Genomic DNA, 72,089 nt, shown 5'->3' with positions numbered 1-72,089 from the left:
GCCTTACAGGCGTGTATAGCGTGGATAGCACGTGCGCCTTATAAGCATGTATGGTGTAGATAGCACGTGGACAGCACGTGAACTGCAATGCCTTGCAGGCGTGACTACCACGTGAGCCTTGAAACTGGGGGCAGTAAACAGCAAAACAAGCTATGTGGGATAAACAATATACTTATCAGAGTGTGCTTCAGCTGTTATAGGCTTTTGAAAACCAAGTCTTTCATCAGGGTATATGGTTCTAGATGGCTGCAAAGTTGATCTAGCAGCTTTCTGCTAAAAGTCAGCTCCCAACACAGGAATAGAAAGCCTGGCTAAGACAGCAATTAAGGCTTTATTGTCTCCAAATGGTAAAATGACTTGGGACTTTGAGGAGAACTGTGATTTTATAATCTGGAAATGATATTAAAGCAAATGCTATTTTGCGATAAAGTTTGTTGTAGAAAAAAGGTTTACATGTAATATACTTTATAAGGTTATGAAAACAATGATAAAATGTTATGTAATTGCCTTCAAAATATAATTTATCTTCCTTAAATCCCTATGTAATGATCTCTCTCCAATATATAAATATCACATTTAACACTTAAATGTACAGAGAGTGTTTATATTAAAGCATAGTTTAACACAGAGTTCAAACAATGCAGACTCAGAGTGACATTGGAAACGGAAAAGGAAAATGTATTAAAATGCGTAACTTTTTTTAACTAGAGAATAAGCCTAGGCATAAACTATTTGCTTATAATCTGGGTATTGCACTGTCCAGAATCCATTGGCAATTGATTCACTTCCCTCATGTTTCAATTGCAATCTATACATAGATAAACAACAGAAAGCTTGCCAATAATGTGACATGTAACAGTCAATTACTTCTTATGACTGAAAGTGGATTTCTACTACTCAAATACTATCAAATACCGAGACAAAATAATAGAAAAAAAGTAAGTATCTATTTGAGACCAATTGTTTATATTCAGCAAATACCACTTACTTAAACATGAAATACAGTCTGATTGTATGCAGGGGTTGTAATTTCATGGTCAAAATGCAATGAAATCCAAGAACTACAAACTGTTGACATCCTCTGTTGACATCCTTCATCATTGTGTCCACATGAAACAACTGGCAAACATTGCCAGATTTGAGTTCAATCCAAGTATGTAATGAAAAGAGAAAACACCATGAAAATTATTTCCCTGTTTCTGAACAAATTAAGGAAAAATCAAGGTGACTTAATATGTGAGAAAGAAGATATATTTTCTCTCCTGGATTTTTCTGAGTTTTATGTTTTGTTTTCCTGAGAATATAGATATAAATTGAGTTTTGAATGCATATTTCATGTTCTAAGGAATGACAGTCATTTGTACATTAATAAGTAGAAATAGGACTGAATAGAAGAAAACCTTAAGAACTAAGTGGATCCATTAGATTAAATATATTATTAGAGCCCTGTTCTCACTAATTCCAGAATTGTTAAATGAATGGAAAGTTATATTACACATGCAGACAGGGGTTAAGACAGTAGACTAAGTCACTATTGTGGAATTTAGTAGAATAGACTTCCTCTTTCTGTGAGCAGTAAGAAGCCTCAAGTCAGTTACAGTTACTTCACTAAAGCCAAACGATGCCATCTTGTGGCTAAAAACCATCTTCCATTTTCTACAATTCTGAATTTGAAAAAAATTTTGTAGCTATCCTATATTGACACATAAGATTATATTTAAAAAACAATAAATGCCTAAACATAATAATGGTTGTATTTCCTTAATAACATAATATCTAAGTTGATTTTAATTAAGATAGCACTGAATTTTTCCTTTAACATCCATTCTAAGTCAAAACTTCTTTCCTAAATAAACAATAAATTATAACTAGAAAAGAATATTTTGTTTCTAATAATATTTAGTACAAATGCATGCAGTATGCAATACAAATGTTCTCCTTGGCTTTTCTTGTCAATTTGATAGAACCTACACATGGCTGGACTGTAGGCAAGCCTGCCTGGGAGGAATTTTCTAAGTTAATCATTACTTTTAAAGTGCCCAGATCAATGTGGATATTGCATGCTCTGGGCAGGGGTTTCTGAGATATATAAAAATGCAAGCTGAGCTAGCCAGATTCTTGTAGGTCGTAAGCTTTATAACACCAGTTGAGAACTAACTAGGAAAGCCAGTATTTTCTTCAGCTCCACAACTTGGATCATAGACATATTTACCGTGGTTCATGCATTTAAAGCAGAAAGTGGTTGTGGCATTCTGTCTTAAATGAGCATTGAGTTCATAAGATTCATCTAAAACACTTAAACATATAAGCAGACTTTTAGTTTGTGACTATATATTTCTCACCTCACCTTGAATTTAGAAGATGTGTGTAAGAATTACTTAGATACTTGATTCAAGCCTTTTTTTTCCAGAATGTGTTAAAAAAAAAACAGGAAAAATTCAAAAAAAATATTTGAGGATGGTGAATGCAACCAAGGAGTTACATAGTGTCTTTGAAAAAATTGCTATCTAGAACAAACTATTTTACATTTAATTTTTTTTTTCAAAAAAAGTGGGCATTGTAAATATTATCTCCATTTCAGGTGATGAAACAACTATATTGTTTTGATTAAAGTAGAATACAACTAATAAGCAGTGCTTGAATTAATTTAGGAATGTTTCCAAAGGCCGTCTTTCTGGATAAGGAGCAGTGGGAAAAGACTCTGGTTTCTAGACCCTATGCAATTCAGCCAAGCCTCAAGCAGTCAGCATCTAAAAACTATTCAGACTCCCTTGTTAACCCATTGAATCTAAATTTCCTAAAGTTCTTGCCTGGGCCTCTTGACCTGCCAGGCTCTCATCAATCAGAAACTGGGTAGAGAGAACACTAAGCATGGAGCAGGAGATTGTTCAAAAATTTTTTTGGCCTCTGCCCTCTGCAGTTAACCAATGTCCATTGTCTTTGACAGGATAACAATGGATCAGGTAACATGCCTGACCAGCGTGGCACAGTATGGAGTCTGGGCTCTGTGGTACTTGGAGACTTCAGCTTCTGTACATCAAGAAACCCGAGAGAGAGATAGAGAGGAGTGGAAGAATAACCATAGAGAAGTCAGACTAGATCCAGGAGGACTGAGCACAGTGTTACTGGATTCCAAAGTCACTTGATATGTAAAAGTTCTATGCAAGGCTACAATCCATGAAACTGTAAACTCTCCCAAAGAAACACCTATATTACTCTATTAGTTAGGGTACTCTAAAGTCACAGAACTTATTGTAAAATATATTCAATGTATGGAATGTATATTCAATATATAGTAAAAATATATATAATACATACATACATATATATTGTTATTCAATGTATGTAATGTATATTGAATATATATGTATACATGTATATTTCATATATATGCATATACATACATATATACATACACACACATATATATAACATATATATATATATATATATATATATATATATATATATATATATAATTTATTGTAATGATTTACAAGCTGCAGTCCAACTAATCCATGAATAACTGTGTAAGGAAAGACCAAAAACCTAAAAGTTGCTCAGTCCCACATGTTGGGTGTTTCAGCTAGTCTTCTGTTAATGCTGGAATTTTAAGAATTAGCCTCCAATGCCAATGAAAGAATGGATGAACTAACAAGGTAAGAACAAGCAGGAAAAGAGCAAATGTTTCCTTCTTCCATGCCCTTATGTAGACTTCCAGCAGATGTTATGATCCAAATTATAAATGTGTCTTCCCATTTCAAGATCTAGATTAAAGGCATGTGTTTCCCACTTGAAGATCAGAATCAAAGGCATGTTTTCCCACCTCAGGATGAAGAGCACAGGTGTGTCTATCTCAAAGATCTAGAGTACTAGTGGATTCTCCCATTTCAAATCAAGTGGAAAATGTACTACAAGTGTGCTCTTTGTTCTGGGTCGTAATTCACTCCAGATCTAATCAATTTGGCAATCAAGAATAGCCCCCAAAACTTGGAGGGACTAAACCAGCAACCAAAAATTACACAGGGGGTACCCATGGCTCCAGCTGGATATGTAGCAGAGGATAACCTTAACTGGCATCACCTGGAGGAGAGCACTTTGGTCCTGTGAAGGCTTTATGACTCAGGATAGGGGAATGCTAAGCTGCTGAGGCAGGCAAGAGAGAGTGGACAAGTGGGGGAGCACCCTCATAGAGGCAGGGGGAGGAAGCAGGTGCTAGGGGGCTTGTGGAGGAGAAACTGGGAAGTGGGACAACATTTGAAATGTTAATAAATAGAATAACCAATAAAAATTAACAAAAATAACAATCACAATTACAGAATTCCATATACCAATGATAAACATGAAAGCATTACAGTGTACTTGAAAGAACAACTAACAGGAGTTGGATGATGATATTTAAATCTTTCATCATCATCAGAGGTAACTCTCATGTGGACTTAATCGCAACTTTTGGTAGGAAACCAAAAAAAAAAAAAAAAACAACCAACAAACAAACAAACAAACAAGAACAAAAAGGCAGCTTCCTGTACTATTGGAAGAGTCTCTCATCCTCCTAACAACTCACAGGAAGGAGTCCTTGAGCAGTACTGTCATGTTTTTGTTAGACAGTCTATGGTTCTTGAGGGGAGTATTTTCTTCCAGTGCAGTTTAACTCTCCTCTTAAACTCTCTCTCTCTCTCTCTCTCTCTCTCTCTCTTTCTCTCTCTCTCTCTCTCTCTCTCTCTCTCTCTCTCTCTGTGTGTGTGTCTGTGTGTGTTCATGTACATGTGTGTGTTGTATGTGTACATAAATATATGTGATTTTCAGTAGGCTCATAAAATAATGTTTTTGTATGGCTTTCTTTAACGTCGTTAGCATTATTTATCTTTCCTGCTTTTATTGGTATCCTCCTTCCTCCAGCTATATGTACAATTTTTATCTTGACGATTTAATTCGATGCAGAATGTTTTGCATTTCGTGTTGAACAGAAAACTAAATATTTTAAGGCAAAACCAGAGGTCTAACTTTTTTAAGAATTTTGTCTCTCTGTGATTTAGGGAAGCACTATAAACATATTAATCCTTATAGTTAATTCTGTTACAACATTGTACAATATTTTGATGCTTAGAAAAAGCAATGCCTAGGTGATGAGAGAGAGAAAGAGGGGGGAGACAGGGAAGCAGATGTTCACATGTCTCCACCAGTCAAAGATAGTTGATATATCTAGGTTGGGTAGTGGGTTACACCTCTGATTGAGCATTACCAAACATATAAAGCCTTTGATTAACATTTTTTAAAAAAATGTATAAATGTAAAAAGGAAAAGGGGGCATGGGATAGGGATTTTCTAAGGGGGGAGGAAATGGGGAAAGAGGATGGCATCTGAAGTTTAAATAAAATATTCAATAAAAAATGAAAAAAAAAAAGAAAAAGCAATGCCTTTAATCTAATCTAAGCAGTAACACAGCAGGAAAGATCATGGTTGTGCATTTGGCACGTGTTACTCTCTACTTGGCCTCAGGGCCTGCCCCAGTGAATGTGAGGAACTGCTTCTGGACTTTCCTTATGCTTAGAAATACTTAGGAAATATTAATAACCAGAGGGACAAAAGAGGGGACAAAAAGTCTTGTGCCATCCTATGATCATGCACATTTTCAAGAATGGAAATAATATCTTTAAAGTTGATGTCCAGTCAGAAGTTCAGCTGATGAAGAATTTATTGTAATGCTGATCAAATCACTGCATGAATATTTCCTAACACTTAGGTTAAGAGTAGCCCTGAGAAGGACAACTCATTATGGAAAAACTGTACAAAAGTTTAAGCATTCTTTTCACATTGTCTTTGCAGAGTCTGTTTTTTTTTTAATATAATATTAAGCTATATATTAGCAAAATGAGGAGATTTTAAAAAATGAAATATGGCTCCTATAAAGACTATTATGGTATGCTGATCTAAAGTACATTTTTCTTTTCCCCCTATTGGTTATTAGTATCAACATATTTTTGCTATGAAAAGTATACCCCAGTGATTATATTTACTGATGTAGTAAAATGTAAAGTTTACAATATCTGAATATTCAGAAAAAATGAATTAAAAATATTAGTTTTTAATTTTAAAACATTTAAAGCTTAAAGAATTTATAAATTCTATGAGCTAGTGTGTTTATTTTATAGAATTTAAAGAACTGGGGTCAATTGAAATTTATTATTAGTAGCTGCTTCATAAAGATAATATATTACAGAAGTTTATCATTAAATTGTCATAAAAAGTTGGCTTATTAAATGAAAGAATCAACTTTAAAATGTCTTCACTACCTAAACTCACTTATATAAAGAGACCCTATCAGATAATTTTGTAGTCTTGTCTTTACAGATCTGCCAATTAAAAATTCTGAAAATAGAAGGGAATTTTCTCTCAATGGCAACACCTTCAATTCCAAAAGTTACCCTTCAGAAAGTTTCTTATTTCTAAATAAACAGATCTTTCTATACGTATGTGGGCGAAAAAAACCTAATGATATTTAAGTTGCTTTTAGCCAGTGATCACAGTAACATATGGTTACTAAGTGCTAAGATTGAACTTTCTCTTTTTTTTATTGGTTATTATGTTTATTTACATTTCAAATGTTATCCCTTTTCCCAGTTTCCCCTTCACAAACCCCTATTCCCCTCCTCGCTCCCCCCTGCCTCTATGAAGGTGCTCCCCAGCCATCCACCCGCTCTTGCCCCAATGGCCTAGCATTCCCTTTTCCTGGGTCATCAAGCCTCCACAGGACCAAGGGACCCCCCCTCCCAGTAATACTAGATAAGGCAATCCTATGCTACATATCCAGCTGGAGTCTAGAGTACTCAATGTGTACTTGATGGTTGGTGGTTTAGTCCCAGGTAGGTTGGGGCTTCTGGTTGGTTGACATTGTTGTTCTTCCTATGAGGTTGCAAACCACTTCAGCTTGCAGTACTTGCCCTAAGTTCCACATTAGGGTTCCTGCACTGAATTCAATTTTTGGCTTTGTACATGTGCATCTGTATTGGTCTGGCTCTGCCAGAGCCTCTCAGGGGACAGCTCTGTCAGGGCTCTTATCAATAAGTACTTCTTGGCATCAGCAATAGTGTCTTGGTTTGATATCAGAAGAGGGATCCCTAGGTGGAAAAGTCTATGGATGGCCTTTTCTTCCACTCTTCTCCCTTGCATCTCCTTTTGACAGGAGGAATTCTGGATTAATTTTTGAGGTGGATAGGTGTCCCAGTCCCTCAACTGGGGGCCATGCCTATCCACTGGATATGCTGTCTAGAGGTTCTATCTCTCCTTTGTTGTGTATTTTGACTAAAGTCCTTCCTGTTGGGTCCTGGGAACCTCTTGGGTCTCTGACATCTTGGACTTTCAACTCCCCCTCCCCCACTCCTACATACCTACTTTCAACTTTCCGAACCTCTCTACTTCTCCCCCATCTCTTCCCATATCTGAACTGGCCCCTCTTCCCCCCTTCCTCTTTCCCTCCCAGATCCCTCTCTCCCTGTACTTCCCAGAGATTATTCTCTTCCCCCTACTGAGTAGTATTTTACCATCCACACTTTGGTGTAATCTTTCTTCTTGAGTTTCATACGGTCTGTGAGTTGTATCATGGCTAGTCCAAGCTTCTTTTTAGCTCATTTCCCACTTCTCAGTGAGTACATACCATGTGTGTTCTTTTGTGACTGGGTTACCTCATTCAAGATGATATTTTAAAATTCCATCCATTTATCAGCAAATCTAAGTAACTTTGTGTACTCTTAATCTAGAGTGTTTGTTTTAACATGAGTTTTAGCATGCATATTTATTTTATCAATTATTTTGTATAGAAGATACAGCTATATCACTTTAGAGTGTATAACCAAAAGATGTTCCAACATCAAACAAAGACACTTGCTCTATTCATAGTAGCTTTATTCATAATTTCCAGAAACTGGAAACAATGTAGATGTCCCTGAACTAAAGAATGGATAAAGAAAACATTGTACATTTACAAAACGGAATACTCTTTAGCTATTAAAAAAAAATCACTAATTTTGCAGGCAAATGGCTGGAACTTAAGAATATCATCCTGAGTGAAGTAATTCAGACCCCAAATGACATATATGGTATGTATTCACTTATAAGTGGATAATAGCCATAAAATACAGCTGCCATGCTATACTCTATAGGCTCAGAGAAGCTGAACAATAAGGAAGGTGCAGACAAGGAAGCTTGAATCTCACTTAGAAGGGGGAATAAAATAGTCATAAAAGGCAGAGGGAGGAAAGGAACTGGGAGAGAAAGGAGATGGGGAGGGGAATGGAGAGTTTCAGGCATGAGAAAAGACAGGAGAGATAGCTAAATGGCCATGAAAATAAATGTAAATCTAAAAATGATGGGCGTGAAAAGGTAGGGAGACTCTCCAGGACAAAACAGAGACATGTGATGCAGGCGGCACACAAAAATCAGTGGGGATTACTATAGCATTGTCTCACTACATTGGAAATATAGAACCTGAAGATGTCACCTCCTGTAGTCAATCATGGACCGCAGTGGAGCAATATAGACACCAACCCACCGACAACATTTTCAACCCAAAAATTTATCCTGTATACAAAAAATACAGGCATGGGGAATGGAGCAGGGACTGAGGGAATAGCCAACAAATAAGCCAGGCTAGAGTCCAATACCACTGGCAAGCACCAATCCCTAACACTATTAATTATACTTTTTTATGTTTGCAAACAGGAGTATGTTGTCCTCTGAGAGGCTCCACCCAGCAGCTGACTCAGACAGATACAGACACCCACAGCCAAACAGAGGTTGGCTCTTGTTGAAGAATAGGTGGAAGAATTCTGGGCCCGAAAAATGATAGGAACTCCACAGGAAGGCCAACAAAGTCAACTAACTTGGACCCTTGGGGCTCTCAGTGTCTGAAACCCCAACAAAATAACATATGTCATCTAGACCTAGGCTTTCCCCAACATATGTAGCAGATGTGCAGCTTGATCTTTATGTGTGTCCTGAACAACTGGAATACCTGCTATCCCCAAAGCTGTTGCCTGCATGTGGGAGATGTTCTGTTGATCTGCCTTGTCTGTTCTCAGTGGAAGAGGAAATGCCTAGCTTTAAGTGCCCAGCTTTGGGGAGTATACTATGGACCTCCACCTTCTCAGAGGAGAAAGAGAGGGCGATGGATTGTGGTGGAGGTAACCAGGAGTGGGGCAATGAGTGGGATGTAAATTAGATAAGTAAAAAAAAGAAAGGAAAAAGAAAAAGATAATTATTAAGTTGTTTAAAAAGAAATAAATTAAAAAGAAATGGTATTTCTCTACATTTTGTCTTGTTTGTAACCTTTTTTCTTTTTGTTGCAATTTTGGCTCTAGTCCTTAACTGATGGCATGTAGAGATGCCAAGACATAATGCTAAACAAATTATGCTTAAAGAATAACTGGAATTGTCTGGCTTAAATATAGTGGTCTTTCCCTCAACATTTGTGTTTGGTTTGTTTCTACAGGGTATCTGTATGTAACCTAAGCTGGTCTAGTACTTCGTATATATTCCAAACTAGCTGTGACCTTAGAGTCCATTTGCATTGGCCTTCTAAGTATCTAAGTTACAAGCCATCACAGTGAGCTGGCAAGTTTTGTATATAGCACTGTTCTATACAGTTTGCATTTTCTGTGTCACTCAAGTAACATTTGCTTTCATTGTACCCCATAAAAATGAACCTAACTATTTAACTCTACTAATAGAGTAAAGGGATGATTATTTGAAATCATGCACATTTTCGATTACTGCCTAATTCAACTTAATAATTTCATTATTTTAATCTGTAACACCTTCCCACCTCCTTAAGATTACTCCATCCTATTCAGTGAATATGACAAATTACATGTCAAAAACTACTTACATTAATTCAGTACATTATAGTGGTTATCCTGGTTGATCCAGGTAGATTAAATGGATTTGAAGGGTCTTTTGAAGGAGAAAAAAACTATAGAAGATACTAAAATATTGTGAAGCTAAAGGTCAGAAAGACACTTTCTATGTCCTGCTTAGGAGCTGTTACAGGGCTACAAACCAAGGAATATGTGTGGTCTCCAGGTACAGAAAATGGAGTAAAGCAGATTGTTTCTTTCCCCAAAAGAAACTGAAACTTGGTACCATCTTGATTTCAATCCAACAAAACTATTTGTATCTTTAACAAAGAGAAAACAATTTTACTGCTAAAGTGATGACTTGTTGTAACAACAGAAAAATCAACACATGTTTATTTTATATGTGTATGAGTGTGTGTAGACATGTAGAGTCAACATTGGGTGTCTTCCTCAACTGCTTTTCCTTTACTTTTTGAGACTGTGTTTGTCACTGTGTGAGTAGACTCTGTGTGTGTGTGTGTGTGTGTGTGTGTGTGTGTTCATATGATATTTATTAGAGTGACTTAAAGGTTATGATCTGATTATTTCAACAATGGTGATCTCCTGATGGAAAGTCCAGGAATGAAGTCTGCAAGACTGGACATCTCACCTTGTCTTCAGTATATTCCAGAATCTGGAAAAAAATATGTCCTTATGCAAATGAAGGAACACATTTGCCAGCAAGTATGAAGATCAACTGTAAAAAAGCAGAAGCTTCTTTCTTCCATGTCTTTAAATAGGCTGGAAAAAGAATAGGTGACTTAGATAAGGTGCATTTTCCAACCTCAAAAGATTCAGGGAAGAAAAGTCCTTCACAGACATTTGCAGTCACTTGGGTTTTAGCAGATACAGTCAAGATGAAAACCAAAGATAGCCATCAAAATGACTGACACCAGAACTCACTGATTAGATTAAACTGGCTGGCCAGCAAGCCCCAGAGATGGTAGTCTCCCCTTCCTAAAACTAGAACTAGAGGCACAGACAACTGTGCCTGAGTTTTTTACATGGGTTCTGCAATCAGAATTCAGATACCCATGATTCATATAAGTCTTGACCAGGAGCTTTTAATAACTTGACATGAGCTCTAGAATTGGAAGATTCAATTGAGATTACCCAAGTCCTCAGTCAGCATTCAATTCTAATTAAAGTTTTTGTGTAAAACAAAGGAGTAACTGATAAATATAAATTTTAGATGACAATTTTTGTAGAAATATGTATAATGTATAATAGTTGGCACTTATGCTAAAATATTCATATCTGTAATTAAAATAAACTGAGTGTCCTAATTTTATTTATTAACTCTGATAACTTCAAATTAATATACATGGGAAATTCTAGAAGTTAATTCTGCACAGTAGAACCACTTGGTACCAATATGCCCCCATGACCTTTGGGTCTAATTATTCATGCACTGTTTGACTATATCTATTATGTTAGGGTTGACTAATTTTGTCTTTGGTCATACTAATAGTTTTGTGTGTTCCAATTAAGAGTCAGTAGGCTTTTGGCAAATGTAAGAATGTAATAACCATATGAAGCCTCATGTGTACTGACTGTCTTGGATTTCATAGTATTTCCAGATATTTCCTTCCAAAACATCATACTAGCTGCCCGAGCAATTCTTAAACCAAAAACTAAGGCTGTGCCCTTGGTCTTACACATACTGCTTGTTTTGAGTCATCTTGTACTCTTAGCGGCTGTTGATTTTGTTTTGCTAAGCCATTCAGTCAATTGTAAGGCAAAGAAACTAAACTGAACAAATTTTTATGGTTTTCCCAAAGCATCTTCATCTGGATCATAACTTATACATGTGAAAATCATGACTCAGAGATAACATGATAATGTGGTATTTTTTAAAATACTACAGAATTTCTTTCAATTGATTCTTATTACCAAGGGATGCATTAAGAATATGAAATCTGGTTCTGTGAATATGAATGTACAGTGTAGAACAGAAATGATTTCTTGAATTCTCAAAATATAGTACACATTGAGTTGGACTTAATAATCTTTTTCTCCTTCAATATAATAAAAATTTAAAAGTAAGAAAAAATGTAAGAGTATATTTGTAAGTTATTGTTAAAGTTATATTTCTCTGTCAATATTCTTTGCTTATTCTAGTTTTTCCCTTCATGATATAAGAAAATTTAATAGGGATTCTGTGGGTAATCTGATCATTGTTATGAAGGTATTTTATAAATATGCATCATTTTCACCCACATGCAATTCCCATTTCTGTTTACTAAACTTAAGAATTATATTGCTGTCACCTTCATTTTCGAGTTACAAAAGGGATTCTAAATAATTTTAAAAAGGATTGCCACTGAACTTTTCTTAAAATGCAGGTACCATTCCATTGCCTACAATGATAATACTTATTAATATTAATAATAATAATTATTGTCTTATTTTTGAAACAACAGTAACAATGATACTTTGAAATTATTATAAATAATAAGGTTTTTTTTAACTCAGAACCTTCTAAGTACCATTTTTAAGTGATCATAAGAGTATGTTCATTTTGATTAGAGACCTGTCCGCTCCTGACAGCTTCCTATATTGAATTCTAAGAAGAAATTGAGCATCTTTGGAGTTACTCCAGTTGTGGTGAGACAGTCACTAGACAAGAATTGCCACTTTCCTTCTACAGACAAATTACTGTCCAGAAAAGGACACACTTGCAGAATAGTCGACTGATTATATCTGCCTAGACAGAGTAATCAGGCCTTAATAATTCTGTAGCACTAAGGTCTGTCAGATGATCCTGGGCCAGAAGGCAGAAGAACTGATGCTCCAACGTTTTGAAGTAGAGCGAGTGTCCAGGTGTTCAGAGGTCTCTATAAATTGGCTAAGTTTTAGAAACTATGATTTGTGCTTCCCACAATTATAGTTAACTCAGTCCTTCTGGATTTCTGATGGGGTTGAAAACATATAGCTATTGACCTTAAGAGAAAAGATTTGAGTGGATGGTCATCAGCTGACATTCATCCTAAAGCCAGGTTCAGAACTAAATGTTTTAGTTAGAATAGATGACAGAGGAGCTGGTTAGTCAACAAAAGGATGGACTGGGTATTAGGACTATCCTGTAACTCACTGGTACAAATTGGCATAATTATGCTCTAATTGTATTTTGAGAGAAAAGTTTCATTTTAACAGGAAGGGTGATGTGTAGGAGGAGCTAAGGTAGGAGGAGTACTGAGAGGAAGAAAAGGAGTAAGAAGAGGAGAAGAAGAAGGAGAGGAGAAGCTAGGTGATGAAAGAGAGAAAGAGGGGGGGAGACAGGGAGGCAGATATTCATGTATCTCCACCAGTCAAAGATAGTTGTTATATCTAGGTTGGTCAGTGGGTTACACCTCTGATTGAACAATTCCAAACTTATAAAGCCTATGATTAACATTCCTTTTAAAAAATGTATAAATGCAAAAAGGAAAAGGGGGCATGGGATAGAGGTTTCCTAAGGGGGGTGCAGGGGGGAATGGGAATAGGGGATGGCATCTGAAGTGTAAATAAAATATCTAATAAAAAAAGAGTATGAATATGTTACCATAAAACTTTATATTTTGTCAAGTCAATACTTGAAAGAAGAAAAAGAGAAAGTAGAAGAAAGAGAGGGAGAGAGGAAAGAAGGTAGGAAGGGGTAGGAAAGGAAAACCTTAGGGAATAATGAATGAAGATGGAAGGAGAGAGGGGAGAAAGGAAAAGAGGAATGGAAGAAGACAGCCAAACAGTCCTGACAATATTCAGTAGAGTGTGCAGAATCATTGGTGTCTGTTATCAGCAAGTCTATAGATAGCTAATTAGAGCATCTAACATTAATTCCCATTAATCAGGAGTATGTAAGCTTCTCCCGTGAAGGCAAATATATTCTATTGTAATACTAGATAATTTGACTATCTGTGATGTTTATAATATAACCTAATGCCCCAAGAGATCGAGTTCAAAGCATATAGTATAAAAACTCCATGATCTTTGATAAATAAATGAAAACAATGGTCCTATTTTGAACATGGATGGAAAGAGAGAATTTCACAATTCTCTATGTTGTTCCATATATGAAGTCACTGTGACTTGGCAAATAAAGAGGCAGGTTTTTGTAATTGGTATGTTCTAAAGAAAAAATGAAGTAGAACCAAAAAATAGCATAAACAAAGTCCTGTGCTCTGCTTCCTTTAGTGGCCAGAAAGATCCTCCATAAGTTTATCCAAGTTATAGTTGTAATCATGCCATATGTTTAGCCATGATTTAAGAATGTTGCAACAATTATCAAATCTAAAATTTCAACAAAAGAATAGTAGCTACCATAAACTACTCAAAGAATTTTAAGTGCAAAAGGAAATACCTCACAGGATTAACTTTCTCCAGAGACAGTTTGCTTCTTGAAATAGAAAAATCAGTATTTTTCACAAAACAGCGGTTTTCTTTGTTTCATAAAATTGTTGTTTCTCTTTCATATAATTGGACATCCATTCATATATATATTCCCTTACACAGTGAATATATAGTGCTCATAATCTTAACATGATATAAAATTTCTAATCAAGACAAACAGAATAAAGGTTTACATTCAAGAGAATATAATTACATTCAAGAAAATATAATCAGTTTAAGATAACAAATACCCTAGCACACATAAAGTGTCATATCATTAGAAACTTTTATAATTTACTTTTATTTGTGTGTTGTCCAGAATTTCAGAAAATATTTTGTATAACATATTAGCATGAGCTTTGTATTTGACTTGTTTTATTGAATCATCTCTTTATAATTTTAAATAATAATGTGTTTAAGAGACAGGTAAAGATTCTTGTTATATATCAAACAGTTTAATAGACAAAAATTCCTATGCAAAGAAATAGAAAATAATAACAAAATATCCCTTTTGTTATAAGTGAAATATTATTGACTAGAAAACTAACAGGTTACCAAGAATAATGGAAATTTTCAGGAAAAAAACATTCAATTTTAAATACAGCAAAAAGAAAGGCATGATTAGAAAACTATCATTAAAGGAAAGATTTAAAGGAAGGAAAAGTATCCACTAAAACATATTCCCCTAAAGTCCAGAACTGAGGCTCAACGTTTGTGGGAAGAGAAAAGGAATGCATCCTGTGTCTTGAGACTTAATCCCTCCTACTCAAAATGAGGAGGCTATGTGCTCCCTTGATATGATATGTTTCTAGCTTCTCTGAATCAGGCTTTTGCTTGATGTACTCTAGTGAGATTGTTCTGGCAAAGATAATTCTTTTGATTTGTGAGTTTGACACCAAAGATCACAGACACATGTTACTTCTCACCTAGTAGCTTGAGGGTTGAGAGGCAATTTTCCGGATGTGAACCTGCTTAATGGGAAAGCCCAAGACAGCTTACTTCACTCTTGGACTTGAAAGAAAATCGTTGGATCTGGCACTAAGTAATGAAAGACACCTAAGAGGGGAGACCCTCACTCAAGTCTCGGGATGCCATGGCCACCCAATAACTCACAAGACACCTATCTAGATGCAAGCAGCAAGAGGCTTTATTTCAAGAATCAGCTAGCTGAGGTGGAGGCTCCAATTGAGGAGAGTTGACCCAGAGGCCAGAGAGGGTGTAGGGTATTTAAAGGAAAAAAAAACACAAACCAGGGTGGAAGGGGGTAACAAAGGGAACATATCATAAAAATAGTAGAAAGTCCCAGCCCATAATTCAGTCAGTCATGTGGGAAACATCCTATACACACATTTTTCTCAAGAATGTAATCTTGCTCAACCATTCATCTTGTGGTCAGCTAGATCATGGAACTACACAGATGACTTCTATAACTTTTAAAGAATTTTCTATACTTTTCAGTAACACATGGGCATGATGACCTAATTTCTTGAGACTCTTCACATTACTCTAACCATTCAAAACACATCCACCATTTATAGAAGAAACTGATATATGCTAAGACCCTAGGGAGCTACTCTTATATGTAGAACATGTATGTCTATTACAAAATACAAATTCCTTGAGCTAACATAGATGGTTGCAACTTTCAAGTATGAATGCATTAAAATGGGAAAGAAGGGAAAGAAAAACCCAGGAGTGTGTGTGTGTGTGTGTGTGTGTGTGTGTGTGTGCGTGAAAAACTTTCATTTGGAACTCTAGCTGGGTTTACGTCTGAAAGTCAGAGCAATTCAGCATGCAAGTTCTAAGGAACTTGAGAACATTTGATGTTCTCAAATTCTTTCTGTATTATTTTCATAATGTAATCAAAAAGTAGTAAATTAAAATGAGCAGCATTACAATAAGTTGAGGCATCACACAGGAAACACTCAGGATGCTATATTAGAGAAATGAAATAAATATATTCAAATGCTACCAAATATGCTGAAAATAAATGATCTTACCAATTGCTCTGAGACAAATAAAGATCACCTCAAAATTCAAGTGAGAATAAACCAGCTTTCAAAAGGCAAGGGAGAGAGAGAGAGAGAGAGAGAGAGAGAGAGAGAGAGAGAGAGAGAGAGAGAGAGAGAGAGAGAGAAGGAAAATGCAGGTCTCCCAAGATAGCACACAGACTGTAAGACACAAACCATCTATGTTAGTTCCCATCTAGAGACTCCCATTAGTGATTTTCGATCAATCCTGAGGCCCCATGTTTAGGAATCAAAACTGTAGATGCTATGAACTTAGTTAAGCAAGTGTCTTTGTGGTAGAACTGTGTATTTGTGGTATATGACTAGGAATTGTATAGATGGATCTTGAGGTAGGTCTATGAGTCTTCCTCACAGTTTGTATTCCTGAAAAAAACCATGGTGACTAAGAAGCAAATTGGAGAGGAAAGCATTTATTCAGCTTAAACTTCCACATTGCTGTTTATCACCTAAGGGAATCAGGACAAGAAATCATGTAGGGCAGGAACTTGGAGGCAGGATCAGATGCAGAGGCCATGGAGGGATGCTTCTTACTGGCTTGCTTCCACTGGCTTGCTCAGCTTAATTTCTTATAGAATCCAGGACTACCAGCTGTGGGATGGCACCACCCACAACAGTCTGGGCACTCCTCCATTGATCACTAAATGGGAAATTGATTTATAGCTGGATCTCATGGAGGTTTTTCCTCAAGGGAAGCTTCTTTCTCTGTGATAACTCCTGCTAGTATCAAGTTGACACACAAAGCCAGCCAGTACACTATGAAACTAGAAAATATATTCTGAGTGAGGTAAATCAAACTCAAAAAGACAACATGATAGGTCTCTAACCCAACTGCCATCAGCAAGGCTTCATTCAGCAACAAATAGAATCAGATACAGAGACCAAATATTAGACAGAACTCAGGGAATCCTCTAGAAGAGGGGCATGAATAATTATAGGAGTCCAAGGGGTGAAGGACCCTACAAGAAAATCTGTAAAATCAACAAACCTGAACTCACAGGGACTAACTGTGTCTGAACCAACAATCACAGAGCCTGCATGTGTCTAAACTAGGCCCTCTTCATATATGTTATGGTTATAGCTTGGTGTTTTATGGGACTCCAAACAGGAGAAACAGGGCTATTTTTGAAGCTTCTGCCCACTTTTCAGACTCTTATTTTCCTAATTGGTTGCTCTAACCAGCATTAATATGAGGGGAGGTATATAATCTTTATGAAACTTGATATGCCATGTTCGGTTCTTATCCCTGGGAGGTCTGGGAGGTCTCTGTGGGAAGGAGGGGAAACTGTTAGGAATGTAATTTTGAGAGAATAAAAAAATTCTGACTTTGAGTTTTGCACAAATGTTTTAGTGTTCTGCAAGTAGGGGAACATAGTATACCTAAGATGAAAAAGAAAGTCAGAGATGAGGTGAATCAGATTTAAATCAGCTCGGCACTTCTACTGCAGGAACTTTCTACAGATGCTGAAGCCTGTCTTAAATTTTACCAAGCCATTTTCTAACCTGTTAGGAACCGCGGTGAGCGGTGACAGCATTCGTTATTACAAGATGGCGCGGGCATCCTGTGCTCCCACAAGTAAACAACTAACTGCACATGTACAAAAGACAAAAGCGCGCCAAAGTCACTGCCCATCCAGGGGCATATTATGGGTAATGAGTGAACAGCCAATCAGAAGTGAACATGCCACTCTAGGGTACATATAGCAGTGCCTTTTCCGGGCTTGGTGTCTTTCCGCTTCTGCTGATACAAGAATAAAGCCTCGCTGTGGTAACCACCTGAACACTGCCTCACGTGTCTCTTTTACGGACAAAGGGGACTCGGAAGGGGCGCAGAACACTAACCTTCCTTCACTGCTTTTGTAGGGGCTCTTTATTATTATAAGAGTTAGAATATATCTTTATTCTTTCCTTTTTTCCACTGTTCTGAATTTCTAAGAACTCATTCTTGACACAACTCAAAGAAGCCATGCTATTATTACTTTGCAATTCTTTTGCCACAGAAGTCTTCTTTGAGCAGTGTCCTATAAAAATTAATGTAAATCCCAGGAGGAAGGGAGTTTAGCTTAGAGGCCTATGTGAAAAGAAAAGTGATGTTATTTTATTTTATTTTATTTTATTTTATTATTAGCTGTTTGTCACAGCACATACTGCCTGGCTTTGTGGGCCAAAGTGTTGCAGCCTGCTCCGCTCCAGTCTGCAGGTCAGGGTCTAGAGAGAGAGAGAGAGAGAAAGAGAGAGAGAGGATAAAGGGAAAGAGACTCGAAGAATGGAGACAAGACAGAAGGTCTGATCAAGTCTCGTTTATTGAAGGGAATTCTCAGGTATTTATATGCTTTTGCCATGTGCCTTGTAGGCGCGTGAATACCACGTGCCTTACAGGTGTTGATATGACATAAGCCTTACAGGCGTGTATAGCATGGATAGCACGTGCGCCTTATAAGCATGTATGGCATGGATAGCACATGGACAGCACGTGAACTGCAATGCCTTGCAGGCGTGACTACCACTTGTGCCTTGCAGCTGGGGGCAGTAAACAGCAAAACAAACTATGTGGGATAAACAATATACTTATCAGAGTGTGCTTCAGCTGTTATAGGCTTTTGAAAACCAAGTCTTTCGTCAGGGTATATGGTTCTAGATGGCTGCAAAGTTGATCTAGCCTCTTTCTGCTAAAAGTCGGCTCCCAACAGGTCCCCCTTTTTAAATTTTTTCAAAATGACATTTAATGGTTTGATGTGCCCTTTCTACCATACCTTGGCCCTGTGGATTGTATGGAATACCCGTTTTATGCAGTATTCCCAATTTATCACAAAATTGGTGGAAACTGGAGCTTGTATAACCTGGGCCATTGTCAGTTTTTATCTGTTTAGGCACACCCAATACGGCGATTGTAGCAAGCGTATGAGCAATCACATGCTTGCTTGCTTCTCCAGTTTGTAATGTTGCATAAATGAAACCACTGTATGTGTCTACACATACATGTATATATTTTTGCTTGCCAAATTCAGTATAATGAGTAACATCTATTTGCCAGATACTGTTTGGTATCAGTCCCTTTGGATTTATACCCAAATGAGGAACTGGTAAAAGTTTAACACATGATTGACATTGTTTGACAATTTGTCTAGCTTGTTCTCTGGTAATTTTAAACATAACTCTTAAGGTTTTAGAATTAAGGTGATGTAACTCATGAGCCTTTATGGCCTGATCCAAATTAGATTTTTAATCTGATAAAGTCACTGCAGCTATATGAGTAGCTAGGTCTGCCTTAGTATTTCCTTCAGAGAGAGGACCTGGTAGCCCAGTGTGGGCTCTCAGGTGTCCTATAAAGAATCTACACTTTCTCCTCAAAATTAATTGTTGGCACTGTAAAAACAAATCAGCTGCTTCTGAGGAATGCTTTATTTGTGCAGCAGTATCTAGCAGAGGGATAGACTGAGCTATATATGAGCTATCTGTATAAATATTAATAGTTTGATTTGGAAATGCTTGAAACACCACAATAACAGCATGTAATTCAACCAACTGAGCTGACACAGATGATGTAGCAAAAGAGATTACTTGATCCTTAAAGGCATAAACAGCTGTTCCTGATGAGGAACCATCAGTGAAAACTAGCAATGCTTCCTTGATAGGTTCATGTGCAGTACGAGATGGAAAAACAAATTCATGATGATTACAAAACTGAACCAATTTATCTGGTGGATAATGATTATCTATCTGACCAGCAAATGAGGCACATGCAATAGGCCAGACTTCAGAATTCTTCATAAGCCAATCAACCTGATGCCTTGTATAAGGTTGTACTATGACATCAGGATCTTTTCCAAAATATTTTTGACTGTTATCTCTGCCTAACATAATCATATCTGCTACAGCTGCATAGTATGGATTAAGAACCTTCTTGGGGGATGAGGGAAGATGAACCCATAATATGGGTGCAGTTTGCCAAAAAACTGCAGTAGGAGTCAGTTTAGTGTTAAAAATAAGAAAATATAAAGGCTTAGAATAATTAATATGAGTTACAAATTGGGATGAAATAGCACTCTCTACCTTCTGTAAGGCTTTTCTACCCTCCTCTGTTAGAGCCCTGTCAGACTTAGGGTCAGGATCTCCCTTGAGAATATCAAACAGAGGCTTCAATTCTCCTGTCGTGAGTTTCAAATATGGTCTTAGCCAATTAATGTCTCCCAGTAGTTTTTGAAAATCATTAAGTGTCTTAAGGGAATCAGTCCTCAGTGTGGCTTTACTATTAATAATACTTGGACCATTAATCTGAAATCCTAAATAAGTATATGGATCTTGTAGTTGTTCCTTTTCTGGTGCTATTTGTAACCCTGCAGTCTGTAAAGCTATTCTAAGATCATCAAAGCACTGGAGTACCTGTTTTCCATCTTTTCCAGCTATCAAAATATCATCCATGAAATGAATCATGTAAATTTGCTTCCACATAGTTCTAACACCCTCTATGGCAGAAGCCACAAACTTTTGGCACAAGGTAGGACTGTTAGCCATACCCTGAGGCAAGACCTTCCATTGATATCTTTTCATAGGTTCTCTAAAGTTTATAGAGGGAATATTGAAAGCAAAACGTTTTCTATCATTAGGATGCAAGGGGATAGTAAAAAAACAGTCTTTTAAATCTATAATTATTTTATAATAACCTAAAGGTATGGCCACTGGTGTGGGCAGCCCAGGTTGTAAGGCTCCCATTTTAATCATGGTTGTGTTAACAGCCCTCAAGTCTTGCAACAATCTCCACTTTCCTGACTTTTTCCTGATGACAAATATTGGGGTGTTCCAGGGAGAGTTACTCTCTTCTAAATGCCCTGATTGTAATTGCTCCTGCACTAGCAACTGGGCAGCTTGTAATTTTTGGTGGTTAGGGACCACTGATCCACCCAGACGGGCAAGTTCCCTTTCCAGGTGATGGGATCTGCACAACACCCTAGGGGTGCAGCTGAATCAGTAGCCCCCATCAAACAAAACAAAACAAAACAAAACAAAACAAAACAAACAAACAACCCAAGTCTTTTCTTCCAGTGTTACCATAAACCTCAATAGGATGAGTGATCCCATCTTCACTTTTTCCTAATCCTTTCCCTGGGGAAAATCCAGAGTTTATCATTTGAGCTGTGATTACTTCATTAGAGCTACACATAATCAATCCCAACTGGGATAACAGATCTCTGCCCCAGAGATTAATGGGAAGGCCTGAGATGACATAGGGTTGTATATTTCCTGTATTTCCTTCTTTATCTTTCCACATCAGCACCTTAGAGCTTTGTAGTGGGTTTTCACTTTGGCCAATACCCCTTAAATTGGTTAAGGTTGGGTAAGAGGCCAGGTAGCAGGCCAATCACTTTGTTTTAGAATAGTCACATCAGCTCCTGTGTCAACCAAGCCTTGGAATGCCTTTCCATCTAGCCAGATTGTCATCATAGGTTTTTGTTTAACTATAGGCTGTACCCAGTATGCATCAGAGGAACCAAAGCCTTGATCCCCTCTTTTAGGATTCTTATATTTGTGATTAGTAGGGTACAATGGAAGTAGTAATAGTTGAGCTACCCTCTTTCCTGTAGGAATGGTGACTATATTCTGAATTGCCTGTGCCATTACCTTAATCTCACCCTGATAATCATTATCTATAACTCCAGGAAAAATTTGTAATCCCTGCATAGTAGTACTGCTTCTTCCCACTATCAGGCCAAACACATTTGGATAGAGTGGTCCAAACACTCCAGTGGGTAAGGCCTGAGGTCCCATTTCTGGTGTTAATACTGTGTGGGTGGCAGAACTGAGGTCCAGTCCTGCGCTTCCTGGTGTTGGTCGACTAAGTTCAGAAAGGGATTGGTGTTTAATGGTATGACACTGACTGCTCCATAAGCCTGTTTTGGCTTGTGTTGGTTTGGGGCCTGGAGCTGGCCTCTGTTCCCGTTTCCCTGATCATCAGAAAGGGTGTTACCTTGTGCATCTCTGTTAAACATACAATGACTAGCCCAATGCCTTTCATGTTTGCAACGTGGGCAGATCCCAGGCTGTTTTCTGGGCTGTCTCTGGATTAACTCATTTTCTACCCTGCAATCTCTTGCAAAGTGTCCAGGCTTACCATATTTAAAACATGGCTTTCTGTCTTTACTTGCCAAAAAATCTCTTACAGATTGTCCTTGCATAGCAGCTGCCATAGCTAAGCCCTGTTGGTAGGAGGGACCTATGTCAGAACAGAGTCTGATATACCCTGTAAGATCCGTCTTTTTCCTGTAGGGTCTAATGGCCGCTTGGCAGGCAGAATTGGCATTTTCATATGCAAGTTGTTTCACATAGTCTACACCTGCCTCTGCATTACCAAAAATCCTCCCTGCTGTTGTCATTAATCGATGAACAAAGTCAGAAAATCATTCATCAGGCCCTTGCCTGACTGCTGTTAAAGATGCACCAGGGTCTCCCTTTACCGGGAGTTTATGCCAAGACTTCATGGCTGCATTTTGAATTTGAGCATATAAACCTGGGTCATATTGCATCTGGTTATCACTAGAAGCAAATTGCCCTTCTCCTACTAAGGCATCAAAGGACCAACCATTGCCTGCCTGAATGTTTCTCCTAGCTGTCTCTTTACAATTCTCATGATACTCTGATTTCCAAATAAGATAGTCTCCACCACTAAGAACTGCTCTCACTAATGTATTCCAATCACTAGGAGTCAGCCACTCCTCTGCAACAAATTCTAAAATTGCAAGAGTAAAGGGAGCAGTGGCACCATATTGAGATACTGCATTTTTTAATTCTTTAATAATTTGAAAATTAAACCCTGTGTAATGTCTCCAAGCAACTCCTTGAGCGTCTCTGGTCTCTGATACAGGGAAAGCCTTAGCATCTCTCTCCTCTGGCTGATCTGTAGCTGAACTGAAGCTAGAGGATAGGGACTGTCTTTGGACACCAGGTTGAGGAACGTGAAAATCCGGGGGATTTTCGCAGTTAGTCTCTTGAGACCTCTTCCCTGTCCTTAATTTCTGTAACTGGTTATTTAAGCCCTGATACTCTTTTTCTAACTCTATCAGTTGTTTAAGGGTAGAAATTTTGTCCTGTAACTCCTTTTTGGGATTTATAACCACTGTCTCCTCTGGGGGAGCACTTGGAGGTAGAGGCACATAGGGAAAGGGCATTTCAGCATCATAAAATTTGACTTCCTCTTCCTCTAGGTCAGCACAATCTGGCTCTGACAAATTGTCATCAACCTTTGGCTGTATTTTGGATTCTAACTTACGCTTGTTTTTATTTTGAACAAAAAAAGACAGCATTCAAGAACAAAAGCAGAAAATTAACACATGTGAGCAGCAAAAACAACCAAAACAGAGAGTTGAATTCAAGCTGACTAATTTTGGATTCAGGTTGACTAATTTCTTGTCCCATTTTCCTTACCTTTCTCAACACAGCAGATTCGTGATCACCTTCTTCTGGTAACATCCCTCACTGGGTCTCTGATTCCAGCTGCCTCTTGTTGAGTGCCAAACTGTCGCGGCCTGTACTGCCTGGCTTTGTGGGCCAAAATGTTGCAGCCTGCTCCGCTCTGGTCTGCAGGTCAGGGTCGAGAGAGAGAGGCGGGGGGGGGGGGGGGGGGGGGGATAAAGGGAAGAGACACGAAGAATGGAGACAAGACAGGAGGTCTGATCAAGTCTCGTTTATTGAAGGGAATTCTCAGGTATTTATACACTTTTGCCATGTGCCTTGTAGGCACCACATGCCTTACAGGTGTTGATATGACATAAGCCTTAGTGTGGATAGCGTGGATAGCACGTGCGCCTTATAAGCATATATAGCGTAGATAGCACATGGACAGCACGTGAACTGCAATGCCTTGCAGGCGTGACTACCATGTGCGCCTTGCAGCTGGGGGCAGTAAACAGCAAAACAAGCTATGTGGGATAAACAATATACTTATCAGAGTGTGCTTCAGCTGTTATAGGCTTTTGAGAAAGATGTCTTCCATCAGGGTATATGGTTCCAGATGGCTGCAAAGTTGATCTAGCCTCTTTCTGCTAAAAGTCGGCTCCCAACAGCTGTTTGATTCCTAATGAGAGGCAGAAAGGGGTGGATCCAGATGTGATGTCAGATGGGGAAGTGCTGAGAGAAGTGAGGAAGAAACAATATAATCGGGATATATTTTATGACAATAAATCTATTTTCAATATGAGTAATAGAAATGAAAAAGCAAAAAAAAAAAAAAAAACAACCAACCAACCAACCAAACAAACAAAAATCATGCACACTCCTATGTTCTCAATGCAGGTATGTTCATACTGTAGACCTTCTCGTGTCATAACAGGAATTAGGTGACATTTTTTTTTTTTTTTTGTAAAATAAATTGTCAGGAGACAACTACTAATTGTTTACAATTCATTTGGAGAGGAAAAATATGTAATTAAATTGATTCTTACCCTATATTTCATGTAAAAGTCTCTAGCTCCTAATATACCACCTGTGATAGAAAATTAAGAAAAAGCAATGTATTCATTCTAAGATATTTGACAAATCAATAGATCTGTGGTTATGCCAAAGCACTATACTGTCTGCTCAAATATTTTCAAATGACATTTGTTTAAAGTAATTGTTTATTTAAAAAATAAACACAATCCACTTTACCTTTAAACAATTGACAAATACTACAATTTATTCATAATTGAGGCTTAGGAGATTTATGAAAAAGAACTAACTGTATATATCTTAAGTGAAAATTGTAAAGCTAAAAATCAAATGAAATGTTTTCAGAAATTCTTGAGCATAGAGTATAGGGTTAAATATTGTAGTTCATAAGATTAAAATTTGAATTTGGAAATGAATAAACTAGAGTCATTCACAGCAGCTTTGCAATTCCATTTACTTTTAGGCAGAACTCAAATGAATTCTTCTTCCCCTTGAGTAACAAATGCAAATAACCTCTCTCTCTCTCTCTCTCTCTCTCTCTCTCTCTCTCTCTATTTTAAGAGTTTTTGAGACAGGCTTTCTCTGTGTAGCTCTGGCTGTCCTGGAACTCACTCAAGTCCAGGCTGGCCTTGAACTCAGAAATCTGCCTCTGCCTCCTAAGTGCTGGGATTAAAGGCATGTGCCACCACTGCCAGGCTGTTTTATAAGATTTATTTATTTTATTTATGTGAGTACATTTTAGCTGTCTTCAGACAAACCAGAAGAGGGCAGCAAGATCTTATTACAGATAACCATTACAGATGGTTGTCAGCTACCATGTGGTTGCTGGGAATTGAACTCAGGACTTCTGGAAGAGCAGTCAGTGCCCTTAACAACTGAGTCATCTCTCCAGCCAACAACCTTTCTCTATAGCGATTACAATTAAGTATTCAGTGACTGGCTAGAAAAACATCTACAATAAAAGTTACTGTTGCTTGAAAACTTAAGATTTAGTACCTAGAGATTTAGTTTTATATTCTCCATATTAATAGTGGAAAAATGTCTGTTTTCCAGGGTTTTTGCCATTCTAGATGATAAATTTCGCAGTGTCTTTTAGGAAACTATAGATAAATAGTAGATTGAAAAAAAGAAATTAATATTTATGCAAATTTCTAAAAGTAATATGGTGAAACTACTCCTGTTTGTCATGTAACAATCTTTATTTGCCTAAAAAGAACAAGGTACCAATAAGAATTAATATGTTAATAGTAATAGTACTATCTAAATAGAAAAAATCATAACAATATGTTCCTGTGAAATTATACTTGATTCTTACACTATACTTTAATTTTAGAGTCCTCAAAATTTAATATTTCATAATACTATGACCTATATTAATTCACATAGAATTTATTGCAGAATGTTGCTTATCATCAATGGCTGTAATTTACTATAAGTATTACATTGTTGATATTCAGCCTTGAAATTTGATAACATAAACAAATGTTAAAATTTTTTTTTGCAGATAAATGAAATTAGTTTATTTCTTCAAATAAAAAAACAAACTTTAAAAAACACTATCTTAAAATCTGAAATATCAAAGCCTATCCTATTTTTTAAATATTTCTCTCCTGGTAAAAATATTTTTTTCTAAGGTTGTCTCCTGTTGACATTAACATGTAGTATCCAAAGATATCTGGGAATACACAATATCAACTACAAGGCACATACTAATCTACAAAACAAATTGTGTTTTAAGTTAGGAAATATTTTTCTGAGACCTATTATAACCCTCAACTGATGGATCATAATAATGAAGGAGCTTTCTTTCTTTCTTTCTTTCTTTCTTTCTTTCTTTCTTTCTTTCTTTCCTTCTCTCTCTCTCTCTCTCTCTCTCTCTTTCTTCTTTCTTTCTCTTTTTCTTTTTTATCTTCTTTCATTCTTTCTTATTAAATGTACTTATTTATTTACTTTTCCATCTAATATTCTCTTTTTCTCTTCTGCAAATACCCCTCATGTTAGTAATTCCCCCATTTTTTTAAGAAGGGGAAAACCCCTTAGTGTCAACACTTCTAGCCTCCCACAACCCCAACCTCCACATCCTCCTCAAACTCACAGTCCTTCCAACACTACCCCAGTCCCCAATCCCCCAACACCATATTTCACCCTACATACCAGCAACCACCCCAGAAATCTCACCCCCCCCCAAACACACAAACACTCCACACAGCAATTTCTTGAGATATTAGATACATCCTTTCTCACTGAGACCAGGCAGGGCTACTCATTTAAGGGTGTGGGATTCACAGGCAGGCTGCTAGGCAACAGGATCAGAGGCAACCATTACTCCAGGTTTGGGGGGAGACCCACATGAGGACCAAGCTGCTCATCTGCTGTGGGGAGCCGACAGAAGATGGCTATCATCCTTGCAGCTATCTTAAGCCATATAACCTGACAAGAGACCTGTTTACAATAGCCTACAACAGCTGAGAACACTCTGATAACATCTTGTTTTAGATACTCAGGATTTTCCCTTGGATGTGTGACACTTAAAGGTATAACTTAAAGATGTAATTTAGAATTAGGACTTAAAGGCATGACTTAAAGGTGTGCCTTAGAAGTGAAGCTTATAAAAGGTGAGAGGCAGACAGAAGAAATTATTAGACACTTGTACTTGGAAGAGTACTTGAGACTTGAGGCAGGTAACTTAGAACTGGGAAGAAAGCTACCAATTTAAAACTAGGATTAGGACTTGAGACTTGGTACTAGGAACTAGGGACTTGGAGAGAAGAAGAGAGACTAAAGAATAAACGGGATTGAATCACACTCTGTCTGGTCTCCATTCTTCCCATCCGTCCTCACTCTCTCTCTTGCTGAACCCTGACCTGTGAACTAGAGCAGCTTAGGGCAGTGAGGACTCTAACAGTTTAGCCCCCAAGGCTTTTGGCAGTGCGGGGTTCTAACATTGATAGAGCAGTCCTGACATTTTGGCCCCCAAGCATGGGGTAGAGTGGTTCTCAACAATCTGCTACATATGTGCAGGGGGCCTAGATCCTGCTAAAACCATCCAGTGGAAAAAAGACAACATTTTCAACAAATTGTACTGGTTCAACTGGAGGTAAGCATGTAGAAGAATGTAAACTGATCTGTACTTAGCTCCTTGTACAAAGCTCAAGTACACATAAAACCTGATACTCTGAAACTAATAGAATAGAAAGTGGGGAAGAGCCTAAAACACATGGGCACAGAGGAAAATTTCCTGAACAGAACACCAATGGCTTATGCTCTAAGATAAACAATAGCCAAATGGTATCTCATAAAATTGCAAATCTTCTGTAAGGCAAAGGACACTGTCAATAGGACAAAATGGCAACCAACAGATTGAGAAAAGATCATTCCTATATCTGGTAGAAGGCTAATATCTAACATGTATGAAGACCTCAATAAATTAGTTTCCAGAAAATCAAATAACCCAATTTAAAAAGTGGAGTACAGAGCTAAATAGGGAACTCTCAAAAGAGGAAACTCAAATGGCCAAGAAGCACTTCTAGCAATCCCACTACATCACAATCTAACAATCAACTTTTTTATTCATAAAGGAAATTCAAATGAAAACAACTCTAAGATTCCACCTCACACTAGGCAGAACTACTAAGATCAAAATATCATGTGATACAAAATGCTGGTGAGGATGTGGAGAAAGAGGAACACTCCTCCACTGTTGGAGGGATTTCAAGCTGGCTCTGGAAATCAGTCTGGACGCTTCTCAGAAAATTGGACACAGTATTCCCTGAGGATCCAGCTACACCACTCCTGGGCATATACCCAAAAAATGCTCCAACATATAACAAGAACATATGCTCCACTATGGTGATAGCAGCTTTAGTAATAATAGCCAGTGCTGGAAAGAACCCAAATGTCCTTCAACCGAGGAGTGGATACAAAAAAGTGTGGTACATTTACACAATGGACTACTACTCAGTGATTAAAAACATAACTTCATAAAATTCTTAGGCAAACAGATGGAACTAGAAAATATTCTGAGTGAGGTAACCCAATCACAAAAGAACACACATGGTATGCATACACTGATAAGTGGATATTAGCCCAACAGCTCGGAATACCCAAGTTAAAATCCACAGACCACATGAAGCTTTAGAAGAAGAAAGACCAAAGTCTAGGTGCTTTGGTCCTTCTTAGAAGACAGAACAAAATATTCATGGGAGGAAATACAGAGACAAAGTGTAGAATAAAAACTGAAGAAAAGGCCATTAAGAGACTGCACCACCTTGGGATCTATCCCATACAGCCACCAAAACCAGACACTATTGTGAATGCCAATAAGTGCATGTTGACAGGAACCCAATATAGCTGTCTTCTGAGAGGTGATGCCAGAGCCTAACCAATACAGAGGTGGATGTCACAGCCAACCATTGGACTGAACACAGGGTCCCCAATGGAGAAGTGAGAGAATGGATTGAAGCAACTAGAGAGGTTTGCAATCCGACATGAAGAACTACAATATCAACCAACCAGAACCCCCCCACCCCACCCAAGTGCTTCCAGGGGCTAAAGGACCAACCAAAGGGTATACCTGGAGGGACTCATTGCTCCATCAGCATATGTACCAGAGGAAGGCATTTTTGGGAATTAATGGGAGGAGAGGCCCTGGTCCTGTGAAGGCTCAGTGCCCCAGTGTAGGGGAATTACTGGGCAGGGAGGGGAATCTAGAACCCAAATTTAAATTGGACTATTTAGGTTGTTGGTGTCTAACTTCTTGAGATATATATATATATATATATATATATATATATATATATATATATCTCGGATATTAAACCTCTGTTAAATGTAGGCATGGTGAAGATCTTTTCTCAGGTGAATAAATTGAACAAAATGTTCCAAGACCTAAAAATGGAAATAGAAGCAATAATGAAATCAAAAAATGGAGGCAATCTTGGAGAAGGAAAACCTAGGAATCAGATCAGGAGCTACAGAAGTAAGCATAACCAATTGAATAGAAGAGAGAATTTCAGGCATTGAAGATATTGAAACATTGGTCAAAGAAAATATGAAAGGGTAAAAAGTTTCATAAACCAAAACACCCAGGAAATTAAGGACACAGTGAAAAGACCAAATGTAAGAATAATAGACATAGAAGACAGTGAAAATTCATAGTTCAAAGGACCAGAAAACATCTTCAATAAAATCATAGAAGGAAATTTCCTGAACTTAAAGAAAGAGTTTACTGCCATAAATGTACTAGAAGCCTATAGAATACCAAATAAATTGGGCAAGAAAAGAAAATCTCCCGCCACACAATAATCAAAATACTAATACACAGAACAAAGAAAGTATTAAAAGCTGTAAGGGGAAAAGGCCAAGAATACAGGGAGACCTATCAAAAGTACTCCAGACTTCTCAACAGAGACATGAAAAGCCAGAGATCCTAAAGAGATTTCGTATCTTTCTACTATCTTAGCCCTACAGAGAAATCTATCAGGAAAACTCCAACACAAGGAGGGTAACTACATCCAAGAAAACACAAGAAATTAATGGTCTCACAACAAACCCTATAGAAAAGAGTCACACACAAATTCTCATGCGCTCGCGCATGCATACACACACACACACACACACACACACACACAGTACCACCTCCACCAAAGAAAATTACAGAAACATTAGTCTTTAATATCTCTCAACATTAATGGACTCAATTTCTCAGTAAACAGATACAGACAAAGATACTGGATATCTAATCATGATTCATCATGTGCTGCATAACAGAAATATCTCAGCAACAAAGGCAGACTCTACCTTGGAAGAAAGGTCTGAAAAAGTTTTCCCAAGCAAACAGTTCCAAGAAAAAAACTAAAGTAGCCATTTTAATATCCGATAAAATATGCTTTCAACCAAAAGTAGTCAAAACAGTTGGGGAAGGACACTTCATACTCAAAGAAAAGCCCATGAAGATGAAATCTCAGTTCTTTACATCTATTCCCAAATGCAAGGGCACTCACATTCTTAAAGGAAATGTTACTAAAGCTCAAAACACACACTGAACCTCATACAATAATAGTGGAAGAATTCAATACACCACTCTCAGCAATGGACAGGTCTTTAAAAGTGAAACTAAACAGAGTCACAGTGAAACTTACAGAAGTTATCAAGCAAATATACTTAATAGATACTTAAAGAATATTTCACTACAAAATAAAAGAATATAACTTCTCAGCCCCTCATGGAACTTTCTCCAAAATTGATCATAGATCAGACACAAAATAAGCATCAACAGACATAAGACAATTGAAATGATTCCATTTATTATATCATATCACCACAAACTACAACTGGACTTCAGTAACAACAAAATCAACAGAAAGCCTATAGTTGCAAGGAAATTGAGCAACTCTCTACTGAATGATAAATTGGTCAGGGGAGAAAAAAATGAAAAAAGTATTAAAGACATTTTAGAATTCAATGAAAATAAAGAGACAGTATACCCAAACCCATGGGACACAATGAAAGCACTGTTAAGAGAAAAATTCATAATGCTAGCTGCCTTCATAAAGAAATTGGAGAGGTCCTATACTAGCAACCTAACAGCACACCTGAAAGCTCTACAACAAACAGAAGCAAACACATTCAAGACAATAGGCTCCTTTCTTTGCAGGAAAGAAACACTGTCAGGGCTGCAATCAACCAGTTAAAAACAAAGACAACAATACAAATAATTTAAAAAATACCAAGAGATGGATCTTTGAGAAAATAAATAAGATAGATCAGAAATGAAAACAGAGACATAACAATTAAAAAAAAGAAATTCAGAAAACTTATCAGCTCTTACTACAAAAGCCTATAGTCATCAAAACTGGAAAATTTAGAGAAAATGGATGATTTTTATACATGTACCCTGTACCAAATTTAAATTAAGATCAAGAAAATTATCTAAATAGCTCCATAACCCCTAAGGAAATAGAAGCAGTCATTAAAAGTCTCCCAAACAAAAAGAGTGCCATGGACACAAGATTTTGGAGAAGAATTCTACCAGACCTTCAAAGAAGAGCTAATACCAATTCATTCTATGAAGCCATAGGTACTCTTATGCCTAAACCACAAAAAGATCCATCCATCAAAGAAAGAGAACTTCAGTCAAATTTTGCTTATGAATATCAATGCAAAAATACTCAATAAAATTTTTCCAAACTGAATCCAAGACCACATCAAAAAAATCATTGACCACAACAAACAGATTTCATCCCAGAGATGCAGGAATGGTTCAATATATGAAAATTCATAAACATAACCCTCTATATAAACAAACTGAAAGAAAAAAGTCACATAACCATTTCATTAGACGCTGAAGAAGCTTTTGGAAAACTACAATGCCCCTTCATAATAAAAGTATTGGAGAAATCTGGAAACCAAGCCATGATCATAAACATAATAAAAGTAACATACAGCAAACCAACAGCCAATATCAAATTAAATGGAGAGACATATGAAAGAATCTCACTAAAATCTGTGACAAGACTAGGCTACTCTCTCTCTCTCTCCCTGTTTATTTAGTATAGTACTTGAAGTTCTACCTAATTGCTTTATACAAATGATAATGGGCTAAGAAAGAAATTAGGCAAGCAATCCCTTCACAATAGCCACAAACAATATAAAATACATAGGTGAAACTCTAACCAAATAATTGCAAGATTTGTATGGCAAGAACTTCAAGATCTCAAAGGAAAAAAAAATGAAGGAGATATCAGAAGATGCAAAAATCTCTCATGCTAATGGATCAGTTGGATTAACTTAGTGAAAATAGTCATTTTAACAAAGCTATTTATAGTTTCAGTGCAATCCCAATCAATATTCCACCATAATTCTTCAGAGATATAGAAAAAACAATTCTGAACTTCATATGAATAAACAAAAAAACACAGGATAGCTAAAAAAAAAAAAGATTTGGTAATAAAAAACTTTCTGAGGAAAACAGTGCAACCTGAAGTTGTACTACAAAGCAATAGTTATAAAGAACTGCAGTACTGATACATAGACAGACAGGACAATTGTCTTACTCGGGGTTTCTATTCCTGCACAAACATCATGACCAAGAAGCAAGTTGAAGAGGAAAGGATTTATTCAGCTTATACTCTCCACATTGCTGTTGATCACCAAAGAAAATCAGGACTGGAACTCAAGCAGAAGCAAGAGCTGATGCAGAACCAACAACTACCATCCCAGAGATGGCAGCACCCACAATGGGGGGCATTCCCTTTATGATTACTAATTGAGAACATGCCTTACAGCTGAATCTCATGGAGGCATTTCCTCAACAGAAGCTGTTTTCCCTGTGGTAACTCCAGCCTGTACATGTTGACACAAAAACTATCCACTACAATTGAGCCCTTTTCAGCCTGACACAAAAACACATCACTATTAAGACTCTAACCTTACATTCTTATATATTCTTATTCTTATATCATCTAGGCAACTTTAAAAGTCCCAAAGTCTTTGCAAATTCTTGCATATTAAAATTTCAATCTTTTTAAAATAGCCAAATACCTTTTAAAATTTAGTCTTTTTACAATTAAATGTCTCTTATCTGTGGGCTTCACTAAAATACTCTCTTCTTTCAAGAGGGAAAAATATAAGACCACAGTCACAATCAACAGCAAAATCAAACTCCAAAGTCCAATGTCTGGGGTCCAACTGAAGATTTTCTTGGCTCCTCCAAGGGCTTGGGTCACTTCTCCAGCCATGCCCTTTGTAGCACACAGCTTCTCTTCTAGTCTCCAGATGCCTGTACTCCAGTGCTACTGCTGTTCCTCCTGGTCATCTCATGGTATGGCATCTCAAAACACTACTTTCTTCCACTGTAACTAGATTCACCAATAGCCTCTCATGGGCTCTCTTCATGGTGCTAAGACTCAACTCATTTGCATGACCCCTTCAGTCCTGGGCTATCAATTGCAATTGAGGCTGAACCTTCACTAATGGCCTTCCATGGCCTCTCACAGTGCTGAGACTCAGCTATTCTTCATGACCGCTTCATGCCTTCAAACCAGTAACACCTGGGTGAATCTTACACATTACTAAGTCCAGCCACAGCACAAGGTACAAACTTGACTATCTCTGGAACACAGCCTGTATGCTCTCAGAAAACACTTCCCAGTGTTTCACCTTAGGGATGCTGGTCTCTTCTTAACCATTGCTAATTTCTCAGCTCCACCCAAACCAGCATCAAAAGTCCCAGTAATGCAAAGGTTTCTCTTTAGTAGTTCTGGTATCTTGTTAATCACAGTTGATTCTTCAGCTCCAGCTAACCCAAACGACAGAATTCTTCACAATCTAAACAGCAATGGCCCTGATAAGACTCATTCATTTTCACTATGAAATGTCACAACCAGGCCTCCATCTTCTGCCCTACTCTCAACATTACCTTCAAGCACCTCAAGAACATCTCACATAGGTCTTAACATCCCAATGGTTCCAAAGTCCTTACATAGTCCTCCTCAAAACATGGTCAAATTGTCACAGGAACATACTACTATACTGGTACCAATTATTCTTAGTCAAGGTTTTTATTTCTGCACAAAACACCATGACCCAGAAGCAAGTTGTAGAGGAAACGGTTTATTCAGCTTAAGTTTTCCACATTGCTGTTGATCACCAAAGGAAGTCAGGACTGGACCTCAAGCAGAAGCAGGAGCCGATGCAGATGTCATGAAGGGATGTTATTTACTGGATTGCTTCCCCTTGCTTGTTCAGTTTGTTTTTTATAGACCCCAAGGCTACTAGCCCAGGGATGGCACCACCACAATGGGCCCTCAGCCCTTGATCACTAATTGAGAAAATGCCTTACAGCTGGATCTCATCTAGGCATTTCCTCAACTGAAGCTCCTTTCTCTGTGATAACTCCAGCTCATGTCAAGTTGACACACAAAACCAGCCAATACACGAATAAATGAAATATAATCCAATACTCACAAATAAAGCCATACACCTATGGACAGAATCTTTGAAAAAGAAGCCAAAATCATAAATAAAAAAAAGATAGCATCTTCAACAAATAGCACTCATCTAACTGGTGGTCTGCCTATAGAAGAATACAAATTGATCCATATTTATTAACCGCGCATAAAGCTCAGGTACAAGTGGACCAAGGAGCTCAACGTCAAACTAGATACATGAAATCTAATAGATGAGAAAAAGAGAAATAGCCTGGAATGCATTGACACAGGGGAAAATTTCTTGAACAGCACACCAGTAGCTCAGGATCTAACACTAAAAGTTGATAATTGGGACTTCATGAAACTGAAAAGCTTCTGTGGGGAAAAGAACACTGTCAATAGGACAACAGGGCAATCTAAAGACTGGGAAAAGATCTTCATTAATGTTATATCCAATTGAGGGCTAATATTCAAAATGTATTATAAAATCAAAAGATAGAGTTCAAAAAAATCCCAAAAAAAAAAACCTGTTAAAAATGAGGTATATTGGTAAACAGAATTCTCAAAAGAGGAATAGCAAAAGGCACTGAGTGGGCAGGTACATCCCTCAAGCAGGTGCTGTGCCTATCCAGTCGAAGTGTTCTCTATAGGTTCTATCTCCGTTTTGTTGGGCATTTGAACTAATGTTATACCCTTTAGGTCCTGGGAATCTTTCAATTCCCTGGAATCTGGGAATTTCTAGTGGCTACTACTATGTCCCTATTCCCCACTGGAACATATTTATATTCAATTTCCTGACCCTCTTTGCTTCTCTCCAGTCCCTTCCAATACCTGATCCTTCCTATCCCCCTTTTCATTCATGCTCCTCTCTCCCTCCCAGGTTGCTTTATCCCTCAACCTCAAGTGATTATTTTGCTCCCCCTTATATGTAGGACTGAAGCATCCACATTTTTCTGTTCCTTATTCTTAAGTTTCATATGGCTTGTGGGTTGTATCAAGGGTTTTTTTGAGCTTTTGGGCTAATATCCAGATATCCGTGAGAAAATAACTTTTGTGTTTTTGTGTTTGAGTTACCACATTCCCAACAATAAGGGAACTTCCATCGAAATTACCATCCCTGACCTTAAGATGTACTATAGAGCAATAGTGGTAAAAACAAAACAAAAAAAAAAAAAAAACAAAATTCTTTTCTTCTTGTCCCATGTCTCCTCATAAAGGCAGGATGGGAGACTCTGGGATCAATGTGCATGCTCTACTTAGCTCCTGTGTCCACCTCTAGTCAGGTGAGTGGTCTCCTGAGCAGAGAACACCTACAGACAGAGGCACACAGCCTAATGGTCCTTGCCCCTGTTGGCATCCCCCTTTGATACACTCAATTGGGCAGGTTCGCCATGCATGTTCTCCAAGCCACACCCACTGGCCAACTCTCAAGTCTTCCTGTCTACTTCCAAGCCCTAACCTGACAGAACAAACTGCCTCTACCCACCACCCCCGACTTACACCCTCCTCAAATGGGAGCCTCTGCATGTCCTAGAGAGGGGCTCTAGGGAGGCTCTATGGAGCTTTTAGGGCGACCAACAAGCCTAAAAGGCATGCCATGGATTTCTCAAACATGGTGAAGGAAAGAAAAAAAAGTAAATCTAAGGCCATTACGAATGGAGGACCTCCCCCAAGCCTCAGGAATTCTCAGAGTCAATACGGATAAAAATAAGTCAATAAATTAATACCAAAGTCAATTGTGTGTTTGTCTGTGTGTTTGTATGAGTGTATGTTTGTGTTGGTGTGTGTATGTGTATGTGTGTGTGTGTGTGTGTGTGTGTGTGTGTGTTGTTGCTGTGTGTGGCACAGCTATGTGTATGTGTGTGGTAAAGAACAGGAGACAAACACACACATACACACACACACACACAGAGATACATAGAGAGAGCTGAAACAGAATTTTGCTCATAGAAATGAGAAAAATAACTGGGCCAAAGTTCCAAGATATTATCTCTCCTTAGGGTAAGAGCATAGACGTGTTGGCACCCACCCTAAGACCATCACTTTGAGAGTCCTTGGGAACCAAGGTCACATGACCAGATCAGCAAAAGGCATTGAGGACACCCGTAGTATATCCACAAATTTATAAAGTAAGCACTGAGTAATCACTTCTACTTTGTAATCGAGAGATGGAAATGGAGAGAAACAGTGATGATAATGAGCAAAACAGTGAAAGCCAAAGATGAAAAGAGACAGGCAGATTGAATGGAAATGAAAGGTCATTTTCAGGATAACCCTGGAACTGGAGCAGAGAAGCCCAATACCAGCCTGGAATTGCAAAGGTGTGGCTGGGCTCTTGTTATGTGCACCTGTGTGGACAGCCATGGGCAAAGAGGTGGTTGGAAGAAGGAAGGAATTCGAAGCCCAGAGAGGCTTGCAGCTAGTTGGTGTTTCCAACAATTTGGCCTTCACAGGAAAATTTCTTGTCTTAAGGTCACATGGCTGTGTCTCCAGTTTACACTCCGGAAAAAAGTGTGACATGAGCAGACTCCATCCTGGTTTGTTTGTTCGTTTAGGACTTGGACATTGTTTGTTTGTTAGGTTAGGACTTGGAGGTAGACAGGAAGACCTGATAGTTGGCCAGTGGGCGTGGCTTAGAGAGCAGGCTTGGCGATCCCGCCCCATTGCAAGTATAAAAGGAGGATGCCAGCAGAGGCAAGGACCATTAGGCTGTGTGCCTCTGTCTGTAGGTCTTCTCTGCTCAGGAGACCATACACCTGACTAGAGGTGGACACAGGAGCTGAGTCGAGCGTGCACAGTGATCCCAGAGTCTCCCATCCTGCCCTCGTGAGGGGACATGGAGTCAGGCTCCCAGCCAGCTGTCCTGCAGAAGTTGTTCCATGACCTTTGCGGAGAGACCAACCAAGGAAAGATCTACCAAACGCTGATGGAACTGTCTACTGTGCCGAGCCTGTGTGACTACCTGGCAGAGATTGGCTTCAGAGAGACCATCAAGCATCTGAAGAAGCAACAGCTTCTAGTCCAATTTGTAAAGGACTTAGTAGCCAAGTGGTCCCCTGGGCTCCCGCAGGGCCCGCAGGACCTTGGCTTGGAGATGAGCCTCACAAGGGAGCACCAGAGCAACTCTCCCAAAGAGATGCTGCAGGAACCAGCATCCCCGGAAGGCCAAGGAGCTGGGAGAGAGGTCTTTCTTCAGCTCAGCCACTGTGAGCCAGGCAAGATCTCTTGCCTGAACCCGAGCCAAACATCACACATAAGGGCCGATCCTTGGGCACCTAGCAGTCAGAACCTGGATCCAAGAGAAAGCCTGAACTCTGAGCGGCACCTAGGTAGCCAGAACCAGGTGCAGGAAAGACCGCCCAGGGCAAGCCTGGAGAAGACTTGGCAGCATGAAGGAGCCGAGCCCCTCCTCTCCAGAAAGCCAGGTTCTGAGACAGGCAATCCCAAGTGGCTTTTGTGTGGGGGGCACAGGAAGAGCCAGCCACCAGACCACTGGAAGCAGGAGGAAGCCCCTGGGGATGGTTCATTGTGGAGTTGCCTCCAAGCTGAATACTGCTCTTCTTCTTCATCTTCTTCTTCTTTGGCCCTGCCTCCCTGCAAGAGGAAGAGGGAATCCCCCTGTCTGGCTGGGGTGCAGAGGCCAGCTGCCAAGGTGCCTCGAGGTGAGTCTAGAAGCTCCAAGGAGCCAAGTCCCATCACTGACTGTGCCATTCCGGAGTCCCCCTCGACTGGCCAAGCCTGCTTCCCACCGGATGTTGTCCTGGATCCCTCTTCCTCTCAGCAGGATCAAGACTCCTCAACTTGCTGGTGGGCACTGAGGAAGAACCACAAGACCCAAGTCTATTCGGGTGGCAGGCCTGCAGCCCATCTCCAGCAGAAATCCCAGCAAAGGCTCCTTTCGGAGGAGGGCCTTGGCATCAGGAATGCTGCTCACGGCCAGGCTCCCAAGGATGAAGCTGAGCCAGGGCAGCCGGATGAAAACTCCCAGCCCGAGACCCAGACCTGCAAGCCAACCCATAGCAGCCCTGAGTCTGCCACACACCTACAACTTCAGGAGTCCCAAGAGGAGAGGCTGCAAAGACTCAGAGCCCGCATCCAAAACACAAGGGACAAGGGGCTGCAAGCCAGACAGACAAAGATGGTCTTCCACACCCAGCACAAGGGTCCTGACCAACAAGGACAGCCTGGACCCAGAGGGGCTGCCTATGCTGGACATTCACACAGCCTTCCTAAGGCTTCTGCCCATCCCAGAACCCAGAAGGCTCCCCAGCTGCCCTCTCTAGAAAGAGGCTGCAAGAAGGCCCCTGCTAAGAGACCCGCCCCTCTCATGGCCAAAGCACTGAAGGACTACAGCAATCGCTTCTCTAAAAGGTGAACCCCAAATGTTCTCCACAACCAGAGGCCTGCAACTCCTGGCCATGGATGGATTGGACATACCCACTCACCCCCAGCAAGCAACTGGCACAAGCTATCAGGCTCTGCACACACTTCCATCAAGAATCTTCGGGCAAATGTTAACAATTAAGCTAGTGAATCTAAGAAGGAGTCAACACGGATAAAAATAAGTCAATAATTAATACCAAAGTCAATTGTGTGTTTGTCTGTGTGTTTGTATGAGTGTATGTTTGTGTTGGTGTGTGTATGTGTGTGTGTGTGTGTGTGTGTTGTTGCTGTGTGTGGCACAGCTATGTGTATGTGTGTGGTAAAGAACAGGAGACAAACACACACATACACACACACACACACACACACAGAGATACATAGAGAGAGCTGAAACAGAATTTTGCTCATAGAAATGAGAAAAATAACTGGGCCAAAGTTCCAAGATATTATCTCTCCTTAGGGTAAGAGCATAGACGTGTTGGCACCCACCCTAAGACCATCACTTTGAGAGTACTTGTGAACCAAAGACCTTAGGGAGGTATGAGGGCTGGAAGCAAAAATATGGTCTAAAACCTATCTGCCAATTACTAAGTATGCCTTTCAGCAACATATGTAATTTCTCTCTATTCTTGGGCTCTTCAATTCTTTTCTCTTTTCTTTTGAAACATGTGTTTTGTTTTTTCAAAGGTATCTTAATTATATATGTATTTGTGTGGGGAGTGCAAATGCATGGAGGTGGCTTCAGAATGCAGAATCCTATGTTAAATCCCTTGCAGCTGGTGTTACAGGAGTTTGTGAGCAGAAAGGTATGGGTGCTGAAAATTAAACTCAGATCATCTTGAAGATCGAACAATTACCATCTCTATGGCTGAGTCATCTCTCAGGAATTTATTTCGTTTTTAACCACTATAACTGGTTTTGTCAAGCCATTTATATACAAACTGTGTTTCTGTTCGTTTCACCTCACCTTTTCTTTCCACCTCTGTGCATCCTGATAGTCCCTCTCCACCCCTTTTCCCTTTTGTGGCACATGAAATTTGGTATGCTTTGCTCTGTGCTGAAACCTTTTTTCCTCTCTCTTTTTCATGCTTCCCTTAAAGTTCTAATATACATATACATATATATATACATATATACATATGTGTATATATACATATATATATGTGTGTGTGTGTTTGGTGTCTGTATTATATAGATATGTATATATTAGATGACAGCATATATATATGATCTAGATATGCTTATAAGTATTTATGCCTATATGTGTGTATAAGACAGAACATGTAGGATTTTATTCCCTAAAATCTAGATTATTTCACTTGATATAAGAATTTCATACTTATCAACTCTATTAAAAGTTTTAGAATTACATTATTTTATGGTTGAATAAAATTCTATTGAGCATATATACACATTTTTATTATATTTATTTTGGCTACAGCTGTCTAAATTGATTTTATTTATTAGGTATTTTAGATAATGCAGACATAAATATAGATGTGCAAATATACAAAACTTAAACATTAAATTCTGAAAGATATTAAGGCTGGATTACATTTTTTCCTGCTTACTCTCATGATAAGCCTCCATTCTGTTTTTGCATCTAGAGTTTTTACCTATAAAATGATCACTAGGTAGCTTTTAAGTTTCTCAACACCTAATTTTTATTCTAAGCTTGATGCAACCTCATGTATAATCTCAAACTTCAGTGGAAGTACAGGTTTTATTATGTTTATTTTCCTTCATTTTTTTGTTTATCTTTTAAGGTACATTTATTACTATTATTTTATGTGTATTACTGTCTTCTCCACATGTATGTAAAGATATTGCATTATGTATTGTTCTCATAGAGGCCAGAGGAGGATAGATCAGTAGTTTTTAACCTTCCTAATGCTGTGAATCTATAGTACTCTTCCTTATGATTTGGTGACCCTAAACCATAACATTATTTTCATGCTACTTCAGAGCTCTAATTTTGTTGCTGTTATGTATTGTAATATAAATTTCCATTATACAGGATATCTGATATGCAACCCCTGTGAAAAGGTTATTTGACCCCAAAAGGGGTCATGATCCACAAATTGAGAAACACTAACATAGAATATCCCTGGAACCTGGAGCTGTAGATGGTGTGAGTCACAGTGCTGTGGTTTGAATATGAAATGATCCTAATTGACTCATGTGTTTCCTAGCTTTGTAAAGATAATGGAAGCTTCAGGAGTCTTAGTGTAGAGGTATGTCAGTGGGATAGGCTTTAAGGTTTTATAACAAGGATAAACTTGCTGTTAATTTCTCTTCTTCCTGTGTACAGATCCAATATAATTAGGTTCTTTTTGTTTTGTTTTTTTTCCTAGCACCATGCCCTCCCCTTTTGCTGTGTCCTCTGGACGATACTGAAATCTATAGACTTTATTCCTCTGAAACTCTGATGCAATAATCCCTTCATTTCTTAAACGTATATAAATAGAATAAGAGAAGAGCTATGTTGCCTTTTTAAAAGTTTATTTTAGCAGTATTGAGTCTGATAACATAGATGACAGCATTTTGCTCTGATATGAAAAACAATACTGAAATAAACAGCTTGGGTCAAAGTGAATGTGACAGTTCTGAGGAAGAAAAATTTAAAAAATATACTGAACTAAAATTTTTCTAGAGAGGACTGGAATATAAAACACTAATTAATAATGAAAAAGTCCCTGAATTGAAAAGCAAGGGGGGGTTAGGAGAAGGTTTGAAAGAAGAAGGAAAGAGAAGGGGAAATGATATAAATATATTACAATCTCAAAAAATGAAACTTAATAAAAGAAATAGTAAAGGATCAGGAAAGATGACAAAGAGTGAAGAAGATAAGAGTTAATGGTGATCACTAGTTTTCATCCTGCAAAATTAGATTGGCAACTGTTGACACTTGGCAGCACATAAAATGTATAACATTAGGCTGATTTGCTTTGTAGAGTCATAGTGGAGTATCAAAAATTAGTTTGTATAATTGCTTTAAGTTTCTCTCAGAGATATCAATAAGGCTGCTATTTATAGATAGTTAATTTGAATGATTAGGATTCCAAAAAAAAAAATCCATTTGGAATATAATTGACAGAATGTGCAGGTTCAGATGAGACTAACTTGGAAGAACAATAGGTAGAAATTCAGAAGCTACACATATATCCTGAGACATCAGGAATATTTGCATGAAGAACAGAGAGATGAAGTGTTAGAAAAAGGTTGGAAGGACTCCTAGGGTTTAGAGGGAAACTGAATATGTCCCTTTATGTTGGGCCTTGGACAAGGTAACTCCATTTAACCTGCCACCTTCAGTCACATAGGACACAGGTAGAGGGCGTGACGAACAAGTCTCTACCTCCAGAGATTTAAATATTAATGAATTATCAAAAGGCCAGGGGCATAGCTAATTAAGTTATTCCCTCCCCTTTTCTCTTCCCTATAAAGTTAGGCTCCCCATTTATCATGCCATGAACAATAAAAGCTTTGGAAAACCAGACTCCACATGTCATCTGATCTGCCTGATCTGCCACCGCCAGGTTCAAAGCCTTTGGAAACTTGAGCCGCCCACCACCAGCCCATGGTGGCTGTACCAATGAGGGACCCTCCGCTGGCGACGTGGGAAGCCAGCCCAGGACCCTGATGCCAGACTGCCCTGAGACCCAGCCACCGGATTCCCTCTTCCCCCAGTCCAAGAGATTTCTTCCCCACACCTTTATACATGAAGTTGTTTTTAAAATGTTTGAAGAAGAAAATAGCAATCAAATCATAATATCATAATCTAAAGAAATTCATTGTTAAAGGCAGAAAACAAAGAAAAAGAAAACTTTGGCTTTGACCATATGGTAATAATTTTTATCTATTAATAATGAAGAGTAATTTGGTATAGAAAGTAAATACACATCTTCATGGGGAATTGTTCTCAAGGTCATAGAAAAATCCTTAATTGCTTGGTATTTCAAGGAACTTCCCTGGGAGAGAAGAGAGAACAGCCATAGAGTAGTTAGAAAGTATAGCCACTTAGGTGATGAGTACGTATATTCAGAAAATTTAATGTTCCTATCTGAGGTGAGTGAGTGTTTTGGATGAACTAGGATTCATTTGTGTGTGGCAGGAGTAGTTGGGAACTATTTCAATTGGAGGATGTCTTCCTTGGGGATAAGTAAGAAGCATGAAAATATGCATACATATATGTGAGATAGAATAATTGTCATTCATTTTAGGCTACATAAATAACTGTGCCAGGACCCTTCAGAATTTTTTTTGTGAATAGCATGTTATGGTGACCATCATAAGACATATTTGAAGTAAAGAGTAGAGCAAGGAATTCCCTCAAGGCCAGCAGCACAAGTCCCCTCTTGTCTGTGACTCCATCTGATGCAGCCCTAAGGCTTCAGCTCTGCACCCAACCCAGAGAAGGCTGGACTCCCAGGAGTTCTAACACATAGGAACATAGAATAATAGAATCACAGGATCTAAGGAGTTTGGGCACACCAGGATTTCAGGAGCCTAGAAGCAGCCTGACAACCAGGAGCTATCACAACCAGGGTCTCAGGATTGCAGGATCACAGAGACAGTTGAACTCTGAGGAGTTCTGACACACAGCCAAGATGCCAGGACAGACAGCCTCCAATCAGAGACATTGAGTGAAGATAACCAGATGGTAAAAGGCAGGGACAAGTACATAAGCAATAGAAACCAAAGTTACCTGGCATCATCAGAACCTAGTTCTCCCAACATAGCAAGTCCTGAATAACCCATAACACCAGAAAAGCAAGAATCAGGTTTAAAATCACCCCTCATAATGATGATAGAATATTTTAAGAAAGACATAAATAATTCCCTCAAAGAAATACAGGAGAACACATGTAAACAGGGAGAAGCCCTTAAAGAGGAAACACAAAAATTCCTTAAAGAATTGCAAGAAAACACAACCAAACAGGTGAAGGAATTAAAGAAAATAATTCAGGACATAAAAATGGAAATCACAAAGGAAAAGGAAATCACAAAGGGCAACTACCAAGAAGATAGAAAACCTAGGAAAGAGGGCAGAAGTCATAGATGCAAGCATCACCAACAGAATACAAGAGATAGAAGGAAGAATCTCAGGTGTAGAAGATACCATATAAAACATTGACACAACTGTCAAAGAAAATACAAAATGCAAAAAACTCCTAACCCAAAACATCCAGGAAATCCAGGACACAATGAGAAGACCAAACCTAAGGATAATAAATATAGAAGAAAGTGAAGACTCCCAAATTAAAGGGCCAGTAAATATCTTCAACAAAAGTATAGAAGAAAACTTCCCTAACCTATAGAACCAGATGCCTATGAACATATAAGAAGCCTACAGAACTCCAAATAGGCTAAACCAGAAAAAAATTCCTCCTGTCACATAATAATCAAAACACCAAATGGACAAAACAAAGAAAGAATATTAAAAGTAATAAAGGGAAAATATCAAGTAACATATAAGACCTATCAGAATAACACCAGATTTCTCACCAGAGACTATAAAATCCAGAAGATCCTGGACAGATGTCATACAGACCTCAAGAGAACACAAATGTCATCCCAGACTACTAAACCCAGCAAACTCTCAATTACCATTATTGGAGAAATCAAGATATTACATGACAAAACCAAATTTACACAACATCTTTCCAGAAATCCAGCCCTATGAAAGATAATATTGAGAAACCACCAACACAAGGAGGTAAATTATACTCTAGGAAAAGCAAAAAAGTACTCTTCTTCCAACAAATCTAAAAGATGATAGCCACATAAACATAACTCCACCTCTAATAACAAAAATAACAGGAAACAATGATCACTTCTCCTTAATATTTCTTAACATCAATGGACTCAACTCCCAAATAAAAAGACATAGACTAATGGACTAGATACATAAACAGGACTCAACATTTTGCTGCATACAGGCAACATACCTCAATGACAAAGACAGACACTACTTCAGAATAAAAGACTGGAAAGCAATTTTCCAAGCAAATGGTCCCAGGAAACAAGGTGGAGTAGCCATTCTAATATGAAATAAAATCAACTTTCAACTATAAGTTAACAAGAAAGATAAGAATAGACACTTCATACTCATCAAAGGAAGAATCTACCAGGATGAAATCTCAATTCTGAACACTTATGCACCAATTGCAAGGACACCCAATTTCATAAAAGAAACTTTACTAAAGCTCAAAGCACACATTGCACCTCAGACAATCATAGTGAGAGACTTCAACACCCTACACTCATCAATGGACATATCATGGAAACAGAAACTAAACAGAGACACAGTAAAACTAAGAGAAATTATAAACCAAAGGGGTTTAACAGATATTTATAGAACATTTCATTCAAAAACCAAAGAATCTACCTTCTTCTCAGCACCTAATGATACCTTCTCCAAAACTGAACATATACTTGGTAATAAAACAGGCCTCAACAGATACAAGAAATGGAAATCATCCCATGCATCCTATCAGATCACCACAGGATAAGGCTGGTCTTCAATAATAATAAAATCAACGGAAAGCCCACATAGACATGGAAACTGAACAATGCTCTACTCAATAATAACTTGGTTAGGAAAAAAATAAATAAATTTATGACTTTTTTTAGAATTTAATGAAAATGAGGACACATTATAACAAAATTTGTGGGACATAATGAAAGCAGTGCTAAGAGGAAAATTCATTGCTCTATGTTGCGGCCTGAGCTGCCCCACACTTGGGGGCCAGAAATGTTGAGAACTTCACTACCCCATGTCCGGGGGCCAAAATGTCTCAGACCATTCTGTCAAAAGCCTTGGGGACTAAATTGTTAGAGCCCGCACTGCCCCAAGCTGCTCTGGTCCATGGGTCTGGGTTCAGCAAGAGAGAAAGTGAGGACGGACATGAAGAACGGAGACCAGACAGAGTGTGGTCTCTTCTTTTCTCCAAGTCCCTAGTTTCTAGTCCTTAGTGCCTCCAAGTTCCAAGTTACTTATTCCATGTGCTAAGTGCCTAATGTCTAATTCCAAGTTCTTCCTCCAAGTACCAAGTGCCTAATACCTAATAATGATAATTCTTCAGAGTTCTCTAGTCCAAGTGTCTTCTTGCTCAATGCCTAATTCCTACTCCAAGTTTTACTCCTAATGCCTAATAACTAACTCCAAGTTGTACTCTTCCAAGTGCCTACTGTCTACTCCTACTCCTAGTGTCTGAATCTCTGTTACTCCAACTTGTTCTGATTCTCAGATACTTTCTTCTGTCTGCCTCTCGCCTTTTATATGTCTCACTTCTAAGCCATGCCTCTAAGTCACGCCTTTAATCATGCCCTTAGGTCTTATCTCTCAATCTGATCTCTAAGTCATGCCCTTAAGTCACACACCTTTAAGTCTCACACACCCAAGGGAAAATCCTGGGTATCTAAAGCAAGATGTTATCAGAGTGTGCTCAGCTGTTGTAGGCTAATGCAATCAAGTCTCTTATCAGGGTATATGGCTCAAGATGGCTACAATGGATGATAGCCGCCTTCTGTCAGCTCCCCAAAGCTCTAAGTGAAAAAAAAATACTGGATAGAGCACACACTAGCAACTTGAAAGCACACCTGAAAGCTCTAGAACAAAAAGAAGCAAATGCAACCAAGAGGAATGGACAACAAGAAATAATTAAACTTCGGGCTGAAATCAACCAAGTAGAAATGAAAAGATCTGTACAAAGAATCAACAAAACTAAGAGCTGGTTCTTTGAGAAAATCAACAAGATAGATAAACCTTTATCCAGACTAACCAGAGGGCACGGAGACTGTATCCAAATGAATAAAATCAGAACTAAAAAGGGAGACATAAAAAGAGAAACTGAGAAAATTTAAAAAATCATCAGCTCGTACTAAGAAAGTCTAAACTCAACAAAACTGGAAAATCTGGATGAAATGGACAGTTTCCTAGACAGATACCAGGTACCCAAGTTAAATCAGGATCAGATAAACCATCTAAATAGTCCTATAACCACTAAAAAAAAAATAGCAGCAATCATTAATAGTTTCCCTACCAATAAAACCAAGAACCAGATGGTTTTAGTGAAGAATTATGTCAGACCTCCAAGGAAGACCTAATACCAATTCTCTATAAACTTTCCACAAAATAGAAACAGAAGGAACACTACCCAATTCGTTTGATGAAGCCACAATTACACTCAGACCTAAATCACATCAAGACCCAACAATGAAAGAGAACTTCAGACCAATCTCCCTTATGAATATCAGTTAAAAATATTCAATAAAGTATCACAAACCCAATCCAAGAACACATCAAAACAATCACCCACCATGATCAAGTATGGTTTATCACAGGAATTCAGGGATGGTTCAACATTCAGAAATCCATCAATGCAAACCTCTATATATACAAACTCAAAGAAAAAAAATACATGATCATCTCATTAGATGCTGAGAAAGCATTTGACAAAATTCAACAGCCCTGCATGGTAAAAGTCTTGGAAACAACAGGAATTGAAGGCCCATACCTAAACATAGTAAAACAATATACAGCAAACTTTTAGCCAACATCAAACTAAATGAAGAGAAACTTGAAGCAATCCCACTAAAATCAGGGAGTGGAAATGGCTGCCCACTTTCTCACTATCTCTTCAATATAGTACTGGAAGTACTGGTGTATTGAAGTACTGGTGTACATGTGGTGTACATGTATATATACATGTACACCACAAATTTATGTAAATCATGTTCTTTTTATTTTTATTTTAATTTTTTTTAAATTGGATGCCAAGGAACTTTCTGCTGAGGGTTTATGGCGCTCTACAACTAGGCATACTTATGCATAGAAAAAAGGAAAGGATTCACTTATTGGCATAAGGCATGATATCGATCAGTTATTAAATATGGGGAAAAGGGTATGCTTGTGTTTTTTCTACAGGATGCTGAAGGGAGCATGATGTCAGCCAGAGTGATGGGTAAGACATGCTGATGCCAGGACCAAGAACTATGTTGAGTGCCCTGACAATGGTGACTGGAAAGCTGTATTGGATGTAAGTTCCCGACCCACCATTGCTTACCTATACCTCTGATGGGATCACCTAACTTGCTTCAAGTTTTTAGACATTGTAAAAGAGAGAATCAAAAAGAGAAGTTATAATGCCTCTTGTAATGTTATTAAATGTGATCAGTTATTCAGACTCAATTATGGCGTGGTGTAGAAATCAATCCAATATTAGAAATAACAGTCTTCATTTGGAAGTCTGGTTCTGGACATTTTCAGAAACATATATGGAAATTATCTGCAGTTCTCTATGATGTTATGTTAGCAAGAGATAAAGTTGAGGCAGGATCTGGATTTCAAACAGGTGTTAGCACATGTGTTTAGGCTTTTTAAATTGTCAAGTTAAAAATACTTTTATTTCTTCTACAGTATTTAATGTAAGTTGCATTGATTGTATACCTTTTAATTGTGTTTGTGTTTTGAAATCCATTATGTAAGTTATGAAGGTCTATCAACAGGCTTTTGTTTTACTGTCCTGAGAATCATAGAACCTTAGTATTCTAAAAATAGCTTGCAAGTACTGGAAGAAATGAGTCAGGCTTTAAGCAGAAGCAAGAGGGTAGTGGGCTTGATTATTGCTGGTATAAAAGCTTTAATTACATTAATTGGTAGTATTACTGCTTCTGTAATTGCTGTGACACAAGAAGTTAAGACAGCTACTTGTGTTAATCATTTAGCAAAAAAATGTTACTAATGTGTTGAATATACAAGACGATTTAGATAGGCATTTGAAAGAACAGATTTTTGCTCTTTATCCTTTTCAACTTGCTGGAAGAAGGTTCAGACTTTAAGGGTAAGGAGCTATCTTGAGTGTCAAGCCAAGTTCCATTGGATTCATGTTAGTTCTAAAATTTACAGTGATAGTCATTATAATTAGGGAGAATTGCAATGTATTTGGAATAATTCTAACACCTCTTGGGAACTTTTAATTATACATAGGGAACTTATGAATTTTAAGAGTGCTGCTCTGCTGAGTGTTGATGTGGTAGATACTGCACATAAAATTACCCATGGCCTGAGGTCAATATTTCTATTTAGGTCAAGCTTCAAATAAGGGCAAATATACCTTGATCATGCTAGCCTTTTGTGTACTGGGAATAATTTTATTCCTGCCCATTTTGTTAAAGCTTTTCTTTAGCAATATCACCATGTTGGCAGCCAAAGTACATGTCTTGAACCTGAAAATGGACCCCTAGATGGAGTTATTAAATTAACAGGCTGGCAAGCCAAGGACAGGTAAGATTCTACACAGAGCCTTACCAACCTAAGACATAAATGCATTGCTTTTGATAATGCATATTCCATGATGGGTAAGGAAGGCATTCTTTTCAGAATGACCTAAGACAGGCTCAGTCTTTTTCATGAAATAAAAAAGGGGGAGAGGCAGAGAGCCTTTGGGGCTGTTTGGCAAGAGTCTAACATGGGCCAAGGACAAGAAAATGGGCTGCTTGGCAGAATATGACATTGGTCAAGGACAAGGAAGTAGGCTTCAGGCAGGAATCAGACATTAGGCTAGAACAAAGCAGTAATTTCAGGTAGAAATCTAAATTTTAGGGTAGATCAAGGAAATATGCTTCAGACATGAAAATGACCTTGTGCTGGGACAGGGAAGTAGGCTCAGATATTTTGGTCATCCTGGTAAGCTCTTAGAAATGGTGATCACAGAAATGATCAAGGAACTTTGTTTATTGCCTTGCTTGCTCTTTGACTATTTGGGTTTATTGTCTTGCTTTTTCCTTGACTATTTGCATCTATTGTATTGCTAGACCTTCAACCTAGAACTGACCTTAATACATGCATGTAATTAAAATGGTATAAATGCATAATGCAGGAGAGGGGATGAGATAGGGGTTCTAGTGAAGGGAAATGGGAAAAGGAGATGACAACTGTATTGTAAATAAATAAAATATCCAATAACATTTTTAAAAAATATAGTAAAGAGTAAATGTCTCTCTTGAAAATGAAAATCTTATTTATAACATAAAGCAGATGGAAAGTTTTTATTTTTATTTTTCTGATTGTTTGTTTCTTTTCTGAAATAGGATGAGGTAGGGCAGATGACATATCTGCACAGATATCTGTAATGAGGATTCTCTTAATCACTTTTGAGTTACCATTTACCCTTCCAAGAAAACAAAGCAAACAAAACAACATAAGAATTCCATTAGTAGCTATTAGTAGTCATTTGTGAATGTTCACGGTGGACCCCATCTGTTCCAACACCTAAAGAAATTATTTCATTTAGATTTTATTTGTAACAGTATTTGGAGTAGTTCAGAGCACATTTTCTTATGTAATCATTAATAAATGTAAAAATTTAATAAGTTAATATGTTTTGGTTATTTATGATATAGATATATCTTCCTTCCTTGTATATTAGACCAGCAAGAAATTTTTACATTTTAGAAGTTAAATAATTGTGAGATATTCTGGTATTTATATAATATTTCAGGAATACAGCAAAAATAGTTTAAATTATGCTAAATATTCTTTATATATGTTATCTTCTATAACACACACCTATACATTTATATTTAAAAAAAAAACAAATTTTTCACAGAAATCTCCAATATTTTAACTGAAGTCAGAAAGTAGACAAAAGACCATGATTTTGCTGTAAATTTTACTTAGATTTTTCAAAACTGTTATTTTTATGTAGGTATAGCTGAGAAGTCTAGAACCCAAAAGTATTTGGTTTGATTGTTTTGTTCATTTCTCTTCTCTTTTCCTAGTATGTAAATGCCGTTACTTATATACTTATATGCTGAGACTAGATGTTTGATTCATATCTGTGTCAATCAGCCAATTCTCTGCCCACAAACATTTTTCCATGAATGATGGAGCACTTGAGATTAAAGAAACCCCAGAAGACTCTAAAAAGACATGTATTTTGAGCTTATTTTTCCAACCAATATTCAGACCCTCTATGGTGGGTAAACACTGAGTCCATGTTGTTCTGTGCTGAAGAGGAATTTATGAGTTGAAAATACTATCCAGAATAAATCTCTCAATTTAATGAGAAAACAGTAAACACAAGTATTCTAAAACACAAGGTTAAACCACTATAAAGCATATGGAAAAGAAGTGGCTGGCTGCTATAATTAGGAATACATAATGAGTGACAGTTTATGCAGTGTTATGGCAACATTTCATTGTTTTTATTGAATCTTTAAAAATCTGCAGTGGACGGCGGGGTGGTGCATACTTTTAATCCCAGCACTTGGAAGGCAGAGACAGGCAGATTTCTGAGTTCAAGGCCAGCCTGGTCTACAGAGTGAGTTCCAGGACAACCAGGACTACACAGAGAAACCCTGTCTCAAAAAAATAAATAAATAAAAATAAAAATCTACAATGGGGTGTGACTATAAAGAAATTTATACACTTTTATATCATGAAATATCTGGAAAAAATAAGGGTAGGTTGGGACTTTTAAGAAAAGAATGCAATTCATAGTTCTTAGAAAGTTTTACCAAGCTGCAACTAAATGTCAATATGTCCAGTATAAAAAATATTCTTAGCAAAATAATTTTCTTTTCATATAGTTAATTATTTCATTAAACAGAATAAAAAGAAACCACTGACATCAACATCTTCTATTCAAGTGATTTTCAAGTTTTAAAATTTTTGAAATTTCTGAAATCCAGAGCCATACAGATCCAATTATTTTTGACCTGAAAGAGATTTATACCAAATGTAATCCTGTAACAACTTTTGTACCTTTGAGGAGAATCTGTTTGCTCATGTGTTGCCAGTCAAAATAGGACCTCTAAAAATCTATAGTACATACAAGAGAATAGTTCTTAGACTATTGGAAAGCTGCACTTCTTCTGGAGGACTAGATGTCAGAACTCCCAACTGGCCTCAGTCTTCTGTTCTAGGAACCCAAGGAACAGAGTATCACAGGTTTATAAATATTCCAGTCTTACAAACTGCACTGATCAATTCAATTATTCGATCCATTTGATTTCCTGGCTTTGTAGAAATAAACCTATATCCACCTAGCATCCCTGCTGGACAGCTTTCATAGTTCTAGAAATATGTAAGCTACCTACCAAATTCCACCCTACCAGACAAGAAAAGTAATCATCAGTGTTATCCAGCTGTGAGCCCTGAGAGTTACAATAACATCAGATCTGGTACCACTTGCCTACTGGAACAATAATGGTAAAAATATTAAAGGAATCACCACCCAGTTTGCCATTGGATTTAAGGCCTCCACCACAAATTGCAACCATGCCTGTCCCTGTGACCAAGGACCTATGGCTAGACAAGTCATAGGCCCTAGTAGATAGCCCATTACTATTACTTTGCTAAAAAGACATAGTAGTAAACTTACTTATGATGGCTTATACTGAAAGGGTTAACAATTTCAAAATCTCCTAGCAGGCTGGGCAGAAGCAAGAGTGCAGGTCAGCTTGGTCGTGAGCTCTGTGTTTCAGGAACTTGGCCCACCACAAGATAGATGGTTGATTATGAATAGACTCTTATAGAATAAGCTATACAAAATATTCCCCATGACTCTTTCTTGTACCCTGTCACAAACTGAATAATGGGCTGGAACTTTCCACAGGTACTTTCCAATAACCCTCCTTCACTCACCCTGGGTTGTGGTTTTCCCCCTAGGTTGTAGTTTTGGCCTTTAAATTTTCTCTGCCTCCAAAGCCCCGGGGTCAGATCCCACTGCCCCTGCATGGGTCATGAGTCTTGACCTCAACATGTTGATCAAAATATACCTCTTGCTGATTGCATCAAGTTCGGTGTCTTGTGAGTTAATGGGTGGCCTCGAATTCCTGAGACTTGGGTGAGGTCCTCCCTTCATGGGGGGGTTACAATATCAATAAATTAATAAATCAGTCAATCCTCATTAGAGAAGCTTTTGTTGTGTCTTTGGTCTTGTTAACAGAGAGAACGAAGATTGGCTAAGGTGCTAAAAACATTAAGACTGTAGAATGCTCTGCTCTAAAGTGAACATTATAAACCCTTTCTGCACCTTTGTAGGTGGGGGCACAGCCTCATAGAAGCATGAGGAGGGGGATGGGATAGGAGGTTTCTGGGTGATGGTGGGAAGTGGGGTAAGGGGATAAAATCTGAAATGTAAATATAATATCCAATAAAGAAAACAAAAACAAAAAAAAAGTGAACATCACATTCTCTCCTCCCAAGATTCAGTGATTATTAAAGAAGAGGAAATGAAATAACTGTAAGAGCCATAGGTGGCTATAAGGAAATCATGTTTTCCAGACACAGAAGAGTAGTTGCACATATAAAGCCATGCTGATAGTTACTGAATGTATAAGAACTATGGAGGTACAAGCTAAACAGAATCCCACCATAGAGAGGAAAGGTAGGTATGACATCGTACCATTAGCTGAGGAGCTATTAGCAATTGATAGATGCTAGGACAGAGAGAACTGGCTTTCTTTAAGGATGTAGGCCTTGATAGATCAACTACAACACTCTGGAATGCCTCAACTAAAGTATGTGGATAACACCAACTGTTTTTGTGGGTGTTCAGGAAAAAAAAGGAGAACACAAAGTGTGAGGAGCCAACAGAAGGCAGCTATCTTTCGTGCATCCATCTTGAGCCATATACCATGACAAGAGCCTTGTATACAATAGCCTACAACAGCTCAGTACACTCTGATAACATCTTGTTTTAGGATGGTATGTCCCAACCCATTAACTCACAAGACACTGAACTTGATGCAATCAGCAAGAGGTATATTTCTATCAACATGTTGAGGTCAAGACCCATGACCCACACAGGGGCAGTGGGATCTGACCCCGCAGCTTTGGAGGCAGAGAAAATTTAAAGGCCAAAATTAAGTCTCACACACCCAGGATTTTCCCTTGGGTGTGTGAGACTTAAAGATGTGATTTAGAGATAAGACCTAAGGACTTGACTTAAAGGAGTGACTTAAAGGTGTGGCTTAGAAGTGAGACATATAAAAGGCAAGAGGCAGACAGAAGAAATTATTATTAGACATTAGACAGTTGAGAGTAGGCACTTGAGACTCGAAACAGGCAACCAGGAATTAGGCACTTGGCACTTGGAGGAAGAACTTAGAATTAGAAATTAGACATTAGAGTAACAGGCACTTGAGTCTCAAGACAGGCAAGTAGGAATTAGACACTTGTACTTGGATGAGACTCGAGACTAGAACTTGGAACTGGAAACTTGGAACTCGGAGGCACTAGGGACTAGGAACTCAAGACTTGGAACTTGGATTAGGAAGAGAGACTGAAGAATAAACGGGATTGAATCACACTCTGTCTGGTCTCCATTCTTCAAGTCCGTCCTCACTCTCTCTCTTGCTGAACCCTGATCCATGGCCTGGAGTAGCTTGGGGCTGCTCCCAAGACTTGGGGCAGTGTGGGTTCCAACATGATAGAGCCATCCCTGACATTTTGGTCCCCAAGCATGGGGTAGCTCGGGCTGCAACAACAAAGTTCAGTGGTTAAGGAAAGGAAAGCAGATATGAGAGGGTTTAGGGGAAGGATAAATATTATTAAAACATATTGTGTGCAATTCTCACAAAACTAATAAAAATTAAAAAAAACATAAATTTATGATAGAGACATTATACTACAGTTGCTTGGTCTTGTCTTTTCACTCTATTTTTTGTTTTTCTAATCAGTGTGCATCTATGTGTTTAAAAATTATTCTGTGTTCACTCCAGGCTTTATTTTATTTTCCTTGCATTTAATGAAGTCATAATAGAAAATATAATACTGGCATTTATAACATCACCAGGTCTTTAGTTTTAATCTTTTCGTATTGCTCTTGTTGTCTCATGATTTGACACTGGATACCAAGTAGTACAAGTTGTCCAGTATAGGCATCCAAGGATGGCCTTAAACTCCTAAATCTCCTACCTCTTTCATGTCTTTATATATCTTTGATTTATACTTAATTTTTTTCACTGACTTTCAATCTATAAACCATTCTTTTTCTTACTATAGCATTGTTATCAATTTTTTCAGAGTCTTGTAAATTTAGCTAACTTCTTGATTGCAAATCAAAGAAATCCCTTCATTCAGTCCTTCATTCCTTAAGATAGGATTTTAAATTGTGTTTCATTTTGCCAATGTCTTTCAGGTTATCATCCAACTGTCCACAGAGATCTTCCCAGCTGAGCAACAGAATATAAGTGAAGGAGCTTATTTTGGTTTTGCTTTGTTTGGTTTGGATTGATTTTGTTTAGTATAAACAATGGTTTCTAAGCTCACATTAATCATTTTGCTACAATCGTGGTTGTAATCAGAAAATGATAACAAATTAAATCTACATTTTATGGAGAAAATATATGTAAGAGCCAGTCATTAAATCTCACAACCCAAGGTAAAAAAGACAAAGTGATATAGGTGAGTATATACGTTACTTTTGTCTTTCCTTAACCCAAATATCTGTGAACAACTTAAAAAGAGAAAATTGCCTATCCTGTTTATGTATGTATACATTTCCATCTGCATGTATATTTTTTGCCCAAGGGTACATATACATGTGTATGTATGTGTGTGGAGGCTAGAATTTGATGTCAGGTTTCTTCATCATTCACTCTGTCCAATTTGTTTATTTATTTATTTATTTATTTATATTTTTTATTTTTGAGACTTTGCCCCTCAGTGAACATAAACCTTGCCAACTCAACTAGACCATAGCCTGTCTCAGACTGTGAAAGCACTAAGGTTGTAGGTATATACAGCTATACCAGGCATTTCATGTGGATGCTAGGAAAGCAGGTCTTTATAATTGCATAGCAAGCACTTTACCAATCAACACATATCCCAAGGCCTAGATTTAGTTCATGGTTATTTATTTCCCCAAGCTTGTGAAGAACACCATAGTTGTGGAAGAATGTGGGAAAAAATACTATTCTCTTCAAGGTAGAATAAGATAGAAAGAACAAGATTAGAGGTTTTCAAAGCTACTATACTGGAAAGCATCTGCCCTGGGAGACCAGCTTCCTCTAGTCAGCCTCCTAAGTTAGCAGGACTCCTGAAACGGTGTTATCAAATTCGATGGAACACTGAAATTACAGTCCATGTTAGGATTTACAAATTCAAACATCAGTTTCAATTCTGTTTTCATGGCTCCAAGGATGGGCTTCCTTGTTTGTATCTATAATCTAAAGTCACAGGGCCAATTCTTGCATGGCTTCTCTATTATGGCTAAAAGAGGAGCACTGTGAATCAGGAGTTGAAAATAAAGGAATGCTCTCATTGATTTTAGATGCTTTGGTCTTACTTCTGTTTGGTTTTGTCTACCTGAAGCTAGTTTCTAGCAGATGTCCTCTTTACAAGGGTGGCACTTCTACTTTTGAAAAATGTTTATTTTTTCTGAGAATCCAGTGGCAAGATTTCAATTTAAACTATTTTTTTATTAATTAGTATTTTCAGCTTTATTGAAGTATAAGTAACCATATTATATGTCTTCAGGATATAGAAGATGTTTTCCCATATGTCACTCTGAAATAACAGTTAAGTCAGTTAGCATACACATCATTTCATAGGCTACAGGTTTGGTGGTGAGGCTATTGAAGATCTCTTCCAATACATTTCTAATTAGAGATACAATATTTTGAATTGTTATCTTTACATTTTTACTTAGGTCTTCAAAGCTTACTTAACTTAAAACTCAAAAGTCTGTTGTTTGTTTTTTTTAACCTGTCCCTGTTTCCCTCACATCCAACCTCTTCTAGCCATGGCATACACTCAATTTCCCTAAACCCAACATTATGACATATCAGTGAGAGTACTCAGGATATGTCTATTTGTGGTTTACTTTGACTTGGTATAATGCATGCCGGTTTTCCTTGTATTGTAAATGGCAAGAATCCCTTATTTCTACATTTTAGGATTGGATTTCATTCATGTAGAAGGGTCATGTATGTTATATTTTCTTGTATATTTGGGGCATTTCAAGATCTAAATTATTGTTACCATTATTTAAGATTGTTGGTATCTAGGTATACTTCAAAAAATTATTTTAACCAAACATAGCAGTATCTTCATAAGTTACCTTATAGTATTGTGAAGAAAATACTTTACTATTAAACTAGATGGTGAAGTCTAAAGAAAGAATACTGAAATACAGGTTTAAATTTAAACTTTGGAAAGCAAAAAGTGATAGAATAGCGGATACATAAAGAGTTGTAGAAACTACTCAGTCGACTTGTTTATATTTCAAAGAGGATGAAAACGTTGATACAGTGGTTTAGAATTTTGAGTCTTATAAAAGAAGAGGCAACTAATGTTTATCTCCTGCAAAACAAAAACAAAACCAAAAACAAACAAACAAAAAACCCCAAGACAAATACAGGAGCAGTGTGTGGTTATATAAGCAAACATTGTTTTTCTCCATACAGACTCTAGTCCAAATTGCTTTAGTCAATAAAATATTTTTCCTACTCACAAGCAAAGCAAGGCAGATCTTTGGATGTGATAGACAATAACTCCTTCATTGAGCTACAGCTCTAGCCCAAGCAATACTGTGTTTCTTGCATGAAAAGTCTCGCAGTGATCTCCAGGATAATACACACCACTGCATATAAGGAAACACACCAGACTCATTAAAAGTTATCTTTCTATTCATGACTATTTGAGCCAACTATATTCACTGTGAATTGGCCTTTATGATGAGAAAATACACCAGAAATACTCACAACAGGGAAATTCGCATAACAAGATTAAAATCCTTTGTATAGTTTTGAAATACATCCCAAAGACAAGCAATCACAAACAAAGATTTAAGAAACAGTTCCATAACTCCAGTTCAAAAAAATAAGAAATGAAAATTTCTTATTTCGAGATTTTCTATTAGAAGCTCACAGGTCAGAACAGAACATCATGTAATTCTTTAGTAAAGTGCTTATTTTGAATCTCAAATCCCAGAACCTAACACAATCAAATAACATGGAAAATCAAAACTTAAAATCTTATAACTATTAAAAAGTCCAAAATTCCTTAAAAGTTTTACATTGCTTAATTTAAGACCATTGTAGGAAACTAAAGCTTTCATTTATTGTTTTCATTTACTGTTGACATGATGTTGAGTGAATAATCAAAATAAACATACACTTGGCATACTACTCCACCTGTTTACTCATTGATAGTAAAACAAATGAGTTGAAAACTTGTCTTCATAATAATATGCATCCAATAATTTCCTATAGATGAATGTATAAATACAGTACGAGGAGACAGATAATGAAATACTGTGTAACTGTAAAACAAATGAGTTATCAAACTACAGGGGAAAAGCTTACATTGTATTATTAAATGAAAAGAACCCACAAAGGCTGCAAACTCTAAGATTTCAAATATATGACATTTAAGGAAACAGGCAAACCCAGAAAAAGATACGTGGTTTTAAATTTTAAGGGGAGGGTATGAATAGGCTAGAATGGAGGTTTTCAGAGCAGGTTCAGAATTCTATAACATACTAAAAGTGTGAATATATTTAGTTTTACATGTGAGCAAATCAACACGATATAAAACTTAGATAAAATCGTTAACCCACAGACTTTGCATGATAATGATGTGCCATGTTAATTTACCAGTTCTAATTAGCATTCCCCCTCTTATGCAGATGATGAAGAGTGAGACCACCTGTATCTGTAGAGATGGGGCCAATGGAAAACCTCTCCAAAGTCTCAAAATGGCTCTAAATTTTGGAATAAAATAATTTCTACTTAGAAATATATACATAATCTTCAATTGTGCTGTCCATTCCTTTCTCAGCAATTTGTACTGACAGGTTTTGTTTCAACTTGACACAAGTTGGAGTTATCACAGAGAAAGGAGCCTCCCTTGAGGAAATGCCTCTATGAGATCCAGCTGATAAGGGAATGTACTCACTCTTCATCATTATATCCTCTTGATTTGCTTGTCTGTTAACCTTCAAATGTCTGGGATCCACTCACAATATTTTTCTGTCTTGAAGAAAGAAAGTATTTTACTGGAGCCCACAGTTAAGAGACTTTAAATTGTAAAAAGACTTTGAATTATAAAAGAGATTGGATATTTTAATGGGATTGAAATTTTAATATGTAAGAATTTGTAAATAAGAAAGTAAGGGTTGAGGCTTAATAGAGATGTGTCTGTGTGTCAATTGGACACAAGCTGGAGTTATCACAAAGAAAGGAGCCTCCCTTGAGGAAATGACTCCATGAGATCCAGCTATGAAGTATTTTCTCAATTAGTGACCAAGGGAGGGGGGAGGGCCCACTGTGTGTGGTGCCATCCTTGGGCTGGTCGTCTTAGATTCTGTAAGAAATCAAGCTTAGCAAGCCAGGGCAAGCAGGCCAGTAAGTAACATCCTTCCAAGGCCTTTGCATCAGCTCCTGCTTCCTGACCTGCTTGATTTCCAGTCCTGACTTTCTTTGGTGATGGACAGCCATGTGGAAGTGTAAACTGAATAAACTTTTTCCTCCACAACTTGCTTCTTGATCATGATGTTTGTGCAGGAATAAAAATCCTGACTAAGACAGCAATTAGGCTTTATTGTTCTCCAAATGGTAACATGACCTGGGACTTTGAGGAGAACTGTTATTTTATAATCTGGAAATGATATTAAAGCAAATGCTATTTTGCGGTAAACTTTGTTGTAGCAAAAAGGTTTACATGTAATATACTTTATAAGGTTATGAAAACAATGATAAAATGTTATGCAATTGCCTTCAAAATATAATTTATCTTCCTTAAATCCCTATGTAATGATCTCTCTCCAATATATAAACATAACATTTAACACTTAAATGTACAGAGAGTATTTATATTAAAGCATAGTTTAACACACAGTTCAAATAATGCAGACTCAGAGTGACATTGGAAATGGAAAAGGAAAATGTATTAAAATGCATAACATTTTTTTTTTTTTTTTACTAGACAATAAGCCTAGGCATAAACTATTTGCTTATAATCTGACTGGGAATTACACTGTCCAGAATCCATTGGCAATTGATTCACTTCCCTCATGTTTCAATTGCAATCTATACATAGATAAACAATAGAAAGCTTGCCAATAATGTGACCTGTAACAGTCAATTACTTCTTAAGACTGAAAGTGGATTTCTACTACTCAAATACTATAAAATACTGAGACAAAATAATAGAGAAAATGTAAGTATCTATTTGAGCCCAATTGTTTATATTCAGCAAATACCACTTACTTAAACATGAAATACAGTCTGATTGTATGCAGGGGTTGTAATTTCATGGTCAAAATGCAATGAAATCCAAGAACTACAAACTGTTGACATCCTCTGTTGACATCCTTCATCATTGTGTCCACATGAAACAACTGGTAAACATTGCCAGATTTGAGTTCAAACAAAATATGTAATGAGAAGAGAAAATGCCCTGAAAATTATTTCCCTATTTCTGAACCAATTAAAGAAAAATCAAGGTGACTTAATACATGAGAAAAAAGATATATTTTCTCTCCTGAATTTTCTGAGTTTTATGTTTTATTTTCCTGAGAATATAGATATAAATTGAGTTTTGAATGCATATTTCATATTCTAAGGAATGACAGTCATTTGTACATTAATAAGTAGAAATAGGACTGAATAGAAGAAAACCTTAAGAACTAAGTGGATCCATTAGATTAAATATATTATTAGAGCCCTGTTCTCACTAATTCCAAAATTTTTAAATGAATGGAAAGTTATATTACACATGAGACAGGGGCCAAGACAGTAGACTAAGTCACTATTGTGGAATTTAGTAGAATAGACTTCCTCTTTCTGTGAGCAGTAAGAAGCCTCAAGTCAGTTACAGTTACTTCAATAAAGCCAAACGATGCCATCTTGTGGCTAAAAACCATCTTCCATTTTCTACAATTCTGAATTTGAAAAAAATTTTGTAGCTATCCTATATTGACACATAAGATTATATTTAAAAAACAATAAATGTCTAAACATAATAATGGTTGTATTTCCTTAATAACATAATATCTAAGTTGATTTTAATTAGGATAGCACTGAACTTTTCCTTTAACATCCATTCTAAGTCAAAACTTCTTTCCTAAATAAACAATAAATTATAACTAGAAAAAAATATTTTGTTTTTAATAATATTTAGTACAAATGCATGCAGTATGCAATACAAATGTTCTCCTTGGCTTTTCTTGTCAATTTGATAGAACTTACACATGGCTGGACTGTAGGTAAGCCTGCCTGGGAGGAATTTTCTAAGTTAATCATTACTTTTAAAGTGCCCAGATCAATGTGGATATTGCATGCTCTGGGCAGGGGTTTCTGAGCTATATAAAAATTCAAGCTGAGCTAGCCAGATTCTTGTAGGTCGTAAGCATTATCACACCAGTTGAGAACTAACTAGGAAAGCCAGTATTTTCTTCAGCTCCACAACTCGGATCATAGACATATTTACCGTGGTTCATGCATTTTAAGCAGAAAGTGATTGTGGCATTCTGTCTTAAATGAGCGATGAGTTCATAAGATTCATCTAAAATACTTAAACATATAAGCAGACTTTCAGTTTGTGACTTTATATATTTCTCACCTTTAATTTATAAGATTACTATGTGTATAAGAATTACTTAGATACTTGATTCAAGCCTTTTTTTTCAGAATGTGTTAAACAAAACAGGAAAATTAAAAAAAATATTTGAGGATGGTTAATGCAATCAAGGAGTTATATAGTGTCTGAAAAAATTGCTATCTAGAACAAACTATTTTACATTTAATTTTTTTTTCAAAAAAAGTGGGCATTGTAAATATTATCTCCATTTCAGGTGATGAAACAACTATATTGTTTTGACTAAAGTAGAATACAACTAATAAGCAGTGCTAGAATTAATTTAGGAATGTTTCCAAAGGCCGTCTTTCTGGATAAGGAGCAGTGGGAAAAGACTCTGGTTTCTAAACCCTATGCAATTCAGCCAAGACTCAAGCAGTCAGCATCTAAAAACTGTTCACACTCCCTTGTTAACCCATTGAATCTAAATTTTCTCAAGTTTTTGCCTGGGCCTCTTGACCTGCCAGGCTCTCATCAAACAGAAACTGGATAGAGAGAACACTAAGCATGAAACAGGAGATTATTCAAAATTTTTCTGGCCTCTGCCCTCTGCAGTTAACCAATGTCCATTGTCTTTGACAGGATAACAATGGATCAGGTAACATGCTTAGCCAGCATGGCACAGTATGGAGTCTGGGCTCTGTGGTACTTGGAGACTTCAGCCTCTGTACACCAAGAAACCTAAGAGAGAGATAGAGAGGAGTGGAAGAATAACCACAGAGAAGTCAGACTAGATCCAGGAGGACTGAGCACAGTGTTACTGGATTCCAAAGTCATTTGATATGTAAAAGCTCTATGCAAGGCTACAATCCATGAGAGTGTAAACCCTCCCAAAGAAACACCTATATTACTCTATTAATTAGGGTACTCTAAAGTTCACAGAACTTATTGAAAATATATATTCAATGTATGGAATGTATATTAAATATATAGTAAAAAATATATAATACACACATACATATTGTTATTCAATATATGCAATGTTTATTGAATATATATGTATATTTCATATATATGCATATACATACATATATACATATACACACACATATATAAACACACACACACACACACACACATATATATATATATATATATATATGTAATTTATTGTAATGATTTACAAGCTGCAGTCCAACTAATCCATGAATAACTAACTGTGTAAGGAGAGCCCATAAACCTAGTAGTTGCTCAGTCCCACATGTTGGGTGTCTCAGCTAGTCTTCTGTTAATGCTGGAATCCTAAAGAATTAGACTCCAATGCCAATGAAAGAATGGATGAACTAACAAGGTAAGAACAAGCAGGAAAAGAGCAAAAGTTTCCTTCTTCCATGCCCTTATGTAGACTTCCAGCAGATGTTGTGACCCAAATTATAAATGTGTCTTCCCATCTCAAGATCTAGATTAAAAGCATGTGTTTCCCACTTGAAGACCAGGATCAAAGGCATGTTTTCCCACCTCAGGATGAAGAGCACAGGTGTGTCTATTGCAAAGATCTAGAGTACTAGTGGATTCTCCCATGTCAAACCAAGTGGAAAATCTCCTACAAGTGTGCTCTTTGTTCTGGGTCATAGTTCACTCCAGATCTAATCAATTTGGCAATCAAGAATAGCCCTCAAAACTTGGAGGGACTAATCCAGCAACCAAAAATTACACAGGGGGTACCCATGGCTCCAGCTGGATATGTAGCAGAGAATAACCTTAACTGGCATCACCTGGAGGGGAGCACTTTGGTCCTGTGAAGGCTTGATGACCCAGGATAGGGGAATGCTAGGCTGCTGAGGCAGGCAGGAGAGGGTGGACAAGTAAGGGAGCACTCTCATAGAGGCATGGGGAGGGAGCAGGGTCTAGGGGGCTTGTGGAGGAGAAACTGGGAAGTGGGACAACATTTGAAATGTTAATAAATGAAATAACCAATAAAAATTAACAAAAACTTATAATCACAATTACGGAATTCCATACACCAATGATAAACATGAGAGCAGTACAGTGTACTTGAAAGAACAACTAACAAGCTTCCTATACTGTTCAAAGAGTCTCTCATCCTCCTAACAACTCAAAGGAAGTAGTCCCTGAGCAGTACTGTCATATTTTTGTGTGTTGTTGTTGCTTTTGTTAGATAGTCTATGGTTCTTGAAGGGAGCATTTTCTTCCAGTGCAGTTTAACTCTCCTCTTAAACTGTGTGTGTGTGTGTGTGTGCATGTACATGTGTGTGTTGTATGTGTACATAAATATATGTGATTTTAAGTAGGCTCATAAAATAATGTTTTTGTATGGCTTTCTCTAATGTCCTTAGTATTATTTATCTTTCCTGCTTCTATTGGTATCACCCTTCCCACAGCTATATGTACAATTTTTATCTTGAAGATTTAATTCAATGCAGAATGTTTTACATTTCATGTTAAACAGAAAACTAAATATTTTAAGGCAAAACCAAAGGTCTAATTTTTTTTTTTTAAGAATTCTGTCTCTCTGTGATTTAGGGAAGCACTGCAAGCATATTAATCCTTATAGTTAATTCTGTTACAACATTGTACAATAGTTGGCTGCTTAGAAAAAGCAATTGTATGTAAAAAACTGACTGGGGAACCCAGGGTTCCTCCTGCCATGCTGTGTGTAGTTGGCTGAGAATGCTCTGGGTTCCTCTAGCTGGAAGTTAGGCCCAGGTGCTCACTAACTAAAGGCCTCTCCAAGGCTCCTCAAGGAGTGGCCCCAACACATGAGGAAGTCCTTGGGTTTCCAAAACCAGTTTATTGGCATGACTGATGGTGGATGGATCTGGATGCACACCCCCCAAACCCAGGGTGAACCCCAGTTAAATAGGGAGGGGAATTGGTGGGAGGGGCTGGAGAGGAATGCTTAATTGACTCCACCCTTTGGCCTTCAGGTACTCTATTAGTATGTAAATCTCTCTAGGGCCTGGGGCTGACTGTCACACCCTCCACTGGGGTATGTGACTGAAGGGCACAGGTTGAATGGAGATTAGACCTCTATTTGTTAGACTGATATTTGTTAGAGTGACTTAAAGGTTATGATCTGATTATTTCAACAATGGTGATCTCCTGATAGAAAGTCCAGGAATGAAGTCTGCAAGACTGGACATCTCACCTGGTCTTCAGTATATTCCAGAATCTGGAAAAAAATATGTCCTTATGCTAATGAAGGAACACATTTGCCATCAAGTATGAAGATCAACTGTAAAAAAGCAGAAGCTTCTTTCTTCCATGTCTTTAAATAGGCTGGAACAAGATTAGGTGACTTAGATAAGGTGCATTTTCCAACCTCAAAAGATTCAGGGAAGAAAAGTCCTTCACAGACATTTGCAGCCACTTGGGTTTTAGCAGATACAGTCAAGATGAAAATCAAAGATAGCCATCAAAATGACTGACACCAGAACTCACTGATTAGATTAAACTGGCTGGCCAGCAAGCCCCAGAGATGGTAGTCTCCCCTTCCTAAAACTAGAACTAGAGGCACAGACATCTGTGCCTGAGTTTTTTTACATGGGTTCTGCAATCAGAATTCAGATACCCATGATTCATATAAGTCTTGACCAGGAGCTTTTAATAACTTGACATGAGCTCTAGAATTGGAAGATTCAATTAAGAGTACCCAAGTCCTCAGTCAGCATTCAATTCTAATTAAAGTTTTTGTGTAAAACAAAGGAGTAACTGATAAATATAAATTTTAGATGACAATTTTTGTAGAAATATGTATAATGTATAATAGTTAGCACTTATGCTAAAATATTCATATCTGTAATTAAAATGAACTGATTGTCCTAATTTTATTTATTAACTCTGGTAACTTCAAATTAATATACATGGGAAATTCTAGAAATTAATTCTACACAATAGAACCATTTCATACCAATATGCCCCCATGACCTTTGGGACTAATTATTCATGCACTGTTTGACTACATCTATTATGTTAGGGTTGACTAATTTTGTCTTTGGTCATACTAATAGTTTTGTGTGTTCCAATTAAGAGTCAGTAGGCTTTTGGCAAATATGAGAATGTAATAACCATATGAAGAGTCACGTGTACTGACTGTCTTGGATTTCATAGTATTTTCAGATATTTCCTTCCAAACATCATGCTAGCTGCCCAAGCATTTCTTAAACCACAAAACTAAGACTTTACCCTTTGTCTTAACACATACTGCTTGTTTTGAGTCATCTTGTACTCTTAGCAGCTGTTGATTTTGTTTTGCTAAGCCATTCAGTCAATTGTAAGGCAAAGCAACTAAATTGAACAAATTGTTATGGTTTTCCCAAAGCATCTTCATCTGGATCATAACTTATACATGTGAAAATCATGACTCAGAGATAACATGATAGTGTGGTATTTTTTATTTTTTATATATTTTTTCCATTTTTATTGGATATTTTATTTACACTTCAGATGTCATCCCCTTTCCCCCATCCTTTAGAAAACCCCTATCACATGCCCCCTTTTCCTTTTTGAAATTATACACTTTTTAAAAAATGTTAATCAAAGGCTTTATAAGTTTGGTAATGCTCAATCAGAGGTGTAACCCACTACCCAACCTAGATATATCAACTATCTTTGAACGGTGGAGATACATGAACATCTGCCTCCCTGTCTCCCCCCTCTTTCTCTCTTGCATTACCTAGCTTCTCCTCTTCTTCTTCTCCTCTTCTCCTTAATCCTTCTCTTCCTCTCAGTACTTCTCCCACCTTAGCTTCTCCTACATACTACCCTTCCTGTTAAAATAAAACTTTTCTCTCAAAATACATTTAGAGGATAATTATGCCTATTTGTACCAGTGAGGTACAACATAGTCCTATTACCCAGTCCATCATTTTGTTGACTAACCAGAACCTCTGTCGTCTATCCTAACTGAAACACTTAGTTCTGGACCTGGCTTTTTCCTTGGCTTTAGAATGAATCTCAGCTGAAAACCATCCACTCAAATCTTTTCTCTCAAGGTAAATAGCCAGGATTGGCTATGAGACTATAAGTTTTCAACCCCGTCAGAAATCCAGAATGACTGAGTTAACTATAATTGTGGGAAGCACAAAGCATAGCTTCTAAACCTTAGCCAAATTATAGAGACCTCTGAACACCTGGACACTCCCTCTACTACAAAACGTTGGAGCATCTGTTCTTCTACCTTCTGGCCCAGGATCATCTGACAGACCTTGGTGCTGCAGAATTATTAAGGGCTGATTACTCTGTATAGGCAGATATAATCAATCAATTATTCTGCAAGTGTGTCCTTTTCTGGACAGTAATTTGTCTGTAGATGGAAAAAGGCAATTCTTGTCTAGTGGCTGTCTCACCACAACTAGAGTAACTCCAAAGATGCTCAGTGTCTTCTTAGAATTCAATAGAGGAAGCTGTCAGGAGCAGACTGGTCTCTAATCAAAATGAACATAAATACAGAAACGCTTGTCATGTCCATTCTGTGGACTTCTGACATTTTGAAAACCAACTATCCATGTAAGGTAATCTGGACTGTTGTCTGTTAACTCCACTCAGCTATTTCTAAATAAAACATAGAAAACACCCTAACAATAAACTCTAAGCCATGAATTTGCTATAGTCCCTTAACTAACAGACTAACCATCTCAAATCAGTTAAAAAAGTTAAAAGAAGGACTGGGTCTAAGCCTTGTATTTTTAAATGTGTTATACTGGTACAATGCCTATGAGAGTAACAATATTCATTTCACTTTTATATCAATAAGAAGCTCATACCAATGAAAACCTTAAAATTTGTAATCAAAGTAAATTGATGCCATTTAAGAAATTATATCTTCATCTTGATAATAATTGTACAGATTTCTACCCAATAGGTTATGGCTATGCAATAAATCCTAGCTAATCCTCTCTATTCCCACAAAAAAAACCCACTACTTTTCCCTAGAACGACAGCCCAACATTTACCACCTTAGTCCCCAAGCCCAGGGAATAGGGGCACTGACTCTTCATTAGTTTCTTCAAGCTGATTATGGGCGTAGAGATATTAGAAGAGGAGTGGGGGGAAGAGTAAATTGATATGCCTTTGATGCTGTGTCTTCATTGCATCCAGATGGAATTCCAGGATCATAGAGGTTTGAGCAGGTCTGCCCAGCTTGCTTGATGAGTAGATATACCAGGGCTGATTATTCTGCAATATACAATTCTCAAAACAAATTTTAGTATCAAGATAATTTTTTAAAGAGGGCTGACATTTTATTAAGGATGTTGGTTCTAACTGCTTTTCTTTTTTCCCCTCTTTTATTGGATATAATATTTACATTTCAAATTTTATCCCCTTACTGCATTTCCCCAACCACCCAGGAACCCCTTATCCCATCCCCTCTCCTCCTACTTCTATGAGGGTGTGCACCCACCTACCCCCACTCCCCCTCCCCACCCTCAGATTCCACCCCCACTCAGTGTTCAGCCTTCATGGGACCAAAGATCTCCTCTTCCACCTATGCCCAACAAGGCCATCCTCCCCTACATATACAGCTGGAGTCATGTGTCCCTCCATATGTGCTCCTAGGCTGGTAGTTTAGACCCTGGGGAGCTCTGGCTGGTTGGTATTGTTGCTCTCCTCATGGGGCCACCAACCCTTTTGGCTCCTTCAGTTTACTCTCTAGCTCCTTCATTGGGAACCTTTGATCAGATTAATGGTTAGTTGCAAATATCTGCCTCTGGGTATGTCAGACACTGGGGTACCTCTAAGGAGACAGCCTTATCAGGCTGCTGTCAGCATTCCCTTCCTGTCATCTACATCAGCGTCTATTTTGGTGACTGCACATGGGATGAATACCCAGGTGGAATGGTCTCCATACAACCTCTCCTTCAGATTCTGTCCCACACTTTGTCTCCATATTTGCTCCCTTGGGTGTTTAGTTATTCCTTCTAAGAAAGACCTAGGCATCCACACTTATTCTTCCTTCTTCATGAGCTTCATGTGGTCTGTTAGTTGAATCTTCGTTGTTTCAAACTTTTGGGCTAATATCTGCTTATCAGTGAGTAAATACCATGTGTGTTCTTTTGTGATTGGGTTACCTCACTCAGGACAATATTTTCTAGTTCCATCCATTTACCTAAGAATTTCTCGAATTCATTATTTTTAATAGCTGAGTAATATTCCATTGTGTAGATGTACCACATTTTTTGTGTCCATTCCTTTGTTGAAGGGCATCTGGGTTCTTTCCAGCTTCTGGCTATTATAAATAAGGCTGCTATGAACATAGTGGAGCATATGTCTTTGTTATATGTTTGGGCATCTTCTGGGTATATGCCCAGGAGTGGTATAGCTGGGTCCTCAGGTAGTGCTACGTCCAATTTTCTGAGGAACTGCAAGACTGACTTCCAGAGTGTTTGTACCAGCTTGCAATCCCACCAACAATGAAGGAGTTTTCCTCTTTCTTCACATCCTTGCCAGCATCTATTATCACCTGAATTTTTGATCTTAGCCATTCTGACTGGTGTGAGGTGATATCTCAGGCTTGTTTTGATTTGCATTTCCCTGATGACTAAGGATGTTGAGCATTTCTTAAGGTGCTTCTCAGCCATTTGTGATTCCTCAGTTGAGAATTCTTTGTTTAGCTCTGTATCCCATTTTTAATGGGGTTATTTTGTTGTCTGGCATCTAATTTCTTGACTTCTTTGTATATATTCGATATTAGCCCTCTATCCAATGTAGGATTGGTAATGATCTTTTCCCAATCTGTTGGTTGCCGTTTTGTCTTATTGACAGTGTCCTTTGCCTTATAGAAGCTTTGCAATTTGATGAGGTCCCATTTGTCTATTCTTGATCTTAGAAAATAAGCCAATGGTGTTCTGTTCAGGAACTTTTCCCCTGTGCCTAGGTATTCGAGGGTCTTCCCCACCTTCTCTTCTATTAGTTTCAGTGTATCTGGTTTTATGTGAAGGTCCTTTATCCACTTGGAGTTGAGCTTTGTACAAGGGGATAAGAATGGATTAATTTGCATTCTTCTACATGCTGACCTCCAGTTTAGCCAGCACCACTTGTTGAAACTGCTGACCTTTTTCCACTGGATGGTTTTAGCTCCCTTGTCAAAGATCAAGTGACCATAGGAATGTGGGCTCATTTCTGGATCTTCAATTCTATTCCATTGATCTTCTTGCCTGTCTCTGTACCAATACCATGCAGTTATTATCACTACTGCTCTGTAGTACAGTTTGAGGTCAGGGACCGTGATTCCCCCAGAAGTTCTTTTATGGTTGAGAATAGTTCTTGCTACCCTAGGTTTTTTGTTATTCCAAATGAATTTGTAGATTGCTATTTCTATCTCTATGAAGAATTGATTTGGAATTTTGATGGGGATTGAGTTGAATCTGTAGATTGCTTTTGGTAGGATGGCCATTTTTACTAAGTTAATCCTGCCAATCCAGGAGCATGGGAGATTTTCCATCTTCTGAGATCTTCTTCGATTTCTTTCTTCAGAGACTTGAAGTTCTTGTCATACAGATCTTTCACTTGCTTGGTTAGATTCACTCCAAGATATTTTATTTTATTTGTGGCTATTGTGAAGGGTGTCATTTCCCTAATTTCTTTCTCAGCCTGTTTATCCTTTGAGTATAGGAAGGCTACTCATTTGTTTCAGTTGATTTTATATCCAGCAACTTTGCTAAAGTTCTTTATCAGTTTTAGGAGTTCTCTGGTGGAAGTTTTAGGGTCACTTAAGTATACTATCATATCATCTGCAAATAGTGAAATTTTGACTTCTTCCTTTCCTATTTGTATCCCTTTGACTTCCTTTTGTGGTCTAATTGCTCTAGCTAGGACTTCCAGTACTATATTAAATAGGTAAGGTGAGAATGGGCAGCCTTGTCTAGTCCCTGATCTTAGTAGGATTGCTTCAATTTTCTCTCCATTTAGTTTGATTTTGGCTACTGGCTTGCTGTATATTGCTTTTACTATGTTTAGGTATGGGCCTTGAATTCCTGATCTTTCCAAGACTTTTAACATGAAGGGATGTTGAATTTTGACAAATGCTTTCTCAGCATTTAGTGAGATGACCATGTGTTTTTTTTTCTTTGAGTTTATTTATGTAGTGGATTACATTGACAAATTTCTATATATTGAACCATCCCTGCATTCCTGGGATAAAGCCTACTTGATCTTGATGGATAATTGTTTTGATGTGTTGTTGAATTCGGTTTGTGAGAATTTTATTGAGTATTTTTGCATCAATATTCATAAGAGAGATTGGTCTGTAGTTCTCTTTCTTTGTTGGGTCTTTCTGCGGTTTAGGTATGAGCACAATGGTAGCTTCATAGAACAAATTGTTTAGTGATCCTTCTGTTTCTATTCGATGGAATAGCTTGAAAAGGATTGGTATTAGGTCTTCCTTGAAGGTCTGAAAGAATTCTGCACTGAAACCATCTGGCCCCGGACATTTTTTGGTGGGAAGATTTTTAATGATTGTGTCTATTTCTTTAGGAGTTATGCGAGTGTTTAGATGGTTTATCTTTGGTACCTGGTATCTGTCTAGAAAATTGTCCATTTCACCCAGATTTTCCAATTTTGTTGAGTATAGGCCTTTGTAGTAGGATCTGATGATTTTTTTTTAATTTCCTCTGTTTCTGTTGTTATGTCTCCCTTTTCAGTTCTGATTTTATTAATTTGAGTACTGTCTCTGTGCCCTTTGGTTAGTCTGGCTAAGGGTTTGTCTATCTTGTTGATTTTCTCAAAGAACCAGCTCCTGGTTTTGTTGATATTTTGTATAGTTCTTTTTGTTTCAACTTGGTTGATTTCAGCCCCGAGTTTGATTATTTCCTGCTGGCTACTCCTCTTGGGTATATTAGCTTCTTTTTGTTCTAATGCTTTCAGGTGTGCTGTCAAGTTGTTAATGTTTGCTCTTTCCATTTTCTTTTTGTGGGCACTTAGAGCTATGATTTTTCCTCTTAGTGCTGCTTTCAGGGAGTCCCACAAGTTTTGATATGATGTGTCCTCATTTTCATTTAATTCTAAAAAGTCTTTAATTTCTTTCTTTATTTCTTCCTTGACCAACTTATCATTGAGTAGAGCATTGTTCAGTTTCCAAGTGTATGTGGGCTTTCTGTTGTTTTTGTCCATGTCAAAGACGAGTCTTAGTCCATGGTTGTCTGATATAGTACAAGGGATTATTTAAATCTTTTTGTATCTGTTGAGGCCTGTTTTGTGACCAATTATATGGTCTATTTTGGAGAAGGTACCATGAGGTGCTGAGAAGAAGGTATATTCTTTTGTTTTAGTATGAAATGTTCTATAGATGTCAGTTAAGTCCAATTGGTTCATAACTTCTGTTAGTTTCATTGTGTCTCGGTTTAGTTTCTGTTTCCATGATCTGCCCATAGCTGAGAGTGGGGTGTTGAAATCTCCCACTATTATTGTGTAGGGTGCAATGTATGCTTTAAGCTTTAGTAAAGTCTCTTTTATGTATGTGTGTGCCCTTACATTTGGGGCATAGATGTTCAGAATTGGGAGTTCCTCTTGG

At 37.7% G+C, this 72,089-nt stretch overlaps 1 protein-coding gene across 1 annotated transcript; it reads left to right on the top strand.

The window, feature by feature from the left end:
• Nucleotides 1–37,474: 37,474 nt before the first annotated feature.
• Nucleotides 37,475–39,013, top strand: LOC117721333 (uncharacterized). Its single transcript, XM_034519923.1, has one exon. The coding sequence runs from the start codon at nt 37,475–37,477 to the stop codon at nt 39,011–39,013; it is 1,539 nt and encodes a 512-aa protein (XP_034375814.1).
• Nucleotides 39,014–72,089: the final 33,076 nt, after the last annotated feature.

Source organism: Arvicanthis niloticus, chromosome 16 (genome assembly GCF_011762505.2).
Source record: "Arvicanthis niloticus isolate mArvNil1 chromosome 16, mArvNil1.pat.X, whole genome shotgun sequence".
NCBI classification, from domain to species: Eukaryota; Metazoa; Chordata; class Mammalia; order Rodentia; family Muridae; genus Arvicanthis; species Arvicanthis niloticus.
The sequence above is the reverse complement of the archived record's forward strand: the minus strand, read 5'-3'. Positions and strand labels throughout refer to the sequence as shown.

Excerpts from the sequence above, each read along its gene's own strand:
- LOC117721333 (XM_034519923.1), top strand. The coding sequence starts at position 37,475 with ATGGAGTCAGGCTCCCAGCCAGCTGTCCTGCAGAAGTTGTTCCATGAC.